This window comes from Spinacia oleracea, chromosome 2 (assembly GCF_020520425.1).
Source record: "Spinacia oleracea cultivar Varoflay chromosome 2, BTI_SOV_V1, whole genome shotgun sequence".
Lineage (NCBI taxonomy): Eukaryota > Viridiplantae > Streptophyta > Magnoliopsida > Caryophyllales > Amaranthaceae > Spinacia > Spinacia oleracea.
The window spans coordinates 7,058,730-7,130,818 of NC_079488.1; the positions used below are offsets into that span (position 1 = coordinate 7,058,730).

Here is a 72,089-nt window from a genome sequence, read left to right on the forward strand (position 1 = left end):
GTCCCTTTTCCATGGTTTAAATGCTTTCCTCGCCCTTTTATGAACTGTTAAACTAACTAAAATCTGATTGTTCGATCACGCTTAATAAATATGATATTTTTGGGAAATTGGATTATCATGCTAGGTCCCTTAAAGCAATCTAAATCAGATAATCGCGTTCGATCTAGTACTATATGTTGCATATTGATAAAATCAACTCAGATTAGTTTAATAGTTAACGCATGTCCCTTCAATTATTTATGCTGAGCTAGTAAGGATATCCTGCCTCTGGAGTTATCGAAGAGCGAGTACTCCTCTCGGTAGTTACAGTCCCCCGAACCCTCAATCTCTACCCTGCGGGTGTACGTTGAGCGATCCCCACCACCAGGGATCACAAGGGAACCTACGGCCGTCGTGGTCAAACATAATTGCACTCCCTTTATGTCACGATAACCGGGTTTTGTCAGTTTTTCTCATTGTCGTTAAAAACTGAATGTCGACTCCTATATTACTAGTCAATTGGGTGTAAACTCACAGGAAATCCAATTACACTTGATTTGACAAAAAGAAGCGTCACACCCACGAGGGACGAGGTCACGCATTAGCCTCGTGCTTTTTCGACCCCCTCACAGTGGCGACTCCACTGGGGATAGTGAAGGAAATACTCGTGCTTGTAGGTAATCAAAATAGCCGAAGGGTGAAACGATCCTACCCCGCGTTTATTTCCCAATCAAGTTGGGACGACCTGAAAATCAGCATATTAATGTGAACGGACAGAACCGCATAACGAATCTTGGCTCCCTTGGTGTTTCATCTTGGGAGTTGGGACTAAGGATACCCATTGCCAACTGGGGGGTGCATACGCTTCGAATGTTGTCCACTCGGCACATTCTCGCTAGTAGTACACCCGTCCCAAACCCAATCCCTCGCCCATTAGGTCCCTCTCGCATGCATGCCCCCTTAGCTTGCACTTGCGGGTTGGCCTCTTGAGCGAAATTCGTCTGCTGAAGACACTACCTCGACCGGGGCATGTGTTGGATCTACGATAGAAGCGGTACCAAGCCAGGCGCAAATAACTACCCATAGAAGCCTATCATAAACTACATGACATATTATTATTGCCTCATAATGAAATGTTAGTTATGTGTAGCGAAATATATGATTGTGTGTGACAAACTATCCTAGAAAAACCAACGACCTTAAAAATCGCCCAAACATTCATAAACCAATTTGCCAAAGAGTTATACCGAAACACGTGTTCCGCAAACCCGAACGATCGCCACAAAAATAAGCGACACTCGGGATGGCCTGTAACGAATCCCACAAACGCTGCACAACGCGTAAAGGACGTTATTAGGCAAGCACGCAAAATCGAAGTCGCATAAACAAAAGTAGACGCAAACAGAAAACGAGAACCAGCCAGGGACGCATTTTCAACGCCCCTGGCTGGGCGCCAGAATTTTTCACGCCCTACGCTGGGCGCTGAAGTTGCTGCTTGGCCTTCTGGTCAGGCGCGGCAGCCTCGGTGCCCGCGCAAAAGGAAAATACGTAGCACAAAAAAAAACGTTCGTAAAAAGAATTGCTACGAGGGCGTAAGAAAAGCACTCGATTTCAAAAGCGACTCGTAAAAAATTAATAACTCTTTGCGTCGTTGTTAGGCCTCCTACGACGACAATGCTCGGCACTAAAAACCGAACATGCTAATAATTATGAATGTCACACGGGCAAGTGTTTCGAAAATCCAAAGAATGACCAAAAGAAAGAACTAAAAAGTGTACCAACAAAAGAAAGAGTGAAAAACCAATAGAGAGAGTCGAAGTCTAGACTAAGTAATACTGGAAACTTTGGGACCTAAACTTTAGCTTATCTTATGCATAGGACTGGTCCTGCCACTTGGTGCCGATCAGGAAATCAACGGTTAGTGCGCCTCGAAGATACATCACCAACACCAGGTTTAGTGACTCCAAGCTCCGTCCGTCATCCCTCATTTCAAGGATCTCCGCTTCCCCAACCTCGATTCGCACCCTCAAACATGTCCATCGAAGAATTGCAAGAGCAGATGGCTCAAATGACCCAACTCATGGGCCAACTGAAAATGGAAAACGAAGCCTTAGCGGCTGCGCAAGCCAAAAACGACCTCGATAACGAGAAGAGGATTGAAAAAATGGTCTTACAGCAAACCATGGGGAGCAAGTACATCTCCCTCGATCCTGAACCTTTTCCTGGCAAACTACCAGAAAAGTTTAGTTCATCGGACTTACCAAAGTTTAAAGCCACGGATAATCCCCGTGATCATCTATTGAGCTTTGTGAATGCCATGAACTTGAAAGGCGTGGACAAGTCCATGTATTTACCTGCCTTTCCTTTGTCCTTGGAACCTGTGCCGCTCAAATGGTACTATCACCAGGACCCTAAGCTCTTCCCCACTTGGGAAGACTTTGTCAATGTCTTCATCAAGCAATACTCGTCGAACATGGATTTTCAAGTCACCATGCGCGAGCTGGAAGTTCTCTTCCAAAAGAAAAATGAGGGTTTCACAACCTACTTTGCTAGATGGAGGGATCAAGCGGCCCAGCTAATCAATAGGCCTCCCAAAACAGAATTGGTCCAAAAATTCATTGACAACCTGGACCCGGCCTACAGACAGCACCTTAGGTACCTGGGACTTGACACTTCCAAAAGAGTTTATGATGTGGGAATAAAGATCGAGGATGATCTCGCAAAAACAATACAAAGTAAACCCGCATACAAAAGAAATGCCTACAACAGGGGCAACACATCCCAAGCCCAAGAAGTCCATGCCGTAGAGGAGACTCCCGCCCGAAGAAGCCCTGGAAGATGGGTCCGAGACCGAAAGTTTGCCCCACTCGGGTCGACTTTGGTACAAGCCTTTGAAAGACTAACCAATCAAGGAAAGTTGAGACCTATAGGCCCCACCCGTGACCCTCCTGTCAAGAACAAATATTGGGTCGAAGGTACTTACTGCAAATTCCATCAAGGAAATGGGCATGACACCGAAAACTGCTGGAATCTAAAACATACGATCCAGGACATGATAGAGGTGAAGGAAATAATGCCCTTGGTCCAAGTATGCATTCTATGTTAAGTCTAATAAATGCGGTTCAGTATTAATTAACAAGTTAATAATTCAGTGAGATCAAGTGAGCTGAATGCCTAGCTAGAGGCCGCTTCAGTTCAAGTGGAATTAATGATATTAATCCACAGCTTACTCTTGACTGAACCCGTAGGTTCACAAAAATAGTACGTAAACGGATCAAGTATTTAATGGCATTAAATACCCTATCTATGGATATTCAGAATCGACGGATCTTGGTTTCAGTGGGAGCTGAGATCGTCACAAGCAAGAAATGAATACTCCGGAAACGATGATATTGCCGGAAACGGAAATATGGATCGTATCGGAAATATAAATATTATCCAAGTCGTAGATGTTGCCGGAAATGGAAACATGGTACGTATCGGAAAATATTATCGGAAATGGAAATATTGCCGAAATCGGAAATATTGCCGCAAAAGGAAATATTGTCAGAATCGGAAATATTACCGGAATCGGAAAATAATTCCGGAAACGGAAATATTAAATAATTGTTCGAAACGGAAATTAATTCCGGAATCAAAAATATTAAATACTGTTCGTATCGGAAATGAATTCCGAAATCGGGAATTTAATCGGAAGCGTATCGTACGAATTAGCATCGGACGAGGCCCGCTAGACGAAGGCCCAGCACGAAGCCAGGCCATCTCCCAGCGAGCCGCACGCACCAACGCACGCCTCGACCAGGCCCAGCGCAAGGTCAGGCCCAGCCAAAGGGCGCGCGCGCGAGAGAGCACAGCAGTGTGGGCTGTGCGCCTGTCGTGGGCCGCAAGGCTTGCGCGGGAGCACGGCTTGTGCAATGCTTGTGCGGGAAATCCTAATCCTATTAGGATTTGTGCAAAGATTAAAATCCTAATCCTATTAGATTTGTTTTGTTATTTAGAGTCCTAATAAAGTTCTAACTAGCAAATCCACATCCTAGTAGGATTACAATTCCTTTTCCATACTCCTATAAATAGGTGCCTAGGGTCACAATTTATGGGTACGATTGAAGTATTCAAAGGGTAAGTTTTTGAAATAAAAATCAGCCATACACTTGCAAACACTAGTCGAAATTCCTAAGCACCTTAAGGGCGATTCTAGTTGGTCTAACTTGAGGCGGATCCGGACGTACTGTGGACTATCTACGGAGGGACGACATTTGGAGTCCTAAAGACTTGTTCTTGTTCGGTTCGGGCGCAGCTAGGGAAGGCACGCTACAACATGTATGCATCCATTCTATGCTAAATGATTATGTGTAAATAATATGCTTTCCTGGCTTTATGGTTTTTCCGCATGATTTATGAATTGTCATATGTATCATAACCTAACAGTGGTATCACGAGCCTCTTATTATTTTCATAATCTAAATTGCATAAACATGGTTAAATATTACAAATTTGCAAGAATTAAAAGGGGTGATTAATTTTCGTAATTGTTAATTAATTGCAAATTGCGTTTATTTAATTATACGTACGCAGTTTTTCGGCAGTTTCTTCGTTACTCATCCAAATCGAGTGATTTCTATGTCAATTCCGCATGTAAAAGGCATTCTAAAATTTTGACAAAAGTAATATTTTTCGGCCGAACCCAGAATTCTCAAATTCGAAGCCTAACTATGACTTTTCGGAGGTTTTAGTTTTTCGAACGCAAAATTTCGTAAATTTAAGATGTTAAACTAAATATTTGCGATTCTTGTTGTTAAATCTTGAAATTTTGATTGACCTACTGTATATGTTTCACAAGTTTGAATGCCTAGCCTTGTTAATTATGCAATCTAATTTGTAATTATGATTAATTTGTTGAAAATTGGAATAATTTAGAATTAATTTGATTTTCATAATTAGTTATAATTTAATTAGATACCTATGATTAAAAAAAACCACCATAAAAATTGTAAATTTATGTTAAATTTTAAATTTTTATGACCTAGACTTGAATCCATGTTAATTGGAAATCAATAAATTAATAAATTTTTGATTTTTCGCCCTAAAATTATGAAATTAATATGATTTATTAATTTGTCATTAATTTTGAAAATAAAATTTTTTAATTTTTATGCGATTCGCTCATATAACTTGCACGCACAAAGCAATGGACGCTACGTGTTACCCTTAAGGGGTGTTGTATAGTGCGGGCATGCGACGACGAGCAAGGGAGCTCGTCGCCCATGCGGTACGAATGCAGCCAGCAAGGGCATGGTGCACGAGCACAAGGCAGCAGCCCTGCCTTGTGTCGTGGGCTGTGTGCAATGGGCGCATGGGCAAGGGCGAAAGCAAGGCACGAGCAGTCGCGTGTGGGCAGCAAGCGAGCTGCGCCACAGCGCGCACTGCCTTGCGCAAGCGTGCGGAGCCTCGCGCGCAGCGAGCGCAAGCTCGCGTGCGACGAGTACTGCGCCCAGCGATGGTGAGCAGCGTGCGCGTGCGACGAGCGCTGCGCCCAGCGATGGTGAGCAGCGTGCTTGTTGCGACGAGCGCTGGCGCGCGCCTTGCGATGGTGAGCAGCAGCGATGCGACGCAGCGCATGGGCTTCGCGCACATGGCCAGCGATGGCTGTGTGCGTTCGGCCCATGGCTGTGCGTTGCGTGGGGTTGTTGCGTTACGATTAGATCGTTTTAAAATTTTAATTTGAAATTTTCAGTTTTCGTAATTTTAATTAATTTTAAAATGAATAATTTAAATTATTTTCTTGGATTTTAATTTTGAATATTATAATTATAATAAATTTCATTTATTTTAATTATTTTACTAAAATTAAAATCATGAATTAATTTAAATACGACTGAAAAATAAATTAAATAAGCGGATTCAATTATAAATTTATATGAGCTTTAAATTTTAATTAAATTTGTATGTTTCCGGTTAGACTAGAAATACATTTTTATGTTTAAAATTAGTAAAGCATATGAATTTATTGGTTTAAGTGGGAGCCCTTTTAGTCATAAACTCTTGATTAGGTCTACAAATCCTTAAGGTTAAAACAACTTGATTAGAATTAATAAGGACTGAATAATTTGTAGATTATTGGTGCCCTTGATTAATTGCTGCAAATGTTTATGTGATGCATAATGTGTTTTACTAACCAGCTATGTGGGCCATTCATGATAATGAATGGGTGAATGGTATATATTGTATATGTACTGTTTTGCAGGTTATGAAGTGACTAGTATGGCCCAAATAGGATAGAAAATATGGTCTGCGTACCATTAATTTGAATGTAATTGGTCTAAAGTACCAAAATTGTTTTTCAATTCAAATATGGTCTGCGTACCATCAAATAGTTGTAATTAGTTTAATTATAGCTTATCCTATTTGAAGAAAATGGTGCCTCCCACGGAGATTTTCGAGACGGACTTTTGAAGTTGAAGCTTCAAGATGAAGTCGGGCCATACAAGATCACATTTATCTTATGCATGCTTTAAGTTATTTATTGCTTTAAATATGTCTTAATTATGCATGAGATTGTGGCTTGATTATGTTGCATGATTAAGGATTTTAGTTCACTTAAAATCTAACCAACATAGTAAGAGCCTTAAGTTCCAAACTTAAAAATTGAGTTAAAAGGTGCCATGCCAAAATATACACTTGCTTGGATATCCTTTACATCAATCTAGTAATAGTTTTCGCTCAGCGAGGTGTTACTTATTGGTCCTAAAGGGGAAAGGTACACAAATAATTGTGAGTACATGTTAGTTTTGGTGAAACTCAACGATATAAGTAAGGAGTCGTTTTATGTCGTGGCAAAATCGATAGGTTTACCTAATAAGTTCTTAGACGTGCCTATCAACCAAGAATAGTTTTTAGACTATTAGCAAAAGGTTTTTGCTTACCTAAAATGTTTTAGGATTGAGTCGACAAACTGTGCTTAATTCTTCAATGGTTTTAGGATCTTGGAATCATTTTATTCACACCTGCCGGAACAATAAACTCGAATAAAATGCCAACAACTTGTTTAAAATTGCATGATTGCTTTAATTTCAAGTTATTATTCATGATAAATGTTTAAGACTTTGCATGCTTCAATATATGTTTTAATTATTGTTTATAATTAAATATCTTGCACTGCAGTAAATCCTTTTAGAAAGGTAACAGTAAATTTCCTCGATTGGTAGTGAATCCAAGAACGATTCACGGAAATGAGAGAAAATGAGCAATTTAAAATGTACGTTTCTTATAGCGACTTTTATGGTTGTTTTGGAGTATCAAAATCGAATGGCAAACCAGTTGGTGCTTGTGAATTGAAAATACACTATAGTTTTGAGATCATAAAGCATTGAGCTTAAACGCTCAGCTTTACCAATGGTTAACAACCTAAAATCTTTTTCCATTTAATTCTCGAATGAGTCTAGACACTAGACATTCGAATAAATCGATGCTTAGAGAACTTTAGAAGCTTCTGGTAAGATCATCTAGTTGAAACAGAATATTCAACATAAATTAAATGGTAAGAACCTTGTTGGAGTGACATTGGACATGTCTAACAAAGTATAAAAGTCAACACTAAAGAATTCAATTCTTAAGACTATAAGAAAGGGTACAAGAAATAGGAAAACGAGGAACAAATGAAAGGAATTTACGATTCCGTTTCTACCCATAAGTTTATGTTTAAAGAGAAGTGACCTAGCAATCAAACTTCCTTGGTATCATATACCGCTTGAGGTTCTTACTTCGGTAATAACTCAAACAATGGAAGCTAGGATACACTAATGACCTACAAGTGGGAAATGAAGCATGTCAATGCTACAGTAGTTGTAGGGTCATCTAGTTTGTTTTTAAGTCCTTTCAAGGCTGGAACTTAATGGCTATTTTGTTCCATAATCAGCATACCTAAATTTCTGCTTCAAACACAGAAAGACTCACATTCAAGAAAAACAAAAACAATGTTTGTTTGTTTATTTGAATGAAATGGTCATTTACGGGTTGAGTCAATATGCTTGATTGAAAACCAACAACTCTTTGACAATAAAAACTTTACTAGGTTCAAATCAAACCCTTGATTTGAGTTCCACTAATCTTTGGCATTGTTGCTTAGACCATATCAACAAGTTAACATTCAAAAGCTCTATTTTGATGGAATTTTTGAAAGTTGATTGATTTCTAGATCATTCAAGACGAGCTAGTCTTACTTATTGAAAGTAACAAAAGATACGAACTATTGTTAGAACGCCTAGACAATAGAGTTCAAAGCTAAAGAAAGGTTTTATGACTTTATTATTTCACACAGGTTTGAGTGAATATAGGTTTATTTACTCAATGTGATATAAGTTTGAATCTGTTTGACTAGTTCAAAGATTCAGAAGTATAAATCCCACTTGGTAAGAAATCATAAAGATCTAGGATAGATCATGTTAATGATTGCTTGAGACCAATAATGATCATCAATGATTGTGTGTTGTAATTTCACAATCTAGCTCCATGAGATATGGCATATCTAAGTGGAATGATCTAAGTCAATTAGTACTTGATTCGATCAATGATGAATCATAAAGACTTTTCCTATAATTTCTAAAACAAAATGCTCAACTACCACCAAACTAAACCAAATTCGTCAAAGCTATTGAAAAGTAATTTCAGGATATCTTTTCAATTATATATATCTAAAGAGTTGCTAAACTCAGTGGGAGCTTAGTGTTTGTTATTCAACAAACTAAGGCCCAAGTATAGATATATGTTTCATTATGATTTATTCAAATGAGACACAAGGGTATTGTTTCTACCACGAATTTTTGAGAACATAATGTTTGTTTGCTCGAAATAATGTCCTTTTGGAGATTCATTTCCAAAATGACAAGTGGGAGAAAATAGACCTCGAAAGTCTTCGAGGCGAACAACAAACATAAACGGACATTCCGGAGGCTTTTCGAAGTGCTTCAGAAAATCCGAACTTATTCTTTAAGGACTTTAGAAGTGGCTTTAAAGAATAGACATCTCTTAGAAGACTTTACAAGTGCTTCAAGGAGAACAGAATATTCAAAGGACTTTCAAGTGGCTATTGTTATTCTATTGTTTGATGTTCTATACCCAAATAGGCATAGAGTTCAAATCACTGAAACTATGAGATTCTTCTATTAGATAGTGAAGAAACATGGAGTTCAGGTCACTGAAACTATGCAATTCTTCTATTAGATAGTGAAGAAACCTACAACTTGCAGTCAAACTATTATCATGTAGATTAATGAGTTTGTGACCTGTAAGAAAGCTATGACGAAATCCAGATTCCCTAAAATGGTTAGAGGCCATATATAGACTAAAATGTTTTAAATGGTTAGAGGCCATAAAACATACTCAATATTTTGATGACAAAATTGAAATTTTGTTGATTTGCAAGAATAGGTTAACACCTGTTGGTTGCAAATTTGTTTTAAGGATAAAAACCATCAAACATGGAATTGTGTTCACACACAAAGCTAGATTAGTTGCTACAGGTTACAAGAAAATTCATGGCATGGATTGTGTTTAAACCTCATGCATAATCATAATGCTCAAGTCTATAAAGCAAGCAATGATTGCATATTGGTACATATGGCAATTGGATGACAAAACATCTTCCTCAAATCAAATGTTGGAAGAAACTATGTACATGGCATGTCATAGGATTTGTGGATCCAAATAAATGCTTGAAAATAAAAGCTAGCTTATGAAATCTAAGTACAGATTTAAGCAAACAATTGGGAATTGGAACTGTATTTTAGTGAAGCTAATAAGTATTTTAGTTTCATAAAATGTACATGATTCTTATAGATGTATAAGAAGTTTAGTGGGAGTACATAAAACTTAATTGGTCCTATGTGTATCACACACATATCTCTCTATTGTGAAATAACATTCAAATGCTAATGAGTTAGATTTGAAATTATTCATCAATGACGGACCAAGGCGAAACTTAGTGCATACTGGGTATTAAGATCTTTTTACAAAGATCTTATGATATTGTTTTGGATTAAGTAATGGCATTTACTGAATCAAACACCAAAGACTCCATTGGAGATATTCGACCCATATGAATAAATCTAAGTAAAGAATGTTTGAACTATGTATAAGAATTTACTAAGCTAAACATCAAAGGATCTGAATAGATTCTTAACCTATATTATATGTCAAAGAATTTAGCTGGATTTAGTATCTACTGAAACTAGATAAGCTAAAGTTACATGAACAGAATTCAATTGGGAATTATTCTGCAAAAGAATTTGTCATGAATGATATAATATGAGGATCGCCAAAAACGTATCGTATGACTTTAGGCATGACGAACATATACCAATCACTATTGATCTAAGTGAAGATCAACTAGATTGAAATCAAGAAAAACTTATGGTACTTGAAAAGGTACATAGGATTAGTTCTTGATTCAAGGAAATAAAGATATGCTAAATATTGATGCTACACGCATAAACACTGGCAAAGGATCAAGCAAGACCCTTTGGAGTTAACCATTGATAAGGACGAGCTATAGAGCATCGTGTTTTGAAATGGCAACATGGATTGGAGACCATGAGTTGTTGCGTGGAAAATTAAAATATTAATTTCTATGTTCTAAGATACAGCTGGAAAGTATTCCGCATATCTGTGAACTGCTTGGATAAGTAAATCCAAACAAAGCATCACTAGCAACCTAAACAGTTGAAGTAAAAGTACTTATTGCCTGAGAAGCAATAAAACAGAGTTGTTTATATTAATGAGTTCTTCATTGAACTTGGGTAGATCACATGTCTGTTGGCTTAATAGTTCTTCATTGCAAAATGCGTAGAACCACTATTTAAGTAAGAAAGACTAGATCACATAATAAACAAACTCAAAAGATCTTATCATCCTATCTCGAAAAACATTCGATGAAGGGGATATTAAGATTAGCAAAGCATGATAACTAAACCTATGCAACAAGTGAGAAGCAACACTCACATTGTAGCACTGGAAATCAAGCATAGTTTTGAAATTCCATGAACTGTTTTAAAGATGGGTTTTGAGGCCCATGGTTGTAAAACATTAGGGTTGAACATTTATCATATATGAAATGTATTTTCATATTCCATTTAATCTTGGTTTAGTATTAAATGATGAGTCCCTTCAAATTGGCGATATATTCAAGATAGACTGTCAGGACCAGTCCTGTGACTAAGAAATATCTATCAAGTGAACTTGAATGTCAAAAGTTGAAAATGGTCCCTGGTCGGAGTTTTCTATAAAATAGGACGCATAGAAAACGTTAGACGACTAGAATGCAAGATGACTAGTAGTTCTGTTTCTTGAACTATGTGGACATGGCAATGTCATAATCATTTGCATAGATACTTACTTTGGGAAGACTAGTATCGGACAGACATATGAAACTTTACTGTAAGAGATGAAAATCTGTCATAAGTAAATTTCATTAAAATTATTAGACACTAAATCCTCAATACCTGAGTGATTTGAGATTACTTGTTTGAGAACTGGTTGCTTTGACGTTGACCAACCGTCGCACCGTAAAAGGAGGCTATAAAGGCAACGCTCAGGTAATCACCTATCAAACGAAGTCTAATCTCAAGATCGCAAGATTGGGATTGTCCTCCCATAAATCAGGATGAGATGCTTAAAAGTTGTACAAGGCCACTCGGAGAGCTAGAAACTGTGAAATGCATGGCCGTGCTCGGATGAATCATAGGCTATGATTATCTGTTAATTTGATCAGTTGAACTCTGAAACCGAGAAACACCTCTGGACATAATAAGGATGACAACTCTTACCTTATGTTCAAGAGCAAGCATCGAGCGCCAAAGGAATTAGGAAATGCACACTTGTCCTTAAGGACAAGTGGGAGACTGAAGGAAATAATGCCCTTGGTCCAATTGTGCATTCTATGTTAAGTCTAATAAATGCGGTTCAGTATTAATTAACAAGTTAATAATTCAGTAAGATCAAGTGAGCTGAATGCCTAGCTAGAGGCCGCTTCAGTTCAAGTGGAATTAATGATATTAATCCACAGCTTACTCTTGCCTGAACCCGTAGGGTCACACAAATAGTACGTAAACGGATCAAGTATTTAATGGCATTAAATACTCCATCTATGGATATTCGGAATCGACGGATCTTGGTTTCAGTGGGAGCTGAGATCGTCACAAGCAAGAAATGAATACTCCGGAAACGATGATATTGCCGGAAACGGAAATATGGATCGTATCGGAAATATAAATATTATCCAAGTCGTAGATGTTGCCGGAAACGGAAACATGGTACGTATCGGAAAATATTATCGGAAATGGAAATATTGCCGAAATCGGAAATATTGCCGGAAACGGAAATATTGTCAGAATCGGAAATATTATCGGAATCGGAAAATAATTCCGAAAACGGAAATATTAAATAATTGTTCGAAACGGAAACTAAATCCGGAATCGGAAATATTAAATATTGTTCGTATCGGAAATGAATTCCGGAATCGGGAATTTAATCGGAAGCGTATCGTACGAATTCGCATCGGACGAGGCCCGCTAGACGAATGCCCAGCACGAAGCCAGACCATCGCCCAGCGAGCCGCACGCACCAACGCACGCCTCGACCAGGCCCAGCGCAAGGCCAGGCCCAGCCAAAGGGCGCGCGCGCGCGAGAGCACATCAGCGTGGGCTGTGCGCCTGTCGTGGGCCGCAAGGCTTGCGCGGGTGCACGGCTTGTGCAATGCTTGTGCGGGAAATCCTAATCCTATTAGGATTTGTGCAAAGATTAAAATCCTAATCCTATTAGATTTGTTTTGTTATTTAGAGTCCTAATAAAGTTCTAACTAGCAAATCCACATCCTAGTAGGATTACAATTCCTTTTCCATACTCCTATAAATAGGTGCCTAGGGTCACAATTTATGGGTACGATTGAAGTATTCAAAGGGTAAGTTTTTGAAATAAAAATCAGCCATACACTTGCAAACACTAGCCGAAATTCCTAAGCACCTTAAGGGCGATTCTAGTTGGTCTAACTTAAGGCGGATCCGGACGTACTGTGGACTATCTACGGAGGGACGACATATGGAGTCCTAAAGACTTGTTCTTGTTCGGTTCGGGCGCAGCTAGGGAAGGCACGCTACGACATGTATGCATCCATTCTATGCTAAATGATTATGTGTAAATAATATGCTTTCCTGGCTTTATGGTTTTTCCGCATGATTTATGAATTGTCATATGTATCATAACCTAACAAGAGGATGAAGTGATACCTCTCCCTAACGTTGGCAAACCCAACAACAACAAGAGCCCACTCGGCTCTTGTCACATCTCTCTCGACCAACCAGAAAATGAGAACTTCGACCCTACGGTGTACATTACACCCCAAGGTGCACCACCCGCTGTGGTCCCTATGGATCGAATCGAGAGAGAAGTGTGTGGTGTGTGGAATGATGATGCTGAAGATATTTACCTATCTCAAGTGTCGGGCCAGGATCTCTTTACTGAAACTTGGCCCGTGTATGCTCTCATTGACACCACCCCTCAGGAGCCCGAGGTCGACAACCTCACCCGATCCGGAAGGATATACCAACCGGATATTCACCCACCTCCTATGGGCGATATCCCAGTTAGGCAAACTCCTGAGAATGGACGGCACACCACCGTCGCGGAAGTCATTGAAAATCCTCTCTTGAAACAACTAAAAAGAACCAAAGCCGAAATTACCATCTGGGATCTCATGTGTACTTCAAAGGAACATCGCGAAAAGCTTATTCGCTCACTCGACCTAATATCAGTACCTACAGATATCACACCTGACTCACTGGTTAGCCATGTCACGAGAGATGCCGGGGAAAAGGCCATAGTTTTCACTGACAAAGACTTGCCCAAAGAGGGGGGTGCTCACAACAAAGCCCTTTATCTAGTGGTTGGATGCAAAGGACAAAACATCCCCCTAGCGCTCGTAGATAACGGTTCGGCGGTCAATGTTTGCCCATTACGAACCGCCCATTGCTTGGGGCTAGGAAATGATGACTTCCAAACCTCCACGCAAGGGGTACGAGCTTATGATAACTCCCGAAGGCCTGTGTTGGGGAAAATCAACCTCACCATACAAACCGGGCCTGTGGCACGTACCACGGAGTTTCAAATAATTGACATCAAGCCCACTTTCAACCTCCTCTTGGGGCGACCTTGGCTCCATGACTTAGGAGGTGTGGCTTCTACCTTGCACCAAATGGTTAAACTTAACCATAACGGGGTAATACTAGAAATCCGCGCCCCTCCTCTCGACGTCAGTTGTACTATGGTTGGAACGGCCGAAACTGCAGACGACCTTTACGGGTTTCAAATGGAAGAAACAATCCAGTTCATCGAAGATTATGATCCAGCATTCCTAGACCCGCATGCATCCCGAGTCATCCCTAGAATGTTGTTAGCTCAAGGTTATTTCCCTGGAACCCCATTGGGCATAAGGAAGAAGGAATGCACATTCCATCCTTTACCCAAAAAATCTACTCCCTTTGGCTTAGGCTATGAACCAACGGAGGAAGATATTGCTGACCGCCTGTCTAGGCTACGCCTTAACAAGGCCAAACAAACCACCCTCCTTCCCCCATATCAAAGAACCCTTAACAGGATGTTCGTTCGGGAAGGAGAAGGACACCCATGCTGTGATTTCCCTGAACCCTTCGTTCGGGATGGCTTGCTAAAACCAGGATTTGAAATCTTCCATGACTGCCACACCTTGGATGAGGCACCCCACCTAACCAAGGCTAAAACAACTGAAATATTGGACGACCAGGCTCTATGGACATTGTTTAACGAATCGAGGCCCATGGAGGACGAGAATGTGACGAGTACCCTAGCTTTACATGATGAAGGTTTCGATCCAACCCGGTTAATCGCTCCTGCATCAACACTAGAAGAGATCGAGAACGGATGGGTGAAGAAATATCAGTGGGTCAATGCAAAAGAAATAGAATTCAAGATGAGTACCAGTGAAGGACCAAAGTTTTACGAGACTACACCCAAGGCTTGAGCCACATAGAGCACCGTAGTAAAAAGCGCCTAGTAGTTCTTTAGATTGGTAGAAAAGTAATAAAACTTTAGATGGTCCTAAGACCCCTTAGAATATAGGTCAAGTTTGTTTCAGTGTGTTTTCCTTACTTAATAAAGGCGTAATATTTCTCCTAAAATTTTATTCTAACACTAAGTGAACACCAAATGTACTTGCAAAATACAAAAATAAAGAGGCGGCCCACTCTAGGTCCAACAAACGAGGCCCACTCGGTCTTGAAATAGTGCCATGGGAACCAGTTCCCAAAACCCACAAAATAAACCGCACCATCCCATTCATATCCCCAAAAACCTAAAAAGTCAACCAGTGTTATCACAAAGAGTCAATCCATGCAACCCAAAAAAATCATCAAAGGAAATCAAAATCCAAAACAATGCAAATGTTACCAAAAAAACAGATTCATAAAACATAATTCCATCATACCCTTCACTAACAACGCGCACCTCAATCCACCCAAAAAGCCTACACAAAGATCTTCATATCTTCCACACCTTAACCCCATTTTCAAATCCGTTTCGAGTCACAGGATAGAAAAAATTAATCCGGACAAAAATGCATCTCACGCTAACAGTCAAAAAGGCCTCCGAATTAGCCTCAAAATTGATTTTAAATACGAGCAAAATCAAAGCACTAAAAAAGAAAAAAAAAGAAAAAAATGCAAGAACACGTGAAGCAAAGCGACAAAAACGACCGCCCAAGTCATTTTCAGCGCCCAGGGCTGGGCGCCAAAATCTTTGACGCCCCAGCCTGGGCGTTGAAACTCTCTGCCTGCCTAAATTTTTTTTAAGTGCTCGTCATTTTATCCGCACATAACGGAAAAATAACAAACACTTGGGGGGGTACAGCACGTATCCAAATAGGCTCACCAAAAAATATAGCCATACAAAAAGTAGTCGAATTTCTTTTTTTTTACGCGACTTACGGCAAACAAAAAACGGCAGACGAAAATAATGATAATACTTCACTCATTTGACCAGTTAAGTAATATGCTACCACCTCAGGGCATATCTATTAAAATCTGGCATCCTATAACTTATTCTAGCTAGAACTACGCGCGACCTGATTCTGACAAGATACGTAGGCAATCCTTGCCAAGGATTCAGTCCAATCAATCAAAAAAAAACAAACATACATAAATTGTGCAAAAAGAGTTAGACATATAAAAACATAAAAAAAAAAATAAAAAAAAAAAAAAAAAAAGGAGAAACAGGAAATGAAAATGAAAAAATAAAATACGCCTTTATTAAAAAATAATAAGAAGGAAAACAAAGTGCTAAGAAATGAAAAAACAAACACAACTGAAACAAATAAAGGGCACCTACACCCTAGCAAGAACTACACTACTCTAGTTCTTCCGGATCATCAAATAAAGTCTTGTAGAGGGCAATGTTCGCAGGATCCACCCCCACAGTCTTCTGCGTTGCCCCAATATCAATCTCCATAAGAACCGGCTCCTGGACACTAACTTCCAAAGATGCCAAGGCTTCACAAACATTCTCAATTATAGCCCGCTCAGCCTCAAGGGCACAGACAATGGTGGGAGAAGGATTATTATCATCAACTAGACTAGCCACTGTTTCTACAGGCGGCTGAGCCTTCCTAACCCATACATTGTTCCGGCGACGATCTCCGCGAGAGCTTGCATTTCTTTTAACAACAGCAGGCCCCTTCATGTTAGGCATCTTTTTAGGCCTGAAACTGGAACGGGGAGGAACTTCCTTTCGCTTTCGATCAGGACGAGCTTTCACAGTCTTAATACCATAGGTACGAGGTTTGGCAGAATCAGGACCCTCATACTTAACACGAATACGAGGTATCAAAAGCTCAGCCGGCTCCCCATTTCGAGCCTCGGTCCTCACAGCTTTATCATCGGAGCTCATCCACAACTTGTAGTTTTCAGAAAGACCCACAAAGCCATTTGTAGCTACGGCCCAACGCGGGAGACCATCATAATACTTAGCCCACGCTAGAACCCGTGCCTGTGAAAAGGCCGCTACCTTAGGTGGTACCGTATCAGAAAAGGGGATAGTCTGCCTTAAACCATATTGACGCATGACTCGGTAAGGGAAAATATAAATGGGTCGAGATAGCCCCAACAAGGAAACATAAACCGATACATCAGAACCCCCCGTCATAGTAGTCAAACCCCACCATGGTACCACCCACTTAATAGAACAAATGCCATAAGTAAAAAAGGAGGCCCATTCGGCCTCGTCCTGGCCTTGGTGCAAGTATTTTCGGTTAACCAAGGCTATAGGGCGATAATGTTTAGGATCGGCAGGAGCTTCCAAGAGTCTAAGCCGTTCCACGAGCCAAATCTGCAAAAAACGGGTACGATCAAAAAATAATAATAAAAGAAAACGGTTCCTGGGGCGCAGTTTCAACGCCCAGGACCAGGCGCCGAAAATTCTAGTGCCCAGCCCTGGGCGCTGAAACTCAGCCCCAAGGCAGGACGAATAAAAAATGTGTATGCAAAAAAAAATGTGTGTACGTGCGTAAGAAAAATCGATTACCTGTAGTAATAGGGGGCTTCCCTTAAAATGTTCAGATTTGGCATCCTTCTTCAGCTCATCCGCACTCAGCAAAGTCTCAGCAACAACTAACGGCATAATAGAATAGCAACTTTCCATCTGGCTAATCAAGGGGATCAACCTTATGTCACCGAACTCACCATTGTTATTCGACAGCAAATAATGATTCAACAAGCAAAACACAAGGGCTCGAATATTCAATTTTTGTTCGGTCATATTCTTACTAGGCCTAAAGTGGTGTTTTACAAGTTTTGCCAAATTAACCTCATCACCTACAACAACTTCAGCAAGCATGTTAGCATCTAGTCCTAGGAAAGCCCCTATGGTTGTTTTACTCTCTTCGAAAGTGCCAGGAGTGGCAGGGGTAGCATTAGTAGGATAACCAAGGATCGCAGCAAATTCATCTGGGAAAGGACATATTTCGTTGCCCCGAAAGACAAAAACATGATGATCGGAATCCCAAAAGCTTAGGGCTGCGTGCAGAAAATTATAGTCAATGTTAATTTGTTGTAAGCCTAAAAGTGCCTCTAAGTGGTATTCTTTCAATAAAGCCTTTTCTGTAGGATTAAGGGCACGTAGCCAACGCCTAACAGCCCGTTGGAGTGAGAAAGTGGGAATTGACATGACAAAAGCAGGGAGTAATTAAAACACAGCAAAGAGAGAAGGAAATTGAGAGTGATGGAAAATAAGGGACGTATCTAGCCCCTATATATAGCTGAATGCATCAAGTGACATCCTGATCCCATTCGGAAACGCGTTAAGAAATCCGAAAGTCAAAATTCGCCAGGAAAAGACTTTCAGCGCCCGAAGCTGGGCGCCGAAATATTTAACGCCCAGCCTTGGGCGCCTAAAATGCAGCCCAAGGCCCAGATTTCACAAAACGCGGAGCAGGAAAAGACTTAAAACCGTGTTGCTAGACACGAGGCCCTATGTACAAATAAGATCAAGCCCAAAAGCACCTTTAAGCTCCCAAATAGCAAAAATGAATGGTAAAACTTGGTCGAAACTTATACTTGTCTCAAGAAACATATATGTAAACTTTTCAAAATAAAAAATATCAAGGTCATTCTTCGAAACACCAAAAAATGTTGTTAAGTCGTTGGTTTCTCAAAAAAAAAATGTTTGTCTGTCAAAGGATTAAATTGGGCCAAGCTAAACCGAATAATATTAAACTTTGTCGCCCGAAGACTGAAGTCGCACCCCATGGCTTCGCCGAAGTAGCACACCACTATGAAAGGTCGCTCGCACATACGAGCTCGACCCCAAACATGATTAAAGGACGTTATGAAGTATGCGAAAAATGACCACCAAAGCCCGAGTGCTTGGGGGGCTCGCGAAAAGTATACTCCAACAGAGAGCGCGCGATCAAAATCACATTCTCGGGCTGCGCTATACACAAGTCCCGTGTTTGGATAATCTCAAAAAAAAGAAACGAAAAAAAAACGGTATTTTAAAAAATATCGCTAACATAAATATACTCAGTGTGGGCCCGCTTATAGGACACACCTAATCAGGAAATGTTGCGACCCACCAACCGGTTGTAATCACAAAAGCCCTTCTACATAGGCAAAATGAAAAGAAAGAAAGAAATTCAAAATGGGCTCGCCCACCTTCAACGGGCGGGGTCTGCGTCACTAGCCGCGCAGGTCCTCAGTTTTCGAAAAATAAAGTCTTCAAATTCAAAATAGGCTCGCCATCTTTAGTCGGCGGGGTCTACGTCACAAACCGCGTAGGTCCTTATCTTCAAATTTCAAAAACAGATTCGTCCACTTCTATCGGACGGGGTGTCCACCCTTAGCGGACAGGCTCGCCATCTTTAGCCGGCGGGGTCTGCGTCACTAACCGCGCAGGTCCTTAGTCGCTGCAGCGATAACCTTTATCGGTTTTCCCTTTTTCCAAAAATTAAAGGATCGGTTTTCCCTTTTTCCAAAAATTAAAGGATCGATTTTCCCTTTTTCCAAAAATTAAAGGATTGGTTTTCCGTTTTTCCAAAAAAGAACGATGTGATTGGTTTTCCGTTTATCCAAAAAAGAACGATGTGCTGGATTTTCCTTCGTTTTACGTCCCATAAAAACAAGGGGGTTTTCTCGTTTAACTAGCCTTGAAAATGAGAATCTTTAAAAACATTTTTACCTCGTGGTTGGGCTTGGCCAGGCCCAATTACACTTTATAGCTTTGATTTCGAAAACATCTGTAGCTACTCCCAATGACAAAGTGAGGGAGTTTCTACACTTCTTAGATCCTTCCAATGACAAAGTGAGGAAGTTTTTATACTATCCGTTGACAAATCCCAATGACACGTGAGGGATATGTCGACACTTCAAGTGATGACCCTTAAGTCAAATGTTATCACTCGGGGGCTCGTGAGACCCTCGCAAAAATAGGTCACCATGGCTTGTGTGGCGCACTCCGTCTAGTAATTTGACCATCGTCTTATTCCAAGACTCAGTCAAAGTGGGGGCTAACTGTAGACACCTAATTTTGTCCCCATTCCCGAAAGGGAAGGTTCGATGATGAGAACGTAAATCTCCACTTGACAACGCATCTCCTATAAAATAACGAATTTCAATTCCCCTTTTCATTTCACCCGAAACCTGCTATTTATGGAAACCTACTAGAAATAGTAACTGCCGTAACGGGTAGTTGTTAAAAGTGGCAAGTCATAAAAGATAGAAACCTGTCAGAATTAGGTGTTGCACTCCAACATAAATCCTAGACGAGATAGAAATTGCGAGAGAATCCTATTCCTAATATGATTCAAAAGTAAGAGTCACGTATTAATTAAAATCCTAACGAGCTTAGAGTTCGTAACGGGCCCAGACGCATCCCGTCACAAGGTTAATACGCACTAAAGGACTCAATTAAATCTCAAATACTCCGGATTCTAGGAATCCGAATCTGACTAAGAAAAACAGCCCAGACCCTATTTTCAACGCCTGGCTCTGGGCGCCGAAATCTTCGGCGCCCAGGCCTGGGCGCTGAAAATACCTGGTACGTGTTTTTTCCTAATTCCTCGTGGATTAGAATTCTGCAATTCTATCTTTCCACGAACTCTTTTCTATAAATAGGGCCTTAAGTTCGACGTGAAAAGAACACAACAACACACAATTATATTCTGAGTATTGACTCTAAACCCCTAAGCCTAAGCCTCACGCTGCAAAACTGATCACGCGTTCTGTCGCAATCGATCCATAAATCGAACAGAACGTATCCCGTCCCATAATTTAAGATTCGTTAAATAAAAGGAGAAATAGCAAAGTCAAAGTGGTTAGTTTTCTGAGACCTTGACGCACCTCTCAAGGGTGCGTCATAATGTGTCCCTTTTCCATGGTTTAAATGCTTTCCTCGCCCTTTTATGAACTGTTAAACTAACTAAAATCTGATTGTTCGATCACGCTTAATAAATATGATATTTTTGGGAAATTGGATTATCATGCTAGGTCCCTTAAAGCAATCTAAATCAGATAATCGCGTTCGATCTAGTACTATATGTTGCATATTGATAAAATCAACTCAGATTAGTTTAATAGTTAACGCATGTCCCTTCAATTATTTATGCTGAGCTAGTAAGGATATCCTGCCTCTGGAGTTATCGAAGAGCGAGTACTCCTCTCGGTAGTTACAGTCCCCCGAACCCTCAATCTCTACCCTGCGGGTGTACATTGAGCGATCCCCACCACCAGGGATCACAAGGGAACCTACGGCCGTCGTGGTCAAACATAATTGCACTCCCTTTATGTCACGATAACCGGGTTTTGTCAGTTTTTCTCATTGTCGTTAAAAACTGAATGGCGACTCCTATATTACTATTCAATTGGGTGTAAACTCACAGGAAATCCAATTACACATGATTTGACAAAAAGAAGCGTCACACCCACGAGGGACGAGGTCACGCATTAGCCTCGTGCTTTTTCGACCCCCTCACAGTGACTTGTAAGAAAGCTATGACGAAACCTAGATTCCCTAAAATGGTTAAAGGCCATATATAGACTCAAATATTTTAGATGGTTAAAGGCCATAAAACATAACCAATGTTTTGATGACAAAATTGAAATTTTGTTGATTTGCAAGAATGGGTTAACACCTATTGGTTGCAAGTTTGTTTTAAGGATAAAAACCATCAAACATGAAAATGTGTTCACACACAAAGCTAGATTAGTTGCTAAAGGTTACAAACAAATTCACGGTGTGGATTGTGTTGAAACCTCATGCAAAATCGTAATGCTTAAGTCTATAATTCAAGCAATAATTGCATATTGGTACATATGGCAATTGGATGACAAAACGTATTCCTCAATCAAATGTTGGAAGAAAACTATGTACATGGTATGTCATAGGATTTGTGGATCCAAATAAAGCTTGAAATGAATGCTAGTTTATGAAATCTAAATACAGATTTAAGCAAGCAATTGGGAATTGGAATTGTATTTTAGTGAAGCTAATAAGTATTTTAGTTTCATAAAATGTACATGATTCTTATAGATATATAAGAAGTTTAGTGGGAGTACATAAAACTTAATTGGTCCTATGTGTATCACACACATATCTCTCTATTGTGAAATAACATTCAAATGCTAATAACTTAGGTTTGAAATTATTCATCAATGATGGACCAAGGCGAAACTTAGTACATACTGGGTATTAAGATCCATTTACAAAGATCTTATGATATTGTTTTGGATTAAGTAATGGCATTTACTAAATCAAACACGAAAGACTCCATTGGAGATATTCGACCCATGTGAATAAATCTAAGTAAAGAATGTTTGAACTATGTATAAGCATTTACTAAGTTAAACATCAAAGGATCTAAGTAAGGTTCTTAAACCTATATTATATGTCAAAGAATTTAGCTGGATTCAGTATCTACTGAAATTGAATGAGCTAAAGTTACATGAATAGAATTCAATTGAGAATAATTCTGCAAAAGAATTTATCATGTATGATATAATATGAGGATCGCCAAAAATGTATCGTATGGCTTTAGCCATAACGAACATATACCAATCTCTATTGATCTAAGTGAAGATCAACTAGATTGAATCAAGGAAAACTTATGGTACTTGAAAAGGTACATAAGATTAGTTCTTGATTCAAGGAAATATAGATATGCTAAATATTGATGCTACACGCATAAACACTGGCAAAGGATCAAGCAAGATTCCTTTGGAGTTAACCATTAACAAGGACGAGCTAAAGAGCATCGTGTTTTGAAATGGCAACATGGATTGGAGACCATGAGTTGTTGCGTGGGAAATTAAAATATTAATTTCTATGTTCTAAGATACAGCTGGAAAGTATTCCACATATCTGTGAACTGCTTGGATAAGTAATTCCAAACAAAGCATCACTAGCAACCTATAAAGTTGAAGTAAGAGTACTTATTGCCTAAGAAGCAATAAAACAGGGTTGTTTATGTTAAAGAGTTCTTCACTGAACTTGGGTAGATCACATGTCTGCTGGCTTGATGGTTCTTCATTGAAAAATGCGTAGAACCACTGTGAAAAATGCGTAAAAGACTAGATCACAAAATAAACATACTCAAAAGATCTTATCATCTATCTCGAAGAACATTCGATGAAAAGGATATTAAGATTGGCAAAGCATGATAACTAAACCTATGCAACAAGTGAGAAGCAACACTCACGTTGTAGCACTGGAAATCAAGCATAGCTTTGAATTCCATGAACTGTTTTAAAGATGGGTTTGAGGCCCATGGTTGTAAAACATTAGGGTTGAACATTTATCATATATGAAATGTATTTTCATATTCCATTTAATCTTGGTTTAGTATTAAATGATGAGTCCCTTCAATTTGACGATATATTCAAGATAGACTGTCAGGACCAGTCCTGTGACTAAGAAATGTCTATCAAGTGAACTTGAATGTCAAAGGTTGAAAATGGTCCCTGGTCGGAGTTTTCTATAAAATTGGACGCATAGAAAACGTTAGACGACTGGAATGCAAGATGACTAGTAGTTCTGTTTCTTGAACTATGTGGACATGGCAATGTCGTAATCATTTGCATAGATACTTACTTTGGGAAGACTAGTATCGGACAGACCTATGAAACTTTACTGTAAGAGATGAAAATCTGTCATAAGTAAATTTCATTAAAATTATTAAACACTAAATCCTCAATACCTGAGTGATTTGAGATTACTTGTTTAAGAATTGGTTGCTTTGACGTTGACCAACCGTCGCACCGTAAAAGGAGGCTATAAAGGCAACGCACAGGTAATCACCTGTCAAACGAAGTCTAATCTCAAGATCACAAGATTGGGATTGTCCTCCCATAAATCGGGATGAGATGCTTAAAAGTTGTACAAGGCCACTCGGAGAGCTAGAAACTGTAAAATGCATGGCCGTGCTCGGATGAATCATAGGCTATGATTATCTGTTTATTTGATCCGTTGAACTCTGAAACCGAGAAACACCTCTGGACATAATAAGGATGACAACTCTTACCTTATGTTCAAGAGCAAGCATCGAGCGACAAAGGAATTAGGTAATGCACACTTGTCCCTAAGGACAAGTGAGAGACTGAAGGAAATAATGCCCTTGGTCCAAGTATGCATATAATATTAAGTCTAATAAATGCGATTCAGTATTAATTAACAAGTTAATAATTCAGTGAGATCAAGTGAGCTGAATGCCTAGCTAGAGGTCGCTTCATTTCAAGTGGAATTAATGATATTAATCCACAACTTACTCTTGACTGAACCCGTAGGGTCACACAAATAGTACGTAAACGGATCAAGTATTTAATGGCATTAAATACTCCATCTATGGATATTCGGAATCGACGGATCTTGGTTTCAGTGGGAGCTGAGATCGTCACAGGCAAGAATGGATACTCCGGAAACGATGATATTGCCGGAAACGGAAATATGGATCGTATCGGAAATATAAATATTATCCAAGTCGTAGATGTTGCCGGAAACGGAAACATGGTACGTATCGGAAAATATTATCGGAAATGGAAATATTGCCAGAATCGGAAATATTGCCGGAAACGGAAATATTGTCAGAATCGGAAATATTATCGGAATCGGAAAATAATTCCGGAAACGGAAATATTAAATATTTGTTCGAAACGGAAATTAATTCCGGAATCGGAAATATTAAATATTGTTCGTATCGGAAATGAATTCCGGAACCGGGAATTTAATCGGAAGCGCATCGTACGAATTAGCATCGGACGAGGCTTGCTAGACGAAGGCCCAGCACGAAGCCAGGCCTGCGCCCAGCAAGCCGAGCGCCCAACATGGAGCTGCCACAGCCTCGCCAGGCCCAGCGCAAGGCCAGGCCCAGCAAGGCCTTTGGCGCGCGCACGCTGAGCGTGCTGTTGGGATGCGAGCAGCGACTGCTCGTGTGGGCCGCAAGGCCTGCGCGGGTGGTGCGATGCTCGTGGCTATACGATGCTCATGTTCGTAACGAATCCTAATCCTATCGGAATTCGTGTATTGATTAAATCCTAAATCCTAATAGATTAAATTTATTATTTAGAGTTCAAATAGGATTCTAATTAATAAATCCAAATCCTAGTAGGATTATAATTCCTTTTCCATACCTCTATAAATAGGTGCCTAGGGTCATAATTTATAGATACAATTGAAGTATTCTAAAGGTAAGATTTTGAAGAAAATCAGCCATACACTTGCACCTAAATAGCCAAAATTCCTAAGCAACCTTAAGGGCGATTCTAGCTGGTCAAGCTTAAGGCGGATCCGGACGTGCTGTGGACTATCTACGGAGGGACGACACTTAGAGTCCTAAAGACTTGTTCTTGTTTGGTTCGGGCGCAGTTAGGGAGGGCACGCAACAAAGTGTATGCATCTAAACTATGCTAAATGATTATGTGTAAATAATATGTTTTCCTGGCTTTATGGTTTTTCCGCATGATTTATGTTTTGTCATATGAATCATAACCTAACAGATTGATCGTTGTTCCCTTTTAGCATTTTACTACTTTATGAGGGCCGAGGACCTTGTCTAGTAAGTTGAAACTTTATACCTATATCAAGGGGTTAACCATTGTTGAAGGAAATGTTGAATTAATTGGAATGGGTTCTTGATTGATAACTTTGTGATCGCTTACCTAATTCCAGGATAAAAACAGTTGTGAATACTTGTTGATTTTATGATTTATGTGATTAATGAGTCATAACAAAGTATTAATTGGTAAATCATGTAAAGTGAAACTGAATAGCAATAGCTTTAGACTGTGCACGTCTGAAGGGACGGACAAAAGGAGTTGGGGTTCATGGTGGTAGCCCATGGCCTTTTCTGGGACCGGATTGATCACTGTGTTCTATTTTATTCAAAAGTTCCTCGATATCGCAGGTCACTAAGGTTACGGAGTCGCGCCCGTACCTCGTCTTCCTTAGTGAAGCTTCTAGTTAGACAACTCGGTCCATTGACTATTTCAATTAAATAATATTAATGATATAAAAGTCTAGTCCGGTCTAGTCTAGTCTAGTCAAATGTGATTTTCAAGTGAATATGTTTTGGTTGTCCTTACTTATGTTATTAGTATCATGTTAGGATTGTTCGTTTAATAGAATCATGTTAGAATTATTATTAATTTAGTATGTAGTACTCAGCTTTGCTGATTACGTGCTTTGTTTGTGTGTGTTGATCATGGCTATGCCTTATTGATCATGTGATGACCCATTTTGGTGAGCAGTCTCTAAGGATCAATAAACGTTACCCATCTACAGGTTTGAAGATGATGCATCATTGGGATCGGGATTAGAGAGCTTGTATTTATTTTGATTTGCTAAGTGCCTTGGGTTTATTAAATTGGACTTTAAACTTGTCATACTATCTACATTACTTTATTTTCGTTGATTGGTTTTGGGAATTAACTTTGTAATTGATTACTTATAAACCTAAAGTCATTTTTAAGTTTTCCGCTGCAAAATTCTGAATAAGCCGTTACGTTTTCACACGGGCGATAATGTCTTGATAATTCTCTACGTTTTATATTAAAAGGTTATTTTAGAAAAGACAGAATTGTCGGGGTGTTACAATTAAAAATCGGAGGAAGTATCTTATCATTTTATATTTAAATTAATTTAATATATATTAATAATGATTGTATGACTTGACAATCCAGCTCTTCGAAATCCCTTTAAAAAAAGTGCATCATTATTCAACGCCCGCGCACGCTAAAATCGCACGAGTTTTTATAGTGAAAGTACACTTTTGCCCTTATAAAACATTACCCCATCCCTTCAATTATTTTACCCAACTTTCACCCCTCTCCCTCACTTCCCCCTAGCCAGAGACCAATTATCTCGTCGGAGTTTATTAATTTCGGCCTTTTCCCCCCCGCTGGCAAGCACTTTCACTCATTTAGCTACAACATAATCTTGCCGGAAAACTTGTGTGTTCTTTCTTTTTATCGCCAGAACTTGACGTCGGAGCTGGAGTTGTGCTTGCGGAGCTTGACGGGGCAGCGGGTGTAGTGGTGGTAGCAGCTGCATTTCTCGAATGGAATCGCGGGAGGTGGTGGTAAAAATTAATGTTTTTATTTTACTATTGCAAACTCGCGCACAAGATTTGCTTGGCTCACACCTCTTTCTTATACTTCCTTCGGTTTTTAATACTCGCAACATTTGGGATTTTCACACTATTCACATATTCTACTTTGACTATTATTGGTTATTTATAAGTAAGATAAAATATAATCACGTAAGATCTTGTTAGATTCATGTTAATGTATACTTCCAAAAATATCATTTTTTTTTTGTAATTTTTACTTAAAAAAAGTTAAAGATATTAATAATTAAAGTGTGCATTGGCATGAGTGAAAATGACAAACGTTGCAATTATTCGTTATTTGAAAGCTATTTAATGTAGCAATCGGGGCATCGCCCGAGCCACACACTAGTGAATAGACCTGTCAAACGGGTCGGTCGGGTCGGATTGTAAAAAATTATTTTCGGGTTCGGATTAGATCGGGTCGGTCACTTTCGGGTTCGGGTTTACAAATGCTTGTTCAAGACCCAGAACTTTCGGGTTTGGGTCGACCCAACGGGTTGAGAGATTTTAAAACGCGCATTATATTTTCATTAATTTAGGTGATAAATATACAAAATATAGGCACAAATTAACAAATTTTCCTACATAAGTTTATATTTAGTCAAATTCAACCATAAAATGGCGTATAGTTCAAATTAAAATCATATTACACACAATAATAGTAAAAACAGCGTGTTTATTATGCTTAAATTTTCTCATAATCGCATTTATTACTATAAATACAACGATTTTCAATCGGTCGGGTCCAAAACGGGTTCGGTCGGGTTTTGACCCATTACTTTTCGGGTTGCTCGGGTTCGGATAAAATCGGGTTACGGGTCACAAAATCTTGTTCAGGACCCAGTATTTTCGGGTCGGGTTCGGATCGATTTTCGGGTCGGGTCGATTTTTGACAGGTCTACCAGTGAATAATTAAAGTGTGCATTGGCATGATTGAAAATGACAAACGTTGCAATTATTCGTTATTTGAATTCCGTTAATTTTATTTTATTTTTCTGTAACTATTTAATTCACTGCCCATCGCCGCCTCGCCAGCCACTACCCCCACCTCCCTGTAGACCAAACACCAGGAGGAGAGAGAAAAAGATGGGAAACCCAAAGCAAAAGTGGACTAACGAAGAAGAAGAAGCGCTACGAGCAGGCGTCGCTAAACACGGCGCCGGTAAATGGAAATTGATCCAGAAAGATCCCGAATTCAACCAATACCTCCATTCTCGCTCCAACATCGATCTCAAGGTCTTTATTTTTAATTTTCTTCGATTTTTTTTGAATTTTGTTTGAAGTTTCCGTGACGTATTTTCGCGATTGTTCAATTGATTTGTTACTATGTTGTTGATTTTCTGTGGAAACAAGAAATTTGGGAGTATTTTGAGTGTGATAATCGGTGGTTGCAATTCTTAATTGGAGATATGATTTATTTTGCCGCATTATCAAATTTGTTATTGTTGGGATGCATGTTAGTAATTTCTGAAACTTTTTTGGTATGGTTTGCGCTGATTTTTTTTGTAGTTTTTGGTATTAAGACTCGGTTATACATAGTGAAATTTGAAGGCGTTATCGTTACGTATTTTCGCGCTTGTTCAATTGATTTGTTGCTATGTTATTGATTTTCTGTGGAAACAAGAAATTTGGGGTATTTTGAGTGTGATAATCGGTGTTTGCAATTCTTAATTGGATATATGATTTTATTTTGCCGCATTATCAAATTTGTTACTGTTGGGATGCAAGTTAGTAATTTCTGAAATTTTTTGGTATGGTTTGCGCCAACTTTTGAAGTTTTTTTCTGAAGAAATTTGTTGCATTGTTGTTGTTGCAGGACAAATGGAGGAATATGGCTGCTGCAGTTCAAGGCTCTAGGGAAAAATTAAGGCCTCCGAGGCCAAGGCCCGTTCAAGATGTTCCTGCTGTTCCCTCTGTCCCTTTGCAAACTCCTACTGTTGTTCCTGCACCTGTTATACATGAGTCACCAGCTGATCATGTCAAGGATGAATCTGGCAAGGACTTACCTGATGCAAAAAATGGTCCCAGGTACTAGCAACTAGCAAAACTCCTCAAAATTTGTGGGTATTGATTGTAATATTTTATTCTGTTATACCCATTACTGCTAGGGTTAAGTACTAGGATGTCGAATTCACAGGGAACAATAGATGTATTATAATTACATTGTATACTTAATTAATCAAGTAAAACTAGGTGCCGAATTAAAAAGTATGCTAACTAATTAACATGAGAAGACCCTAGGTCCTGGGAGGATTGAGTCCACTGCTAATAATGTAGTCAGTACTTAAGTTTGAATGAAGAATTAACCGGTTTTGTCTAGTGTCCTGGGATACTGTTAGAAGTATCGTTTTGAGCAATTAGGGTGACCTATCTGGTAGTAATTCAACTTTCTAATCAGAAACACATGAAAAATCCATTGCAAAGTATTATACCTTGAACTATTAGATCAAAGTTTGTAAGGTAGTACAGAATAATAAATCAATTTACAAGAACAACTATCAATCTGTATTGACTGACATAGGTATAGTATAATTATCTGTAGTTATGCGAAAAAAGGCCCAAAAAACTTCCAAACTAATTCTGATTGTCAAATTATATAACTAGGATTTCGTTCAAGTCCTTAGGCCTTAGGGATAGAATAACTAGTTCAAAACAGAGAAGACTTCTGGTTCTTGCTTCCACATAGGGTTTGCTGTCTGTGTGACCGCACGGGTCTTCCATCTTATTATGATATACAAGTATATAGCTGTTGCTGTCCCGGTTTTTTTTCCAGGGCCTAGAACACTTTCAGCTAACCAAAACAATAAGCCCAGAGAATGCCCCTCGCAGTGCTGGCTTTCTTTTCTTTCTAATTGGTCTGCAAGATCCTTGAGAAGCCTTTTATATTTGGGGCTTTGTTATTTTCTCTGTATTAAGTTGTGCGATTTCTGAGTGGCCTTTGTGGGAAAATGTCTAGTTTCACAAAACCCCGGGGGAGGGGGGGATGACTCATGACTCTCCCGATTATTTGTATTCTTCTCCATTTTTTTCCTGATCTTGGGGGTGGGTGTGTATAGGTGCACATAAAATGGGTGGATATAGGGGGCCTGCAGAGGAGAGAGTAGTACCTGGCCGTAGCACCAAAGTAGGTTGTTCAATAGTAGAGGCTTTACTCACAAGGCCTCCTAGAAAGTAAAAACCATTACAAATTAGTGGTATTATTGAATAACCATATTACTGTCTGAATTATCTGTGATCATAATGGTGACCGACAATTGATTTACATAAAATGTTGGTGCACAATGAATAAGGGTGTTTCTTGTAGTCTTATAGCTAACTGGAACTATGTTCAGGATGTGAGAAGTCATCAGTGAAAGATGTCTGAGATAATTTGGATTCATTGAAGATGGATCAAATACTATATTAGTCAATGGTAGTCATTTTGAGATTCAAAGGCATCTAGCGGTGATTGTTTCTTGGATATTGGTAGTCATTTTGAGATTCAAAGGCATTTTGTGAGTTATGTTTCACTGGCAGCGCTTATGAGTTATGAACCCAAAGGACTATTTTGTTGACTTTGTTTCGGGTTGCTCATTTGTCCTGTTGATTATGTATAAGTTTTAAAATGCAGTAAGATGCAACTAGGAAAAGAACTTAGACAGGGGATTGTGTTTGCTATACCCCTTTCATCATATGTTCCTAAGCCTGTTAAGCAAATACCAGATTTCAGGACTATCCTAAGAAGTCTATGTTGTGGGTATGATCTTTGAAAAAATCTGTCCTTTTTTATCGCTTTGTGTGGTGTACCATTTTGATAATGTTGAGAGTCACTGGTGTAACTTTTCATGCGAAGAGGGTTTGATCAGTGAAGTAAGGTATATTTTGCGGTGGGAAGAGTAGGACTTAGATCTGATTTTCTTTCTACCATCCTTCTCAATGATCTAACCTTTTTGCTTCTGAAACAGGTATACCGAACTAATCTTTGATGCTCTCAAAGATCAAAATGCAATGGATATTAGTTCAATTTTAGCTTATATCGAGGTCAGATTCATTAAACCCTTTGATTCCATCCTTTTCTTTCTTCCCATTATTTGTACAATCTATGAAGGACCTTGCATCGTGGTTCACCTTCTTGATGATCTAATTCTGCTGCTTCTCTTCTGTCATTGCGACAAGAGAGTGAGTTCCCTTTGTCTTGATGTATTGTTTGAACTCTCTCTGTGTTCTAGAAAACTATATCTTCTTTGAACCCAAAATGGATAGATTCTAGTACTAGTGTCAAAGTCGGTTTTAGAAACAAGAGTGTGACTAAGTCTTTCACTTCACTATCCATGTAGAAGATTTAGTAAAAAAATGATTCTCAAGTGTCAAGATATCATAGTCTGTTGTATCAAATATTTAAGTTTCTCATATCCATATTTAGGTTTCTTGTAACTAATTCTAAATTAAGAAAACATAGTCTACACATATCTACAGGTATTGTATTCAATTGTACTTACATAGACTCATTTTAAAATTATTGTTTTGTTGTCTGGTTGGATGTCCGTTTATAAAACGTCTTTAGAGGAACCACAAGCCAAATTTCTAAGAAATCAAATATCAGACTGTAATTTTCAAGCTGCACCGGACTGCAGAAGGCTTGATTGGTTAATAGTTAGACCTTATAGTGGAATCAATCTTGGTGATTTTGACTGATTTCTATAGGAAAGACTTGTATAGACATTATCCTATACATTTTTATCCCCTGAATCATCTGGGGCATCAGAGAAATACAAGGTTTCATAATCCCTGTGTATCCACTCAGGCTGTTTTGTCAATTATATAATACTTATCTCTATATAAGAGTTTAACTCTCTCTTATGAATTGTCAAGACGATACCCTAGGCATTGGGATGCATGGAGCTCTGCCTTGAAAATACAAGGAATACGTTGTCTGTAAGATGTGTGAGATTTGTATTTTGAGGAAGTCTTGTGTGAAGATATGAAAATGACTTTTTTGTTGTTCCTGAGGTGATGGTTACATGTGATCAGGTTTGTTGGCCAATTTGTCCATGGAAATCTATGTAGAAATAATTTGTCCATGGCCAATTTCTTCCTCCCTTTTATCCGGTGGTGACTGCCTCTTTACAGATCACGAGTTATTCATCCTGTTCTTTGATAGTGGTCATTTTATAATTGTTCACAGTTAATCAATTGTAGTTTATTTAAATCAGCGTTTAGGGCCAGAGACTAAAACACTCTGCATCCGGCTTCTGTGCCACCCTTTAAGAGTATGCAGTATAGTAGAGTCATATCTAATTATGTATTCTTTTTACTTTTTATTAGCCATGTTTTCTATGTACATCAAATATTACCTTCAAGCGATCACGTCGACCACAATCACTATGAATCAGTAAAATATACGATTAAAGTTATGATCTATATTTTCTACTATACTGTGTAAAAAATTGTACAAAAGTCAATTATGGAAAATACTTAAGGATGGAGGAAGGATTATTTTCTCGTAAACCTCTCTACGTATTTGATGGTAAAAACTTTGCACAAGGTCTACATGTCCTCCTACAACCTGATTGTTAGAACCCAACCTTCCATTACTTGTATTTTCCTTATCTAAGCCTTTCTATGATTTTTCTAATAGTTTTTTAGGCTTTATGTCAATCCAGTAAACACTATAAATTTTTAGCTAATTCAAAATAAACCTCTATGATGGGTTTTATTCCATACCCCTCATCAAAAGTTGTCTTGCTTAATTATTAGTGTTGTTATACGCCTTTACAGATATTGTGGTGTCACTCGTCCTTAAGCTTTCAAGACTCAACAAAGTCTCCCAAAATAGATACATTCTCGTCGTCGACCCCACTTGTGCCCCGCGTACACTTATTGACCCTCGACCCTCACTCTTGTAGCCAACTATGAAGCACGGGTACGTTGCCCGGTTGCCAAATCCTGTATCGGGTACCGTACGGGTACGGGACGGGAACGCCCCAAAGAAGCCCCGGGCCGAATCTAAATAGTGGGTACGCGGGTGGGAAATGGGTACGGTTGGATACGTTTTTGGGGACGGGTGGGTACGTATTCGGACTTGAAATCACGTACCCAGAGTATTATGTTAGCCCAAATTCATAAATTAGGGTTTATTTTTCAAAGTTCCCAAATTGGGGCAAATTCTCTCTCACCTGGACCGTTGACGACTTGGGGTAGCTGGTGTTCGTCGCCGCCGGCCGTTTCTCCTTTCCGGTCGTTTCTCTTTGCTGGCCGTTTCTCCTTGCTGGTCTTCTTCTTTAGTTCTCGGATCCTTCGAGAGTTCGAGCTTCGAGTCTTCGATTCGCCGGTTCTTCGCTTCTTCTTCTACAAATCTTGAGATCCTTCTGTCTTCGAGCTTCGAATCTTTGAGGAAGCAGCCGCCGTGGTCGGTGGATTGAAGGAGGAGAGAGAGAATTAAAAAAGGTGGTCGGTGGATTGAAGGAGGAGAGAGTGAATTAAAGAAAGTGGGTCAAAAAGTCCACTCTTCTTATTTATTATTATTATTTAAACTAATTTTAAATACTTTGTAGCTTCTAGTTTTTTATTCATTGGGGCCCACCACCCATCTTAGTAGAAATTTTATACGGAGTTACAATGTAATTTTTATCATTAGTAATATATATTTAAGGTTATATATATATATATATATATATATATATATATATATATATATATTTGCCGAATCCATGCCGTACCCGTTTTTAGAAATTTTGGTTTTGCCGTTTTCCGTCCCCGTACCCGTATCCGTATCGGTGCTACCTAGGTAGCCAATACGCAAGAGTGTCCATTCTAAATAAAGCACCCACTTGTGCCCCACGAGCCTTAAGATACACTTTCTGCTCAAGGCTTGCGCCCTTGCCACCCCTTAGGCAAAAGCGTGCCGCCGCGATCCGGTGTCAAAACACTCGGACCGTGACCTTTTCCGTAGTAAATTTATAAAATAAGATATGAACTACGAAAGGAATTTAATGGGACTCTTACATGATTCAACTTTTGGATCCTTCATTTCTTAATTCATACTTGTTCACATTATAGGTCTCAAGTCTTTTCTTTCATTTAGTTACGTGGTTGGAATGGGGGTTCACATTCATTTTAGTAAGGAACTCGGTCAGAGTTGGTCCAAGAAATACCTTTTTCCGGTACTTCTCCTTGCCTCATGGTTTCTTCATTTTTTGGAGTGCTGATGTTATTCCTCTTTCTTTCATTTTGGGGGAAATCACAGGAGAGGGAGTTGGAAATTTTTTAATTTGTTGGGTATTATAGAATCTAGAGTCTATTTTGTGGTTGGTTGGACTCTTCTACAACGTGTCTGATAGAGATTATTTCCCCCATCTTGGAAGGTTGTTAAATGTGAAAGTTTTTGTTGCCTAATGTTTGTGTTGTGTGCTGGTGGGAAGCATAGCTATTTGTTTTTAGTTTTACGTATAATTTGGTAAGGAAAGTAACATTATAATTTCCATGGTAGTGCAACGTCGTACCTAAAATTGTGTTCTTTTTCATAAATTTTCATTCTCACCAATACCACCCCCCATGGTTATGAATGGTTATGATAATTTATGTGAAAATTTATGAAGATAAATAGACAATTTAAGTTAAACTAGTATTACCATGGGAATGAACATTGACTTTTCTTACCAAATTACTTAGAATTTCATTCCCATGAACATAATATATTATAGGGTACTAACCTGAGAATGTAGAGCTATAGGTTTTAGGACTAAATCGGTTAAGGTTTAATAAATATGAAGATCTTTAAAATGAATTAATTAGGTATTAAAACTTGGAAAAGCCGTTAGATTGAGCGACGTTTAATTATGCTTTTATGTGTAACCTATTTGGTGCTTTATCATATGTTTACATGTTACTCCCTCCGTCCCTTAATACTCGTCCTGTTTTGACCGACACGCTTGCCAATGCACAACTTTGACCACCAATTTCTTTAACTACATATTATAAAAACTTATAAAAATATTAATATTTTAAAAATATATATTAAGAGAATCAAGGAGAAAGGAATGGAATGACCCTGATTCCCCCTACCTGTTTGGGTATGTCCCAGAAACGGAATGGAATACACCCTGATTCCCTTTGTGGCTGTTTGTTTCGTAGAATTGTGTGCACTACATTACTACGATTTCATTGATTCCCAAACTTATGCATATGCAAGGAAAAAAATTCCCAAATATGCGAATACAAAGCACACCCAAATATGCGAATACAAGCTCCAATGAGTACCAATTTTAGGTACTGATCAACCCACAACCAACAATTTCAGATCAACCAACAAACAACCATTTCAAATCAACCAACAAACAATTAATTTGAATACAAAACAACAATTAATTCTGGGTAAAAAATTCGAATAAATATTTTGGGTAAACAACAATTATGTGTAAAAAATTCGAGTAACATAAATCTGGGTAAACATCAATTAATTCGAATACAAATTTTGGGTTAAAAATTCTAGAACATATAAAATCGGAAAGCAGCAATATCCGGGTCGGAGGTCGGAAGGTCGGAGGTCGCCTTGCCTTGCCGGCCGGAGTTAATGGAGTGGTCGGAGGTGAGTGTCGCCGACGAGGTGAGTTTCCCAAGCTGTTTGTAAAAAATGCGGCTTCTGTAAACTAGGGCTAGAGGAGAGAGAGAAGGGAGTGGAAATGAAGTGGGGAATGAGAATGGGAAACCCTTGGGGGGGGGGGGGTGGGGAATCAGGCTAGAGTAATTTTGGGTTAACCCAAAAACAAAAAGGGGTAAAGGGAATCACGAAAATGGGCTAACAAACAACAATAAAGGGTATCATAGCAGCCCATTCCCATTCCCTTTCCTAAATACCCCCAACCAAACGCCCCCTAAGATGAAGCCAACAATATATTATATATTAACATTTGTTTTCATATACTAGAAATAAAATAGGGTCAAAGTGAATTATGTGAATAGTGCAAAAAGTCAAAACGTGTCGAGTATTAAGGGACGGAGGGAGTAGTAGTTTGTGATGTAGATGAGTTCTATATCCTACCTGCCTAATTACGAAAACATAATTGAGGAATTTGATGCTTTGGTACAAGGACAAGAACTATGGGAAAAATACATAGAGGATTCATATGGTATTGTGCTCGTTAAACATGAATTATATGAAGGAATTAAGATAGAGCCCATGTCCCCTCTTGCGGCTACAAGAAACAAAGAAGAGGACTTGGAAATAAAGGATATGCCACTACCGGATCTATCTTGCGTAACTGGATGCTTTTATGCTATGTGTTCAAGGGAAAATATTGATGTAGTGATGAGTGAAAATAAGGAAACCTTTAGCAAATGCCCTATTTTTAATTTTGGGGAGGAGGTTAAAAGAATTTTTAATTATGAATTATTTTGAGTTGTATAGACTAATAAAATTTATGTTAAGAACCCTGAATCGAATTATGGAGTGAAATGTCGAACGTTCTACTTATTTTGAAATAAAATTTACATGTTGGTTGATACTTTTGGTGGAATTGAATCTGATACCCCGTGTGATTTTATTTAATTTTGATTTTTATTTGATGATTTTATGTTTATAATTCGTAATAGTGAGGTAAGGGGGTAAGTAATTAGTTTCTTTTTCCTTTGTGGTATATGGAGAATCACCCAATGTACCCTACAATCTAGGCATGGAAGTACATGAGGACATAGCAGATTATTTAGAAAGAGTAAGAGACCGTTGTGACGATTGGGGAAAGCTCATAGGAGACTTCAACAACTATGAGTCTATGACTTATCCGCTAGAAGGGTGGACGTACTACTTAAGACTATTCCACGCGACGAGCCTTGCGTCTCCATTATTGACATGTATAGTGATGTTCTCACTGAGGAAGGAGAGTCCCACCCAACTAAATATAGATATGAGGGTAGATGGTTCCTTATTCTCGACTATGTAGTGACGAGATTGATAAAAGCTTGGACGAATTGGGAACCTGAAAACGAAATGGGGGAAGTAATTGATGGTGAGCCACCTATGTTAAATGGTGAAGAAATGGAAAGTGAGAGAGAGGATGTGGAAGAAGATATGCTAGAAGATCCCCTAGAAGAAGAAGCACTATCAGTTGAAGAGGGAGAACCACTAGAAGAGGATGATCCTAAAGAAGATGACCCCGAAGAGGAGTTTGAAGAATGAAAGTTTAAGGAAGCTTGGAGACAAATTGATCAATTAGTAGATCCCTTGGTTACTCATGGAGTACATGTAGTCATAAGAACCCTTTCTGGTTAGGCCAAAGGTGCATTTTTATTTATTCGTTTTTTACCTTGTAGTTAAATTTTCTTTTCATTAATGGATGAACCTTGTTTGGATATTTGATGTCAATTGATTCTATCATTGGAATAATAAAGAAACTTATTATCAATTCTATATATAGTGGATGGTAAGCTCTTCCTGATATGGTTATCTGCATCAACGGATTGGTGTAAAAAATTATTTACTATTCTCTTCTAGTTTTAGTATACATTCAATCAATCTAATCATAGACAATTTCCACCAAATTTAATGTATAACGATTTCCGCTACATAGAATTCATAACGATATCCACTATATAGAACGCTCCGCCACGATCCGGTGTCAAAACACTCAGTACTTCTCCTTGCTTCATGGTTTCTTCATTTTTTCAAGTGCTGATGTTATTCCTCTTTCTTCCAATTTGGGGGAAATCGCAGGAGAGGGGGTTGGAGATTTTTTAATTTGTTGGGTATTATAGAATCTAGAGTCTATTTCCTGGTTGGACTCTTCTGATAACAGCGTGTCTGAGAGAGATTATTGCCCCCATCTTGGAAGGTTGTTAAATGTGAAGGTTTTTGTTGCCTGATGCTTGTGTTGTGTGCTGGTGGGAAGCATAGCTATTTGTTTTTAGTTTTACGTATAATTTGGTAAGGAAAGTAACATTATAATTTCCATGGTAATGCAATGTCATACCCATATTTGTGTTCTTTTTCATAAATTTTCATTCTCACCCAATACCGCCCCCAATGGTGGTAAGGAACGGTAATGAACTAATGATACTTTATATGAAAAATTATGAAGATAAATAGACAATTTCAGTTAAACTAGTATTACCATCGGAATGATATTGGTTTTTTCTTACAAAATTACTTACAATTTCATTCCTATTTATTATAGGCTACTGAGTTGGGAAATTACTTGCGATTTCATTCCCGTTAACATAATTTATATGAAACTGGGAGACATAAAGAAAGATTATGAGACTATTGAGATGTTCATTAAGAAGTTGAAATTCTGTTGTTTATTTATTTAGCTGATGTCTATCATGAGTACCATTTGCTATTATCGAAGTGTTTTAGTTCCTTACCTTGGAAGTCATTGAACATTCATTTACTGATGAACTAGTGTGTAGCCCGGGCGTTGCCCCGGGTTTTGACTTTTTTCGGGTTTATTTTTTCAAAAATATGCGCACGTATAGATGGTGTCGTTATCGAATTACGGTGGTGACATAAGATTAGTGTCCGATCAACAACCTCCCTGATCTGAAACCCCACATCCGAAAATCAAAATAAAGTCGGATCCTTTTCTTCAAAGTAATAACTGTACATTTATAAATTAGCTAATCATTTCCTTTTTTTGCATTCACTTTTATTTAAATGTATTGTTTATTGTAAAAATAATATATATGCTTATATGGAGAGGTATTACATAAGTTGTAGTTGGTGAAGATGGTAGGAAGTGTATCTTTTAGCAAAGAGGCCTCGTGTTCGATCATTATTACATGTTTTTTGGTTGTAATGACATGTCCCGATACTAATTAGTGGTAACTAGACCTGGTTATCGGGTGGGGCGGGTCAGGGTCGGTGCGGGTCAAAAGAGGGTCGGGTATTGAAAGGGTCATTTTTAGCGGGTCGATAATGGGCGGGTCAAAAGCGGGTCGCGGGTCAATAGCGGGTCATTAGTGGGCGGGTCAATAAACGAGCAATGAAAAATGAAAAACAAAAGAGCCATGTGAAAGTACAAGTAAATACGAAGCTATAAACGTAATTTTTTGTATCATTACTATTTTAATTTTCAAAATAATTGTAGTATAAGTTTGACCCTATAATGACCCTGTCCAATAAAGGCCCTGTCCAATAAGAGCCCTGCCCAATAAAAGCCCTATTAACTTGACCCTAACCCTATATCCATTGGACTACCCTGTCCATTAACCAGGTCTAGTGGTAACGTGACGTAATAAGGATAGGTCTACGTAACACGTATATTAGTATACATACGTTCTTAAAAACGCCTTTTAATATATTAGTATAGATACCCCAACTATGTCAAGAATGGAAATAGAACAATGAGTTGCTATGTGATTCACATTATTTTTAGGATTACCTTATTCACATGGAGCGTGATTATTATGTATCTCATACACCCGATTTCATGATTTATATTGATATACCTCTAGTAGATTCATTCTGACCCAAGTGAGGGTTCTGAGATGACTATATCTGATCATGTGCCTCAGGATGAATCAAGTGATGATTCGGTAGTGAGGTTCCAACCCAATCCTATTGTTGAGATACTAGTGATGATTCAGAGATGTACTATTCTGTGGATGAGTCAATGGATTCGAGTCATGAGGCAATTGAGCCAACTACTCCAGAGAGATATCTCACTATCTCAGAAGATGATCCTGAAAATCCAGAAGTTTATGATTTTCATCTAGGAGCTTACAGAGAGAAGTATGATAAGAGGCATAACATAAGCCCATAGTGGCAAATTTTTGATTCAGGGAGCTTAGAACCTATTTGTTTTTTTTGCAAGTAATAAGTAGCAATGCTACAAGTTTTTGGAGATTGCAACAGTTAATAGTGTGGTTATTATTTTGAGGATTGATAGACCTTTCGATGATTATTTTATAAATTTTAAGATATATAACTAAAATATATCTGTGAATCGGAATACAAGCGTGGAACTAGTGTTCGGATTTTATGGTATGGCAGATAGGCCTGCTTTATTATACGAGTCAGAATGTCGGTAGTATGGCAGTTAGGCCGGCTTTATTATACGAGTCAGAAAGTCGGGCATTTAAGAAGGTGCATATGAAGAAGATGAGTGTAGCAGAGAGCCAGAGATGCGTACATTGAGATGGATGTGTGAAAGCTGGGAACACCTTGAGGGATAGAGTTAGAAATGTTGATATGTCGCGGATAAGCTAAGGGAGAATTGGCTACAATATTTTGAGCATTTGAGATGACGACTAGAGACCGGTAAGGTGGAGGGTTGGGATACTGGAGATCAACAAAAGATACCAAGGGAGGCCAAAGATGACGTGGACAGAGGGAGTTCCAGAGGACATTAAGAACATGGGTTTGCAAAAGCATGTAGCTCTTGATAGAAGCAATTAAGCGAATGGAAGATAGGGATTTTTGTTGGTGAGTGGTGACCGTAGGTGATAGATTATTGTTTCATGGAATTGTTTATTTTTTCCATAGCACTAGCTAGAAGCCTGGAAGTGAATGGAGAAAGAGGATATTTATGGATTATCGTAGGAGATAAATTCTTGATTCAATCATGTAGCCGACTCAATTTGTTTGAGAACAAGGCTGTGGTTTTGTTGCTTTTGTATAGAGCTGTGTAATTTAGAGACATCTAAAACTGCTGCTGCTAGCATTACTGTTCCTCTGTTCTGTTATTAAACTTATCATTCATAGCCGTGGAACTGAATTGCACTGTGAATATACTACTTTATCATGTCCTTCACTAGCTGCAAAAATGGTGATCATATGAAGAGACGTATCTATGTGGATATTGTAATATGGCTACTTGCAGTCTGTTTTCCTGGTGTTTATGGAACAGAAACCCTCAGTTCTTTAGCATTGTATTATAAAATCTTCGCAAGTTAATGTAAGACAAACATTTTTTCTAGATTTTTTTGTGGCTATCGGCTGTGATTAGATTTCTTCCATCATACATGTGGAGAGCAATATGCTACACATCATGTCATTATTATTTATTGTGGCACCATAGTACTCCGTGAAGTTGAAAAATTATCTACCATGTTACTTTCCGTTGGTTAAGAAGTGGAACTATATCAAGAACATGACTGTCTTTAGATTTCATGTTTTTGTCTTATTATCGGAACCTTTTTCATCCACTTACGGACAACCTGCTTGTAATTTGTGCAGAAAATGAGCGATATACCGGTACCACCCAATTTTAGAAAACCGCTGGGGGCAAGGTTGAGAAGACTTGTTCAACAAGAGAAACTCGAGAAGGTAAAGCTTTTAATTTGCATGTTTATTTTTTTGGTGCAAAAGCTTTAAATTTACATGTAATGCCTACCCTTCTTTGAGAAAAGTAAAAAGTCAGTTATTTTGCAATTGTGTGTCACTACGTGCGTTAATTCTGTTTATTATACTGCTCTTAGATAGAAAAAAGGAAGTTGTACAACTTACAAGACATCTGTGCCTCGGTTGTATCTGCGATAACTATCACTCTCTTTTGCATACTTGCATGCAGCTTACTTCAATAATAAAATGAAAAATAATTTATGGACTATATGCTAGTAGATTCAACATTCCCATGATAGGTAAGATGATCCTCCAAGCTCTCACATTCTTAACGATACTTTTTTTTTTCCAGAAAAATAAGAGCTACTTCCTTCCCGTCATACCATCCGTTTTTTCATCCAACTATACAGGCTTAGATGGCTGAGCTCTTAGAAGTCTTTTCTTTTTTAAAAGCGGGCTCTTCTAAATCATTATCACGAACAAATGTAGCCGTTGGTTCTTTCGGGAGAACATCTACTGTTATTGAAGTTCTACATCCTGTGTTTTTACATACCTGTGAACCTATGCTGAGTGTAGTAATCTGATAGGAGTATACCTAAATAGTCGGAGATGAAGGGTGTAAATATGATGATTGTTATATTAATTTACAAGAGTACTGGCTGAAATCTATATGGTTTGACACATTGTTACCTGATTCGCTAGTATGAGATTGGATACGGGTTTGCAATTCACTACCTAATTTTCTAAATTAGACGAAAAAAAAATCACTTTAGTCTTATAATTCGTCTTTTTTGGTTCGCGGTTCGTGGGGGTGATTAGAAAATTAGGTAACACTGGTCTGACAACCGAAATATGATGATTGTTATATTAATTTACAAGAGTACTGGCTGAAATCTATATGGTTTGACACATTGTTACCTGGTTCGCTAGTATGAGATTGGATACGGGTTCGCAATTCACTACCTAATTTTCTAAATTAGACCCAATAAAAAAATCACTTTAGTCTTATAATTCGTCTTTTTCGGTTCGCGGTTCGTGGGGTGATTAGAGAATTGAGTAACACTGGTCTGACATTGCAGGTTGAAAGCAGCCTCTACAGGCTGAAAACCAATACAGTGGAGACAAATGCAAGCAATCAGAAAGACACCTGGCCTAGACCGCATCCACCCGCTCTATATACAAAGGTTGGTGAGTCGTTAGAAGAAGCAGCAAAGACTGCTGCGTACAAGGTTGTTGAAGCAGAAAACAAGTCATCCGTGGCAGCTGAGGCAATAAAAGAGTTGGAGAAATTCTCAAAGATGGCAGAAGAAACAGATTCAATTCTGCAATTGGCAAAAGACATATTTGACAGATGTAAAGATCTACTCCCTCAGTCTCTTTTTGTTCTTTACGTTTGGTATTTGCACGCGTTTTAACGACTAATTATGTGCTTTGAGATACAAATTTACTTTTATTTATAATGTTTTCACTTTTATCAAAATTCTGAAATTGGGAAGATGAGAAAAATTTAATGCCTCAATGGAAAAGTGTGAGAGATTAAATGATCCAATGAATTTAATTGGTTAAAATAATCATCGGGCACAAATTTTGATAGAATATTAAGGCATTTATGTGATAATATAAAAGGATATGTAAAATACATTTTGGGACACCCAAAAAGGAAACGTAAAGAACATTTTGGGACACCCAAAAAGGAAAACATAAAGAACAAAAAGAGACGGAGGGAGTAGTATTTTTGAAGCTCTTCATTTGTTTCTCTTTTCCCGCTTATGCATCGCTTCATCTTTTATATTTCTTGCTTACAGGTACTACTCATGGTGAAATTCTTCTTGTTGCATGATGCTTGTCAAAGAAGATTTACATTTTGAACCAACATCAAACAGCAGTTTCTGAGTATATATGCAGCAATAGCATTTCCCCAGGCATAAAGCTGGAACGTGGTGCTTAGTTTGTGGCTCCCTTCCTCCCAATATGCAGCAGTAGCGGCGTGCTCACCTTAGTTATATTGGAGAATATGAATGCAGTTGAAAACTTGGAAGAGCTAGTTGTAGGAAATTTTCTGAGTGAGCATACACAGATGACGATATAAGTGTAGCGTGTAATTATAAATTATAGTTGGAAGATTGATAACCATGTCTTAGTTGTCCAATTTGATGCAGATTTTTTTCTTGTATCTTCAATATTTGACTATGCAGAAACTTGGAGCTACTAGCATTGTGCAATTAATTTAGTTAAGGTGTCATCATGTTCAAAGATGAGCTGAAACCCGAATAAATTTCATGTCGGGTTAAGTTTGGATTGGCATGTAGGGTGAAGCTGAAAAGTGTTATCAGTAGTTGTCCAAAACATTTTCAGCTTGGTTAATTTCATTGAGCTGAGAAATGACCAGGTTTACTTTTAGTTTACCTGTTATGTGACTAGTTTTTGTGCTCACATTTTCTCGAAATATCAGCAGGACAGCAGCCGTAGGTAATTTTTCCACACATCCTACTTAGTTGTTAAATAATAAGCACGTCCCAACACGTCCGGTGGATTGGACTGCATGTTTTTTTGAAAAAAGCACAAGGCACGACGAGTTTGTCCGGCCCGATATGAGGGTCTGGGGCCGGACTTGGCCCCCATTTTTTAATTTTTGGCCCGATTGTTTCAACCCTTTACAAGCGGTTAGGTGTGGGTCGGGCCCATGTCTGACCCGATCCGACACACAACCATCTTTATGTAAAAGTTGTGTCTAGGTCGAAACTAGTAGGGTTGTGGATCCTTGTGGTCCTATACAAGCATTTGGGGGAATCTGAATATCTAATACTACGTACATATTTTTGTAGCGTGCTGGTCTCAATCTGATTTTTATGATAATTAAACAATTGGCTAGTAGCCATACTGCTGACTCGCTGAGTAGCCAATCCAAATTCAAACCTGATAGTTTTAGGCTACTAATACTTCGTAACTGCATGAGCAGGATTAAGTAGTAGTTTTAGTTGTGAAATCGATTTAGGGTTTATTCAACAACGATTTCTCAAGTAGCCATTAACGTGCCGAGGAGGAAAGTATTTTTGCTTTACCGAAAACCAATAGAACACTTTTATTAGCTAAGGGTCCGTTTGATATTGTTTTTTTGTTTTCAGTTTTCCGTTTTTACTAAAACTAAAAATCAAAATATGAAAACTACCAACAGTTGTTTTCAACTTTCGGTTGTCATTTTTCAAAATCAATTTCATTACTATAGGAATTAGGATCGAATAAGTGTTGGTAAATGATTCAATCTAAATCCTATAACTTTAAAAAGAAAAAAAATGCCGAACACTGACCATTATACGAGCTCCGCCCAGTCAATCTCCGTGATTGGCGAGTGAAACATATCAAGAGGTATTTTCATAAATAAATTGTCAAAATACAACAATTAAATATACAATATCTTTTTATATTAAAATTGTTTTCTTTTATTTTATTTTTTTAAATATCAAATACGAATTATATTATACATCGCAATTTTTAGATTGTACAGTATATTTTTCATTATAATTACTCCGTACAAAATGCTACTCGATAGTTGATATCATATTCCAATGAAGAAATTGTTTTGAAATTTCTCCCATTATACCGAACAAACCCTAACTAATTTTGCCAAATAGTAGTCAGATTTTAAAACCCTGATGAAAGAAAATTCTGGAGGCAAGATACAAGAACAGTAAATATATGAACAAGCATTGAAGTTGGAAGTTTTAAGAAATTGGACACCAAACCAAGCATGGTGATGGACGTAACCAACTGGGACGAAGACGCCTACAGAAACACCATCCTTCAAGAGAGAGAATCCCAATGTCGAACCGTCTTCCGTACCATTTTCGCTCCTTCTTCTTCCAACCCTAACCCCGACACTGTCGTTGCTGCTTCCAGCGATGGTTCCGTCGCCGCGTATTCTCTCTCCTCCATACTCTCCACTCTCGTATGATTCCTTGTCTGCTCAATTTCGATCTTTCTCCTTTATTTTATGTATTTTTGTGGTTGATTTTTGGTTAATTTCTTGCAGGAATTGCGCAATGGCATCTCAAACCCTCAACAGTGAGTTTTGCTTTACTTTGTGGATTAATTAGTCAACATTTTGGATATTAATCGTGTAATTAATTAATTATATGCTGATTGATTTTTGTTGAATTTTGATTTTGATTTTGTTTAGAGTGTTTGCTGCTGAACCTAATTGCTTTCTTCAAGCGCATGAAGGTCCTGCTTATGATGTTAAGTTTTACGGCGTTGATGCTGATGCTTTGTTGATTAGGTTTGTTGTTGATTTCACTCTTTTTGCGCTGTTTTTGTTAATGATTGTTTATTGTATATGGAAATGCTTGTTGGATTAAGATAATTATAAAATTATCATAGGAAAATGCTACATAGTACTTGTTGAAATGCTTGTTTATATGATGTTGATGCTTTGTTGTTGATTTTGCTCGTTTCTTTCACGCCGTTTTTGTTAATGATTGTTTATTGTAAATGGAAATGCTTGTTGGATTAAGATAATTATCAAACTGTAGTAGGAAAATGCTACATTTGTTTTATAGTTCTGGGATCCTGTGATTTCTGTATATGCTAATTTAAGATGGATTATGCGAAAAGAACAATGTAGGAGAACTGCAAATTCTTGTTGAATTAAGATATTTATCAAATTGATTTTGCCCTGCTTTTGTTAATGCTACGTAGTACTTGTTGAAATGCTTGTTTATATGATGTTTAGTTTTATGGCGTTGATGTTGATGCTTTGTTGTTGAGGTTTGTTGTTGATTTCGCTCTTTTCGCGCTGCTTTTTGTTAATGATTGTTTATTGTAAATGGAAATGCTTGTTGAATTAAGATAATTATCAAACTATAGTAGGAAAATGCTACATTTGTATTATAGTTCTGTGATCCCGTGATTTCTGTATATGATAATTTAAGATGGATTATGCGAAAAGAACAATGTAGGAGAACTGCACGGTATATGACCCATTTATGTGTACAATAGTTATTTGGTGAATGTTGCTTAATTTTGTTATGCTTAAATATTTGGTTTTTGCTACTAGTAACAACCTCCTTTGCCATCAAATTCACTTAAACTATTATCTTGAGTTTTAGAATAAATTAGATGAGGTTATGATCACTTTCAGATGGTTGCTAGGATTAGAATACTGGTGAAAAGACAATAAATTCCTTCAATTCATAAGCCCAAGTGTCACGATCCACAAGAAGTAACCCGAAAACCTGGTTTCAGATTCTTTCGCGCTATAACTTGTAACTCTATTTCACCACTTGAATTTTTTAGAACCTTCGAAGTCTAATTGTTAAGGATAGTGATCATTGAGTTAACATTGGTTCATTAAATTAACAAGATTATATGCGGCCGTAGCTGGATTTTCTGATTTCAAAAGTTTTATTGATGTACTTTAAACGGAACAGATGAGCTGGTCGCTTCAAATTACCTTCCCAAGTCAGTACCCAAAATCTTAAATCGATTAATAAGATTCCTGCATACAAGAGATTGGGGTGTATGCAGCTTTTCCTATGCAGTTGCAAAGTGTTACTTAGAGCCTACCCCTAAAAGAAGGCTATATCTGTTAGACCCTTGATCCCAAAGCAGTTTTCTTCAAATAAGGAGGGACTTGACATTCAGAATTGTGTTTTTTTAGCATAGATCAGCTATGATTTGTTCCTGTGAATTTTTTGCTTTTGTTCCTGTGTTTTTGCATTTGCATGCATTAATGTATACAGAATGGTAACATGAGGATATGGGTTCAGAAAAGTTGAATAAATTTTGGAATTTACAATCCAGCTGTGGAGATGATGGTCGGATACGAGGGTGGAAATGGAAGGAACTTGAAGAGTCAGAGACACCTATACATGAACAAGGTGATCTTGCTTCCTAAGGCTTAGTTAAAATATTGGTTTTTGTAACCAAGCTTGTCAATCAGTCCCCTTTCAATTGTTTGACTCATGTATAAACTCTTTCTACATGCATGAACTGTTGCTTCAATTTGATGAGCAATGAACTCTTGTAAAAGCTTCTCTGGGGGAGGGGAAGTCCATGGCGAATGCCGAATGGTCAAAATGTCTTGGGTTTGCTATGCACCTGCAGGCTATGTTACTTCGACACGTCAATTTGGGGCCCATACCCGTGTCGACCCGACCTGATGCCGATCCGGGTATGGAATCCGTACCCGATCCGTGGCTGGTCAGTCGGACACGGCGGGCTAAAGGGAGGGATTTGTCAACCCTAGATCTGTTGATTAGGAGTCGAACTCACCTTCATTTTTGTTTGAACCATAGGGCTTTTGTTAAGAATGTAAATCCGAAATTAAAGATATGATTTTTCCCCATAGTCATTGCACCTGTGATAATTTCCGGCGACGGTGAGGGGGCGGTGAAGAGGTTACAGCTTGCTGCTTTATTTTTTTTCTCTTTTTTTAAAATCAGGCTGCCTGAAGTCTTTGAATTGGAAAGGGGAGGTGAGGGGGTAAAATATCTTTAAAAAATGTGTTAGTGGAAAGTGGAAACCCACGTGAGAATTACAGCTGTATTTTTACTTCACCTCTCCTTTTATTCTGATCTAAGTCTTTGACTTTTCCAATGCAAAATTTTCCAACTTTTTTGTTTAAAAACATAAAAGAGAACCACTTCTTTCTTTTCCCCTTTTAATGACAGTATAAACTGGAGTATTGATTCTTTTATTTATTTATTTTTTCCGTGTCCCCATACCCGTGTCTAAAATTAGGACAAGGTCCCCGTGTCTTGAAATTCTAACTTTGCCGGGTCCGATCCTCGGATCCATACCCGTGTCCGACACCCGTACCCGAGTCCGAGTAACATAGCCTGCAGGCTACCTTGAACATAATCTTCATGTAAAGAGCTTCACTTGATAAACATGAACTCTTGAACACTTTGTTATTTCTCTGAAGCCAGCAAATTCAGGTAATTTGCTCTTAGTTAGACAGACTTGCTACAAGATAGGTTGTTCTGATTCTGATAGCAAACTTGTGCTGACTGCTGAGGCATGTGCTACTCAATGTACGCCAATAAGTGTTATGAGCCTGAAAGATTCCCACAACAATAAGCTCAGTTGCTATTCTGTCTCTTCACAAGAGAAAAATGTCAGGTTAATCATGGAGATTATCAAAAGGCTCTAATCTTGTTAGGATTGAAGGAAGAGGACATGCCACTTATGCCGGAGTTCTATGGATGGTTGTAATTGTTCTATGAGTTGTGATGGTGTGGTGGGCATTGGAGATTTCTTTCTTTCTAAGGGCCTTTACTCTGGTGATAACTGATAAGTGAGTTGGTAGAGTTCTTGAGTGGGTAAAGCCATAAAGGGTAGATATAATTCAAATCTTACGTTTTTTCTTGTAATGTTCATGTTTTTCCGTGAAAGATTCTGCAGAATGGAATGGATGTTTCAATCTATATTCTAGGAGACACATACGTCTGTCTCGTCCACTGGATTTTAGAATTGTGCTTGGAGGGTGGTAACTTGGTGAGTGAACTGGGTGAAGATGATGTTTTGTTATCTTCAATGAGTGGTGGTAGCAGTTAGAGGGTGAAGTAGGCAAACTGGGTGTACTATTTTGGCGTTGGAAACTAGGGTTTCAGTCTCTGAATATTCGCATATTGAGGTGCTTAGTGCGGCAAGGGAGATTCTGGATGACGTGTGCCAGATCGCATGAGGAGGCGCCAAGCAATCACGGACCTCGTGGCAAGGGCACGCAATGGTCCGTTAAGACTGAAGAATCTCATTTGGCAGTGTGTGAATTCAACGATTTTAATTATAACTGCTTGCCTGGCATGAGTCCTAAGGTGGAGAATTAAAGCTCGAAGCAGTGAGAAATGTGGCTCTTTCCCACTATGAATGATCTACTATTACTTCGTCTTCAACAGAATGACCTGTATGTAGTAGATGGTGCTGCTAGACGGAGGACAGATATTTTTTGGAATTTAAAAGATAGGAAATAGCATATACAGCTGGGTATAGACTTAATTCATCTTCTGGAATCTACAATGACTTTGATATGCCAGCTAGGTGTTCACATTAAGCAAATTCAACCTAGACATTTTTAGCTTAAACAATAAGTACTATGGGCTATGGCCTAATATGGGTCCTGTCTGGCATTAGTTTTGCTGAGCGCCCAACTATTTGTTTTAGATTTTGGTGATAACCATGTACGAAGTATATTAGTGGCTTAACAGTCTTGCTGCGAGTTTGGTGTTCACATGGTTTCCTTCACTGTGAGTTGGCATATAATCCATGGAGGAGACTCTTTGGAGTGCATGAGCAGGATTGGGTCAGTCCTTCGAATATTAGAGATTGGATACAAATTCATTGTGTGGGGTTTGGAAGGAAGAAGGGGAAAAGGTTATTGTGCAAAAATGCTTGGATGACTATCTTGTGGTAGTTGTGGAAAATAGAATTGAATGGTAGCATCTTTAATCTAGTTGCGTCTCCCGCGATAGTTTATGGGATAAAGTAATTTAGTTAGCTTTATTATGGGGAAAGGCAGCTGGGGATTTTAGATTTTACACAACCGGGGAGATACAAAGGAATTGGGCCGATTTGTAATAAATAAGAATTAGTAACTAAAGAACTTCTGTTGTTTTGATGTATGTGCAGGCACCCATGTAAAGCCATCAATAGAGTTGATGAATCCGCAGCACAGGTGCAATTTTACTGCTTGCATTTAATTGAATTTTACACATGTAAACTTGTGTCTATTGTTATAAGAGTATATGGCCTTACTGCTTGCAAATGTTTTGAGTGCAAGAGGACTGGAGTATATGGCTTTGTGTGGAATTGTTTTGGGGAGTCAAAATGTCATTTTACTATCCACCTTGCGAGAGCATAGATATCAATTCTTGCTCTCGCAGTATGAGTACAGGAGGACTTTTTTTTGAGAGTGCAAATAGTTCTTTTTCCTTTATATTTGTTGATTATTTAAGAGATCTATTCTTTTATCCCAAATCTCATATGTTTGTAATAAGCTTTAGAGTTATTGAACTAGATTTTGAATTCAAGATACTATTTTTCTTCTGAACTCCTGGCGTCTTAAGGCTTAGATCACTACAGTATATGTCTGGTAATTTGGGTTTTGTGAAGACTTGAGATATGATATGCCTTATGATAAGTTTCAGTCACACTAAAAATTTGGAATAAGTCACTTTTGCAACACTTATCACTATTCACTTGTACCATCGTTTTGATACTTGGTGTGCAGTTCCATGTAAATATAAATAGGCTTAAAAAAATTGTAATGCACGCCCTTTGATTCTATCCATTTTCATGGATGACTTTATTCTTAAGTATGTTTTCTTTTATTCTTTACTAGGGGTCCGTGGTATGCTACATCGCCAATTTCTGAGAACAATGCAATTGCTGTTGATCACCAGGTTTTGAAATGATTGTCTTCTTAATTTTTCAGTTATTTTATTAATGGGTTTAGTGTTTTTTGGTTACCATTCTCCACTTGGTGCAATGTGTAGGGCAACAACTGCACTACATAACATTTCAACATTTCTGCTCTGTGGTTTTTGCACCTCAATGGGATGTTCGTTTTAGTCTTGCTTCTTATGATAAAAATAACAAAATTGACTCCTGTGGTGTTTAGATTTGTATATGGGTGTTGGACTTGGCCACTTGGGTATGTATCTAAGAGTTTTACACGGAATATTTTTACTTGAGATATGCGGACATGGTTAATTAGTGTGAATTCAGAATATGGATTCCAGGGCAAGACGATTTACAAATTGTGTATTTTTTTGTTGACTCGTTGATCATGTGATTTAAAAATTAAGTGTACAAAAAGAAATATATTGAACAAACTATATTGAAACGATAAGAAGAGTACTGAAATATGAATGTTGACATATATATTCTTTGATTTCCCCCCCTCCCAATACCTCACCTATCTCTCTATTTTGCCCTACGCTCAAGCAGCGTCTCATCTGTCACTTCCTCCGTTTCCTTTGTTTGTAGAAAAGCCATAACTCTTCTCTCTTTCCACCAACCAACCATGGGAAACAAAATGACCATTCTTTGAATCACTTCTCTCTTAGGATTGAAAGCCCTTATGATTTCTTCGTCCTTCTCGGCTGATAGACGAATTTACTTGTTTTTCTATTAAACATTTTCAAATGTACAGATTGTACACCTTAGGTAAAAAAAATGGAGCCTTCGACACTAGAGAGACGTATGACCGATGAGGATGTTTTGGTATTGTAGAGAGGAGGTAAATCTGATATTTGCTGATGATGAATGCCATGTTCATTATCTTTTCCCCTAGGCTGTTTGACCCATATTGTTTGCCCATACCAAGGTTAAAATGGTTACATTGGGGCTACCAGTCTACCAGGTTATGGATTCTTCTGCATTTGAGTGCAGATGAGGCTAAGGAGCAGAGGAAGCGACAACTTTGAGTAAATATGGATTGTTGGGTGGTTGCTTCTGTTGTAGTTTGGTTGTCTGATCTTTCATCAGATTTATCTTATTGTTTTTCTTTCTGGTTTATATTGCATGATTGAGCCTTGGATACTTTTAAAGCTTCAACTTATACACAATGGTTTCTAATACCACTAAATCGGAAAATTATGGAGTATAATATTTGACTAGATGACTACGTAATACTCCTTTCATCCCACTTGGTCGCCCACTTCTTTCTGGGTTGTCCCAAAAGTATGCCCACTTTAGTTGAGTAATGCACATTCAATTCACTTATCCAATTCCTATTATATTGACATACTAGTTGCTAAGCTCCTTTCATTTAACAACACTCCTTATTAGTTATTACTCCCTCTGTTCCCAGGGGAATGCTCATTTCTTAAGTGTACATATAGATTAAGGAATTGTGTTGTGGTGGAGAGTGGACCACTATCGAGTGAAGATGAATAAAACGTTGAAGAAGTGGGTTGTGTTATTCTATTTTATTGGCGTGAGAGAAAGCAGAGACTATAGAAAAATGAAAAATAGTGGAGCTTATATTCTTTTATTGAGTGGACCCAAATGGGCGATCCTTTTGGGTAACTAATATGGAAAAGAGTATTCTGTTAAGGACAAAGGGGCTGAAGGAGTATTTGTATGAGGGGAAGATGGAGATTTTCCTACTTGTGTGTCACAATTTCACAATATAGGCTTGGGCTACTTGATAGATACGGAGTATACAATTTTTTAGTTTAACATGTTTGAGTCATCATTCTCCATAGAAGGTATACTCACTTCCAGTTAATCAATGACTATCAACTTTAATGCTTTTCAACTCTTAAACAAGGCTTATATCATGTATAACACGTTTCGCCTTTTTGTAGTGATGTTAATGTTCTCTTTTTCTTCTATATCAGAGAGGATCTATATTTGCTGCTGCTGGTGATTCTTGTGCATACTGCTGGGATGTGGTACATATCTGGCTTCTTTAGCACATATGAAACATGTATATTTGTTCTGCCGGTTATTATTTGCATATATGGATTTTATTCTTTCACTATCCATTTTTCTGTAATCTGTATTGAGCTAAGGCCTGTCTTTAAAATTCTAGACATGTTTGTGTTCGGAATTTCATTCTTTGTGGAGTATATATGATGAGCCCAGATCCCCAGATACTCCTTTACCCAGTTTTTTCTGTATTTGACCACTCTCTTATGTATATTTCTCAGGAGACAAGTAAGATTAAGATGGTGTTTAAGGGACATTTGGACTATTTGCATTGCATTATTGCTCGCAAGGGCAGCAATCAGGTAAAATGTTGCATTACTTGTATGCCATATCTAAATGTCTTGACTGTTTGGAATGTCCCCTTTCAAGCTTTTTTCTAAATAAAAAGGAATAAAATAGATGCAAAGCTGACTAGTGCCACTTAGCAATGGAAATTGATTGTGTTTGAAATCTGCATAGTATGCAGATAAACTGATGAAGTAGAATACCGACTTTGATAAAAATATGTACCTCATTACTCTTGTTTGGGTTTCAGATCATAACTGGTTCAGAGGATGGTACCGCAAGGATATGGGGTATGATGTCAATTTCCACTCATGTTGGAAGATAATTACACGAACTTTTTTGCCCTTTTCTTTGGTGAATTACTATTATTGTCTCGTGGCTCTGAAAAAGACGCTTATACCAACTGATATATCCTGATATCTCTTAGACTGCCAAAGTGGAAAGTGCGTTCAGGTGATATCTCCAAAGCGAGAGAGTCTGAAGGAAGTATCCACTGTTAGCTGCATTGGTCTAGATGCAAGTGAGAGTTGGCTGGTAAAGTTTTGAGTGTCAGGCCTTCTGGTCATTGTATCTTTCATTTTATTCACCTCATGAGATTTGTACACATACTTGTAGTGAGTGTTATATACTGCCCGCTGTAAAAATTCTAATGACTGGTTCTTGTCATTTCGTCCTCGCTTGTAGAAGCATGTTTTCGCATATCCTTCTTTTTGTGGAGAATTTGTTGCCAATTGATTAGGGAGGTCAAAATGAATGAATCTTCCCTTGACAAATTATGACCAGCAGTCCAGCTGTATTATGGTGTATATATTCGACGTGTTTCACTTTGTTCGGCGGAAAATTCTGTATTACAGAACTAATCAGTTTTTCTAGCTAGAAAGATGTCGAATGATAGTGACTAATTGTATTATTGATTTAATTGACGAACCTGAATATGACTTATGTTGGTCTGACATTAAGAGTCTTAAGTTCTTTAGCACCTTGGCTTTTCTTGGTATCTCAATGGTGGTCAATCAGAGTGTATCATTAATACCTCTGCTTCCATTCCCAATGTTTGTTCTTGTTCTGTTGATTGTCTTTATATGAGTAGATTATTTTACTATCTACATCAAAGCATATGTATGGTGTGATTAATTGTGTATTTAGCCATATAAACTGTCTGTGTTTTTAGATAAGAACTTGCAGCCTAAGTACCTAAAATGTCTGCGCTATATCAGACGACTGCTATGACACTCCTGGCTGAAAGGCTTCCTACATATGCCTCAGTCAGACACTTACTTGCATAAAGCTTAATGGTATTATTCTTTTGCAGGCTTGTGGTAGCGGTCAAAGTTTATATGTGTGGAATCTTCTGGCGTCAGAACAGATTTCAAGGATCAGTACTCCTACAACTTGCCAAGATCTAGTATTTGATGACAATCATGTAAGATCATTTTCTGGTTAATGGCTGGGTACTTCGCTTGCCATGATTAAATTTCACTATTCCGAGTAGAACCTAACCGCCTAACCATCCTTCAGTTATTTGGAACACTTGCTGAATTTTCATTTGTGGCTGTGCTTGCATGACTTGAATTGGTGGTATTTAGTTTCACTGAAGCTTGTTGCTGAATTATTAAAACGAAGCTTTGTTTTTTTTCACGTCAGTGTATCCTTTGTTGATCGTGAAAAGCTGTCCTTATTGTTTTAACTTCTTGTCGGCTTTGTCGCCTTGAACAATCCATTGTGCAAAAGCAGTTTGCCTGATTTAACTTTGACTAGCCAGTCACATTCGTTAGCGGAAACTGTGGTTCAAATTGCCTTTTTAGTGATACTTTATGTGACTATCTCGAAGATCATAAAAATATTCTGATTTTTACTATATTTCTTGTTCGAGTGAGATTTTTTTCTGAATTGTTTTGTGGAAAATTTGGTTGTCTGAAATTTTTAGCGTCCTACTGAGTAGTATTGTTTCAGAAGGATTTTATGGAGGGTTAGGAGGTGGCTTACCCCTTGTCACACTTGATTCGTTGGGTGCTAGGGAAACTATTTTAGCATCGCAAGTTTCGACCTCTAATTTTAAATATTCTTCAGCTTGATTTGATTAATTTCAATTCTTACATGGCAAGCTTTTGATTTCTTTTTTTCTTTTTCGGGTAAGCTTTTGATTCAGAAACCCTGGTAGGGCTTTCTTGCTAATCTTATAAAATATCTCTGTGTTACTAATACTCATACTAGAAATAGGACATGATTCATTTAGACATCTACTACAGTTCCTTTTCAAATCTTATTATTTTTCCCTTAATGAAACTAAAATTTGCTCTTTATTTTAACTGGTTGAACTCATTTAGATTTATCTATTTCCATCAAGGAGTTCTGAGTTGACCAGAATTTTGCTTTATCACTAAATGTATTAGCAACTGGTGCTGACAGTCTGACACTCTGACAGTCATTCACTTCACATTTAGCTGTTTGCAGATGTATCGTGTTCTTCTTTTGCATTATTTAACTCATTTTTTTATTGGTCAGATTTTAGCAGTTGGAGCTTCATCAATGCTTAGTCGAATGGACATGAATGGAAAGATTCTATCTCAAATAAGATGTGCTCCCGAGTCGGCGTTTTCTGTCTCCTTACATCAGTCGGGTGTATGTTCCCTTAACCTTTTAGTTTTTGTCATTATTAAAATCCTTGCAACCGTTGCCAGTAATTTCAAACGGCTTATCGTCACCTGCTTGTTTATAGTACTCGTATTGTTAAGCATTTGTGGAAAATTTAATGTGAGTCGGAACACTCAGCTTCAGGTGTACTCATGTTTTGTCCTCCATTCATCCCATGCGGAGATACAAATTTTTCTGACTGTATTACTACTTGTCACTTAAACAGCGTTCCTATCATGGTTACAAAGCTTGCATTGTTTTATAAAAAAGAAATTTGTCTTTGACTATTATTGATCTTGTTATTCTGCATACCGGCGAAATGTGTGGAAAACCTAACATGGTCACTCGTTAATCCTTGGGTAGCAATTTTCATGGAGGTCTCACTGATGATGGATCATTTTCAATGTTATTTAGTGTTTTCCGCCTTGTTAATATTCTCATCACTTCAAATTTTACTGGAATTTGGGTGACTGGAACTTGTAAAAGGATTCCTCTTCTCTTTCATGTATTTTGCTATTGGTTTCCATTCCTGTATGCAAAGACCCTTCTTATTTATGCTGTTTCATAACTCTTCCAACTGATGTTTGTTGTCCAGGTGATAGCAGTTGCTGGGTACGCAGGTCTGGTTGATGTGCTGTCGCAGTTTGGAAGTCACTTGTGCACATTCCGATGCGCACCCGTATCATCATCCACCCTATGGTGATGTTTAATATGATTTTAGTTGCTTCAAATTCCATTTTAAGTGAAGGAACAGGAACAGGAACAGGAACGGAAGGTATGTAAAACTGTGAAATGGGAAGGAAAAAAAACCAAATAGAGCTCAATCTAATAGTTAATAATGTTATACTTCTATTGATAATTACTGTATAAATTTATAATGCAGTGTTGTTATTTTAAAGGGGGAAAAATTTTATTTTATTTTCCCAGAAGCAAAAATATTGGGTGAGTGTTCAATTTGAGGTTTGGGTCAGTTGTTAAAGTGGGCTTCAAGTACTCAACTGTGGAATTGGTTTGATCAATTTCAATTCACTTCAGTTGAGTATGGCTAACTTTGATTGACTCTTGGTTGTTAATTTTATCGGGTCCAAATACAAGTCTATACTACCTCCGTTTAGGGGCGGATCCAGGAATTTATACATGGGGGTCCAAAAAAATTATGATTTTCTTTCCTTTAGTGACTTAAAGTTGAAAGGTAAATAATCGAAATATTATAAACGCCTTACTAAAATATGTAACGAATTTAAGAACTTTAATGTTAGTTTTTCATAATAGTAGAACTCAATACCTAGTCCAAATTATAACAAAAACTTGGCATGATTTCATTTTAAAATGAAAACGAGTTTTTCATAATTTGAAGGAGATACTTTATTAAAATAATTGTCATTGAACAAATAGCACACAAAGACACTTGTGAGGTATTATAAATCTATATACGAAGTAATTAATTAAATTAAACTCTAAAATGTTCAAAGTAACATGCAACTATAAGTCTATAAAAGTGAAGTATTACGTACATTATTAGAAGTATTGGGTGAGTGTTCAATTTGAGGTTTGGGTCAGTTGTTAAAGTCGACTTTAAATACTCAACTGTGGAATTGGTTTGGTCAATTTCAGTTCAGACCATTAGAGTATGACTAACTTTGATCGACTTGTCTGAGGTTTTGGTTCAGCTCTTGGTTGTTAATTTTATCGGGTCCAAATATAAGTTTATAACTATGACATGTAAATAGTAATACTATTGTTTCGAGTATGGAACTGGGAGAACGACCTGGATGAGTCTTGCCCTGTCAAGTAGAGCAAACATAAGCTAACTTCGGAGTTTAACCGAGAAAACTCCCTCTGATGCCTAAGTCAGCAAGTATGTAAGAAATATTAAGAGAGAGAAAGTAGAGAGAAGGTGGAGAATATTAATGTGTCTCATCGTAAATGACGCGGGTGGTATTTATAGGCGTCCTATTCTGTACTTTGACCTACTCAGATCTGTGTATGACGGCGATGTACTTACTTTTATCGCTTTACCTACAAGCCCCTCTTTGGACTTATGCTTATTACTCATTCCGTCTCTTTTTGTTATTTACGTTTTCCTTTTTGGGTGTCCCAAAATGTTTTTTACATTTCCTTTTATATATCATATACTCCCTCTGTCTCTTTTTGTTTTTTACGTTTTCCTTTTTAAGTATTTCAAAATGTTCTTTACATTTCCTTTTATATTATCACATAAATAACTTAGTATTCTATCAAAATTTGTGTCCAATTATTATCTTAGCCAATCAAATTCATTGGGTCATTTAATCTCTCACACTTTTCCATTGGGACATTAAATTTTTCTCATTTCTCAATATCAGATTTTGACAAAAGTGAAAACATTATAAATAAACGTAATTTATCTCGTTTAAATAAAAAAAATTGAGGAATTTCAATGCAAATTCATCATTCGTTAAAACGCGTGAAAAATACCAAACGTAAAGAACAAAAAGAGACGGAGGGAGTAAATGTTTTAATATTCTATCAAAATTTGTGTCAAATGATTATTTTAGCCAATTAAATTCATTGTGTCATTTAATCTCTCACACTTTTCCATTGGAACATTAAATTTTTCTCATTTTTCCAATATCAGATTTTTGATAAAAGTGAAAACATAATAAATAAATGTAATTTGCCTTGTTTAAATAAAAAATAGAGGAATCTCAATGCACATTAATTAGTCGTTAAAACGTGTTAAAAATACCAAACCTAAAGAACAAAAAGATACAGAGGGAGTAGATCATACTAGAAAAACAGAACAGAAAAAAACAATAGCACAATTAACATTCAGACCAGACTAGATAAAGCAAAAAAAACACTTAAAGAAAGCAAGAACAGGCTTGAGTAAAGCTTTGCGTAAGAATGGTTCAAATTGTTTAGAAATTTGAATTTTAACGTTGCTTGTTCTTATGATCTGCTTTCAACTTGGATAGATTAATGAGATAGTAACTTGTAGAAGAAGGAAAGGAGATAAGGTGGGTCCAATGATTATTGATATTTGTACTTAGAACTAACTAATCAGATATTAAGCTAATTAATTCAAGGTTGACCAACATACTCCGTATTTTAATTAACGGAAGATTAGGTGGATAAAGTAGCTTTATATTTGTACAAATTTTTAGGAAAGACGGTCTAACGGTTAGACCACTTTCATGCACTGTAACCAATTAGTTTTGCACTTTAACTAATTAGTTAACCACTGAAACTAATTATTTAAGTCTGAAATTTAATTAGTTAAGCAAGGAAACCAATTAGTTATGCAACCGAACCAATTAGTTAAACAATAAAACTGATTAGTTAAGCAATGAGATTAATTAGTTAAGATTTTATGAGTTTTAGTTAATAATAAGTTTGTTCAAAAATAATAACTATTCGACTCATAAATTTAACTATTTGTCTTTATACCTTAATTATTTTGTTATTCAATTAGTTATAACTAGATTTTAGCCCGTGCGATTATTAAGTAAAAATATAACTTCTATAACAACTGTTATATTTATATATTTGATTTGAAATAAGATTTATAATTTATTTTTGAATTAAATAATTTTTAGGTCACATGTAGATATTTTTATTAATTAATTACGAATGCTACATATATACAACTCCATCCAAAATCATCCACTCTAACCATTAAAAAAATAAATTTAAAATGAAAATAAATCCAACATCAAATACTTATCTAATCTAATATATAAAATATAGCAGTTGATATATATAGCGGTTTTATTTTAACTTAACAATTTAATAGAATTTGTGCATCGCACGGAAAAAAAATCTAGTGCGATATATTCATGTCATGAATTGTTGCATTTCTTTTGATGATATTGCGCATTATATAGCTTACTAGTAAATGGTACGTGCGCTGCACGTAATTATTTTTAAAATTTAAAAATTGCTATGGAAACCTATTATTAACATTTCAAACAACAAAAGTACTAACAAAATAGTAACAACGCAGCTATATAGTATATACACAAAAATATTCATGGACAAACAAGTGGATTTTTATTCATATTATTTGCATTGAGGATGTTGCATTGTCTTGGGCTTCTTGCCTTCAGAAGAACTTCTTCAATAGGAAGTATTAAGCTATTAACTTTTTGTGCTCTAACAAGCATATTTGTTATACTCCTGTGGTAATGAAAGATTTAGTTAAACAACTTAGCCTTTTTTAAATCAAGATAATGCAATATAATACAAGTATTATTTAGTTGTAGTTAGTCATAGAGTTACCTCATAACATTGCGTGAGTTTTGTAGTAACAACCAGAAATAACTCCTAAACTTTCTTTTCAAAGATTGCTGCAGAACTGAAGCTACTTAGATGAGATCAATTAACACTATAAATATTACAAAGATAAAATCCAATCGAAAGTTTTTGTAAATAAGATCTACGTAAAGCAATGCCCTCCAAAGAATCATTTACTCCGTTTATGTTTATGACAATTTTTTCCTTTCAAATGTCATTCATGTTTAATTTTATCTAAGAAAGAAAACTGATACTACGTAGAAAAATTGTAAATATTACGGAGTGTAATAATATTGTAAAACTACACGTCTGCAGCTAAAAGAGGTTTATAAACTCTCTTATGCATCACATTTTCCTCAAGATAAAGCAACCAAGCCAAAGAAAAAACAAAATTCATAGTCCTACAACTACCACGCGTACTATATACACGAAGTACTTTCCTTTGGTTATCAAATAAAATATTATAAAATTAAAGGAGCAGAACTTTATAGTTTATACCACTCTCATTTGAGAGAGCACAACACTTGTACTTTTAGAATTACTACTCAATTTCTCGATGCAAACCAACATAATAACTATTGTTAGTTTGTTACTGCAAACTTAATTTCCTCCATTTTCCGATGCAGGTCAACGTAACTATGAGTGTCACTAAAATCGAAGAGCTTTGCTCGTTTGTCTATACTCCATCCAAAAATACATTGGAACCTAATAAACGAATAAAATATCGAAATCAATGTGATTAGGAAATTAGCCAAAGTTAGCTACAGAAAGGAGAATAATAATTCAACTCAAATCCTTTTACTCTAATATAACACATGCAAATGCTCCAACAAAGTGGATTATTTTTCACACCTCTAATGTCACACGAGGCTTGATTCCCAGCTTCGTGTCTAATTGTTCTTTTAATTAAGCAATTACATTAAATAATAAAATTAGGCTTTCATTTTTTTTCTATTGTAATGTTAAATATGCAAATGGTTAGGGAAAATATACCATGAACAGTACATTATTATCAAGAAAAACTCAAATTGGATCTAATAAAGCAAAAATATAATCATGCATTTAATTTAAAACAAAAAATTAAACAATCAGTGATAAAGACAAGGGGAAAAATGAACTACTCAACAAAAAACCCAAATTGGAAAAAATCAGGCATAAAATATAATCATACATTTTCTTTTTAAATGAGATAAAAATACAAGAAATTAAACCCCAATTCTAATATAATATGGAGTAATGAGTGAAAAGCTGCACTCAAATCAGACACCAAAGGAAACGTCAAGAGAGAGAACAACATCTTCAAATCATTGATTTTTAGAGGATTTAATCGATATTATCACTTACACCATGTAATCAAATAATTTTAAACCACAAAACCCCAATTTTGAAACCAATTTCAAACAAATACGCACATGCATGTAAAACTTTAAATTAAATTTAGTATTTAACTTAAATCTAACAATAAAAATTAAACCAACAAACGAATCCAAAACTCTATTTGATGAACCAAATAAGATAAAGCTTAACATATACTCCCTCCGTTCCTAAATGTTGTATCCATTGGGGAAAGTGGGGGTTTTTAAGAAAATTAGAATCTTGGTTTGTATTGGTATAAGTGTAATGATTGGTTGTAAGAGAAATGATTGTGTGTAAGAATGTGTAAGAGAAATGATTTTTTAAAGAATAAAGTAACGAGAGAGAAAATAATAAATAATTAAGGGAAATGGGAGATATTTGATTAAAATAGTAAAAAATCAGAATCGAACAAAAAATCAACATAAAATCGAAAACTCAACCCATAAATCAACATAAAATCGGAAAAAAATCAACAAAAATACCCAATCAAAATCGAACAAAAAAATAAATTCAACCCAAAAATCAACATAAAATCGATCAAAAACATAAACATAAATTCAACCCAAAAATCAACATAACTACAGAAATCAACATAAATTCAACCCAAAAATCAACAAAAACCCAATCAAAATCGAACAAAAAAATCAACATAAAATCGAAAACTCAACCCAAAAATTTGAACAAAAATATCAACAAAAAATCGAAAACTCAAGAACAAAAATCAAGAACAATTTTTTCAATTCGAACAAAAATCAACAAAAAAAATCAAGAAAATTCGAAAACTCAACTCGAAAACAACAAAAATATCAACCCAGAAATTCAACCCAAAAATCAACAAAAACCCAATCAAAATCGAACAAAAAAACAACAATTCGAACCCAGAAATTCAACCCAAAAATCAACAAAAACCCAATCAAAATCGAACAAAAAAACAACATTTCGAACCCAGAAATTCAAGAATTCGAACCCAAAAAACAAGAATTCGAACCCAGAAATTCAAGAAATTCAAACCCAAAAAACCCAAAACCCGAACCATAAAAATCAACAAAATAAATTAAAATTCGACAATTTTACCATGAATCCAAGATTTTGAAGATTTAGAGGTCAAATTCGACCATGAAAACTCTAGATCTAGAATTTTTATGGTCGAATTTCACCATCTAAAGCCTTAATGTAGATTTTTTTTCCAGAGGATGGTGGTGGAGGCGGCGTAGGTGTGGTTGTGGTGGTGGTGGTTGCGGCGGAGAAAAATGAAGAAGAGGAGGAATGAAGAAAATCACGTAGTTTTTGGAGGAGAGAGAAAACAAATCTGAGAGGAAGAAGGAGAGAGAGGAGTTTTTGGAGGAGAGAGAAAATTCAATCTTAGAAAAAGAAGAGTGAGAGACGTGTGAGAGAAGAGAGGAGTGAGAGGAGAGAGATGCGGGGTGGGGAAGTGGAAAGTAATTAAATAATTTGGGTTGGGAAAATAAATTAATTAAATATTATGGGTGGGGAAATTTAGGTGGGAATATGGGTAGAATCTTTAGGTATTTTGGTAATTAGATAGAAATGTAAGGGTATTTTAGGATAAAATATATGTCCAAAAATAGAAACGGATACAACAAAAAGAAACGCTTAAAATGGAAACGGATACAACAAATAGGAACGGAGGGAGTAACATATTCAAAATTGAGTAATAAAGTATAATTATATTGTTGAATTTTTCTTGCGATCAACAATGGTTGTGGTTGTGGTTTTGGATGAAGGTGATTAGGTGAGGGAGATAGAGAAAATGCCGCAGGTTTATAGGGGAGTACAGCCTGTACAGGAGAGTTGTCTAGATGGTACGGAGTATAGGGGAGTAATATTTAATCAGGAGAAGGGGCAAAGATGAAAGATAAATTACGACAAAACAAGAGGAGTGTTTCGGCTTTTTTAAATAGTAAGATAAGATAAGATGTCATTTATATGCCTGAATATGGTAATTATGGTAATAAAGGACTTCACTTACACCTTAATGTTTTATAAACCGATGGCATAAAAGTATATAGTACAACTTTAAATGCAACTTAGATCTCAACGCATAGTTAGGAATGTTTAGTAAATAAACTAGTATAGTACCCGTGCGATGCACGGTTTATAATCTAAATATAAATTTATAGAAAATCTGGTAGTTAGACAATTATCATTAAAATAATACTTATACATAGATATTTTCTTAATTAAAAAAATGACGAATAAATTGTTATTGCCCCTTTTAGTGTCTTATTTACTTTAAAAAAATTAAACCAAATAATGGTACATGGGACTAAATTACTTTCATCCCCAATCACCACCCCCTGTCAAACATAAATTTATCTCATTCACCCTTCCTTCCGGTAGTCATACTCACTTAATACTCGCTTTATTTACCTCATTATTTGATCATTTAACTCCTACCCACCCCTCCCATTCCTCGTCTCGATAGGTCGAGTACAAAACAAAATTCATCCACACTCCATCACCCACTGTGTAAACCCACCCCTAGATTCAACTTTTTTTTTTGATAAAATTTTTTTGAATTGTAAAATTATGTTCTGGCGTCTTCGATAATCCAGTTGTCTGATTCGATTAATTTAGTAAATAAAAAAACATTATATTATGTACGTTAGTAGTAAAAAATAATATAAATATGTTCATAATCAATTAGATGAAAGATAAGCGATGTGCGCAGGTCCTATCTAAAATTCATTCTCGCCATGTTATCTGCGGAAAATACATTTTTAACCCCATCACCTACTAAATTAAATTCTCCTTCATTCCCGCCCACATGAAGAGGATGCGCGGGGGATCTCCCAAAAGATTGACTCCACTGACAACATAACATCCCTACATTCGATAAATAAGTCACTTTACCTTTACCTAACTTTTGAATATATTGAAATAACTTTATTATTAAAATTAATTGTATCAGCTATACTAATATTGATAAAATATTTTATAGTGATAATTCATATTTAAGATTGGGCGAGTGTTCTAAGTGCAAATTTAAACTCGCCCCATAAGGTGGATACATGTTATCCTTATACCCGCTCACCAACATCGAATCTATATTAATATTGGGTGAGTGTTCTAGGTGCAGGAACAAAATTATTTTTGAATTTAAAAATAAAGTATAGGCTAGTCATTCATAAAAAAATATAGGGTCAGGGGCCTCATTTTGTTAGTAACATGAAGCCTAAAATATGTTTGAGATAACCTTGTTAAATATGTTAAATCAAGAGTTAAAAGTTTTATATATATATATATATATATATATATATATATATATATATATATATATATATATATATATGACACAAATTTTAAACAGTGACAATATTATAATAATTGAATTTATAGTACAAGTTCAACTATTCAGTTGATTACAATGTAAAAATATATTACCCAATTTGATCAAATAAAGGCAAAGAAAAAATAATATAAAAATTAAACGAAAAAATTATTGAAATTGTTTCCCATTTAAAAGATTCAGGAATTACATAATTAAATGATAAAAGATGTTAAATAACTTTCATTAATGTTTCAAACAAATCATTGTCATATGGTTGTGAATATTGTGATATTGAAGTATATTCGGTATAATTCTTTTAGTCAATTATCTTGATGTATTGAGTATATTCAAAGCATGTTAATTTAGTACTTAGTAGTATGTTTAAATTAAGAAATTTACCGCCATCAATATAAATTTCTCTATTACAGTATTACCTTATACTAAAAAAGACACCATGAATGACACATGTCACTTCCTAGTGCAATTTTTCCCTGCCAAAAACCTTTTTCCCTAAAATATACGGAGTATATACTTTATTTTATTTTATTTTATTTTTCTATCGTTTTCTATAAATGGTTTATGTGTGGAGAAAATATTGGATAACATAATAGGACAATAATAGATATCACATAATAATAATTTGTTTAAAATTATTTTGGAAATATTTTAGTCAAATTGGTACATCAATAATGGAAAATATATTTAATCATTATTAAATTTATTAAGCATATGAAATATGTAAATGTAGTAGGACGAAAATTTCATATTAGATGATTCAATCAATATGTACTTTCGATATTTATTAATTATACATTAGCTTTAATTAGGGGGAGAAATATTTTATACGGAGTAAACAATATGGCCGGTCAAATAATAATTTTAGAATATACGGAGTATGTGTGTGCACGGGATATAATCTAGTTTTGTATTATAATCGATTATTACTATACGTAATTATAAAGTTTTATGTATATTTGTATGAAATATGATACTCCGTAATTACTTTATTGCAGGACGATTGTCAGATTTACAGCTATAGTATCTTGACGAATGTATAATTTATTGAGCGTTCAAAATCTTATCTTTAACGCTTACCACTTTTTAAAAAAACTTAATTATTATAGTTAAAATGTTTAAATTACACTCCGTATGCACTAGACCTGTTCAACGGCCTGGGGGCCCATTAGCAGCCCGGATCCAGCCCATTTTTAAAAGGGCTGAGCCCTTTACTTTTATAAAAGGGTCGGGCCCGACCCGTTTAATTTTATTCATTGAAATACATACAAACTTAAATTACGCTCAGTCCATTACAGCCCGTTTAATATCCGGCCCGTCCCGGCCCGACAATATTGTGAGCCCGGCCCGGCCCAGCCCGTTTAATTTTGGCCCGACCCGACCCTAACCCGACCCGTTGAGCAGGTCTAGTATGCACTAAGATTCTATATATTACAACTATTAAAACTTAATAGTATCGGGAAGTGTGTCAAATGTTAGATTTTGAACAATATATCTTAATGTTAAATGGTGTGTATAAAATTCTCAAATTTATTGTTAACTGGTGATGAATCAGTTATATTTGTTAACTGGCAATTTATTTTATATACTATGTATGTTAAACCTAGAATAAAAGTCAAATGTCGGTTAAAAGTTTAGGCCAAACGTATAAATGGTAAACTCGGGGTTAGTGCATAAGCTAAATAGATTATACGGTAGTTATACGTAGTATATGGCTGTTATAAATGTATAAATTTCAAATACTCATCCTGATATATGTGATGTATGTTTGAATTAGATTATGTGTAGAATTTGATTATGTATACATATATAGGAAATCCTCTATATAAGTAGTATTGTAGTAAGAATCTTTTAATTCTTTATGTATTTTTCCATATTAGTTTTTGTAACCATAAAATGCAGTTAGTTCTTTTGAAGGGGGAAAAAAACCTTACCGTATTTTATGATAACGAAAAATACAGTAAGTTACCATAAAATACAGTAAGTTGAACATATATTACGTGATATTATTGTATTGCAAAATATTTGTTGCTTAATTTCATTTTTTTAATTAACTTTATTTTTAATATTAAAAGAGAGACCAATCAATGAGTGACAAATGTCATCACCACATTGATTTCCTCTCTTTTAGTATCTCTATTATATAAAGGAACAGCTGATGTCTTTTTAGTAATTATGCTTTTCGTGTCCCCAAGGTAAAAGACTAAAACACCCTTATATCTTTCACTCTCAAACCTTCGTCCTTCACCCTCTCCTCCCTTCACTACTTTCCGCTACATCTGGGTTTCCCTTTCAAATCCCAATCCCTCTTCCAAACCCTAAAATTAACAATTTCACTCACTCAAATTCCCACCAATACCATCTCATTTCTCCGCCACAACCGCAACCTCAAACCAACCGCCGTCCTCGAGGTTTCGCTGTTACTGCCGGAAGCGGCGGTGGAGAAGGGAGGAGCAACTCTACCACCTCAGTAACTTCAAAGTTCTGGATAAAAGAAAAACCTCCACACAAAACCTAACTCGCTGCTTTTCAGTTCTATTCTCTTCTCAAAGATTCGGTAAATTCGGATTAAAACTTATGTTCTTATTCATTTGATCTTTGTGTTATTGAGGTTTTTTAATCATAAATTGGTGGAGATGGAGATGCAGAAGGAGGCGGCATCGGTCGGCATTTTTCACGTTGAATCTCTTCAAAAATCAAAACCCTCATCATCATCTAACCAGTTGAGTTTCCCAATTTTTTATTTTTTATTAATTAGGGTTTCAATTTTGCTTTACTTATGTCAATTTCGTGTTATGTGGTTGGAATGTTTTTTTTTGGGTGAAGTTTTTACAGAGGCAATGGTTTCTTCATCAGGTATGAAACTTTATATCCTTTTACCATTTTTTTTAATTGCTAATTTGATTGAAAAATACAATCTTTTGTCAATCAAATGAAAAAAAATACATTCTTATTTCTATTTCTTCATGTATTCGGTCAATTTGATTCATTTTCTCATATGGGCATCTCTTACAAAAGAACCCAATTACTTTGAGTTTATGATTTTTTAGCTGATCACTATGAAATTTGGATATACAATTTGTAAAATTAATGGGTTTTCTGTGTATTGCAGACTTAAATTCCCAATTGTGCTGGAGTTTGATGATACTTAAGAATACAGGTATGGATTTTGAATTTGAATAATAAAATATTTTGGGATATTTTTTTTTCTGTTTTGATAATTATTTGGATTTTTAATAGAGATGAATATCCTTGATATGCATGTTTTATATAGTATTTTACCCCCGTCCCTTAGTACTTTTATGTGTCAAACGTGCTCTTAGGAGCCGTTTCTAGTACTAATGTGTGTTATTGAGTGTGCCTTGAGTTTCAGGTTTGATTATGAGAAATTGGTCGTTTTAGACCCGTTTCATTGTTGATCTAGGCCACTATATGAGTCCGAGAAGTTCGGGACCTCCATCGTCGACTTTCGGGAGCCTTGGATGCTTATGGTTGAGCCCCGGGAGTTAGACTCAGTGATATGGGCGAGCTACATTGAAGATTGCAAATCGCCCTGGAAGCTGAGGGCGAAATGCAACCATCGGGCGGAATTATAAGCAATCTGGAATCATCAACGCGCGCCCGATCGGGCGCAGCTCGCCCGATCCGGATCGGGCGGTCAATCTGGAGGCTGTATGGAGAGTTCACAAACCGCCCGATCGGGCGGATTTTGGCCCGATCGGGCCGACTATCGAGTGGATCGCCCGATCGGGCGAAGCGACGCCCGATCGGGCGACGCCAACCCCCAGCACTTATGCGCGTGTTTTCTTTCCGTTTTTTGGGCTTTATTTTGGGCAAACTATTTAAGCAAGCCTTAATTGTTTTTAGAGTTCACCTTTTATTTTAGTTTTTAACCTTAGTTTATTTTCTTAGCTTATTATTCTCTCAAATTGGTTCCAACACTTAGTTTTATTTTCAATCAAAAATTCCAGCTTTCATTATTCATTGTTCTTCAATTAGGTATTGCTTCTTGTTCTAATTCAGTTTATTTCTTTAATCATGTTTTCTATTATGTTAATTGCTTTGTTATTTATTATCATGAGTGAGTAGTTTAATTTCTAGGGTTTAGGGGATCCATGAATGCATGATTGGGATTATACGTGGACATGATATTTGGTTGATTGATTATAATTTCTATAGCTTATTATTATTGCTCGTCAATTCTGTTCGGCCGGACTATTTTGATTTGAGTTTGATTAACCTTAGATTATGCGACGAGAGGTATAAATCTGATGTTTTTGGTCTGTGGCTATTAGATAGGAATTATTTCTAGTACGTAGCGAGAGCCCGCTAGTTGTTCTATCCTTAGGAATTCATAAGATTCAAGAGATGCATGATTTCCTAGTTATGATTGTTAATTGATTGTTATTGTCTGTTGTCCAATCCCGGTCTGTGTTTATGGTGAACCGCTGCCCTAGATTCCCTTAATATTGTAATATTCTAGTTTGATTATTTGCCTTAGTTTAATATACAAACCAATCCAACTCTTTGTTACCAGTAGTCTAGATTAGTTAGTTAATAGTAGAAAGAACACTGTTTCCCTGTGGATACGATCCCTACTTCCCTTACTATATTTTTAGTTGGTGAACGTTAGGTTTATCTTTGATAGGAGTGCGATTTAGCCTGTCAAATTTTGGCGCCGTTGCCGGGGACACGGTTTTATTTTCTGTTATTAATTGTTATTTCTAGATTATTGTTTGTTACTTTACTTCTCAAGGAACCTCCGTTCCTTGAGATCGGATCTCACGACTGTTTTCTAGTTTTTGCTTGTTTATGCCCAGGACTGTCCATACCAGCGATCTGACTTCGTTCGATCCTGAACCTGAACGGACCTTTCGTAAACGGCGTAGATTCGTTGAACAGTTGAGAGACTATTCTGACTCTGAATCCGACTATCTGATTAGCAATCTATTCAATACAGATTCAGAGATGGGTGACCAAGCACCACCACCGCCACCCCCACTTGTGCCAAGGCTTACAGACTATTCTAAACCAAGTCTGTCTATGCTTCCCAAGGCAATCATGCCTTCTATTGCGGTCGAGAATTTCAAGATCGAACCCCAGCTGATAAACATGATCGAGAGACACCAATTCGGTGGGGAAAAGGGTGAAGATCCTAATCTCCATATTCAGTCTTTCATTCAGTATTGTGCCACTATTAAGCAGAAGAATTTAACACCGGAGCAGACTATGGAGATACTCTTTCCATGTTCATTAAGTGGGAAGGCAAAGCTATGGATTAACAGTCTCAACCGCGCAGCTATGAAAATCACCGATTGGAATTCCTTGGCCCTTGCATTCTATGTTAAATATTTCCCACCCGAGAAGACAGCTCGTTTGAGGGGTCAGATATTAGGTATCTCTCAACAAGTAGATGAGAGTTTGTTCGAAGTTTGGGAGAGATTCAAGGACTTGCAAAGAGAGTGCCCACACCATGGTTTGGATGACTGGTTCAGCAGTTCTATAATGGTCTGGGTAATGAGTCTAGGTGTCTTTTGGATTCAGCTGCCAGTGGGAGATTTATGCAACTGGAGGTGCCTAGAGCTTTGGAGGTGATTGAGGAGATGGCCATCCATAGTGCCCAATATGGTAATCCTAGAGGTTTTGCCGACCGGGGTGTTAAGCATGAGATGAATTCTATTGAACAGCTTACTACTCAGCTAACTGCCCTACATCACAAGCTAGACAATATACAGATCGCATCTTCCCAATCCACCCAACATGCTAGTGTCGCTGCAATGAGTGCCCAATCTGCTAATGTCTGTAATAGTTGTGGGATGCAAGGCCATTATGCACAGGAATGCCGGAGCTCCATCGAACAATGCAATGCATTCCAGTCCTACAAGCAGAACAATCCGTATTCCAACTCATACAATGAGGGGTATAAAAACAACCCCCTATTATCATATAGGAGTATTAATGTTCAGAACCCCCACCAGATTCAACACCCTCCACCACCACAACAACCCTACCAACCGCGGAGTAACTACAACTCGCAGCCTAGTGGACCACCTGGCTTACCACCACAACCTCAACCCACACAACCTGATCCCATGCTTGTAGAGATGAGGAATATGATGTTGGAATTGCAGAGATCTCTGAGCGAAAAGGATGCCAAAATCGATGCCCTCACTGCTCATAACAAGATCATGGATAAACAGTTGGCACAAATGGCTACCGCTCTTGCAGAGAGACCCAAAGGTCAACTCCCTTCACAGCCTGTGACCAGAGAGTCTGTAAATGCTGTCACTTTGCGGAGTGGATATGAGTATGATGGGCCACCTATGACTATAGAGGAAGGGGTTGAAGTATCTGTTAGTGGTGCTGTGCCAAGAGAAAGTGAGAAGGTGGTCAAGGATAAGGAAGCTGACACAAGGGTTGAAACAAAAGTTGAGATACAAGTTCCACCTATCAAACTCCCCTTCCCTCATCGTCAGCTAAAGAACAAGCTAGACAAGCAGTTTGGTAAGTTCTTAGAAGTGGTGAAGAATCTGCAGGTAACGGTCCCTTTCACTGAATTGATTACTCAAGTACCTGCATATGCTAAATACATGAAAGACATCTTGACTAGGAAGAGAGAATAGTGAGGTGGAGACTGTTGCATTTACTGAAGAGTGCAGTGCCTTACTACAAAATAAGTCTCCACCCAAGTTGAAGGACCCCGGGAGTTTCTCTATCCCGTGTAATATTGGCAACCTTTTTATTGACAAAGCCTTATGTGATTTAGGTGCCTGTGTTAGTGTCATGCCCCTGTCTGTATGTACTAAGTTGAACATGGGTGATTTAAAAGTTACCAACATAACTCTGCAAATGGCCGATAGATCTGTAAAATACCCCCTAGGTGTCTTAGAAGATGTGCATGTTAGAGTAGGTAAATTCTTTATTCCTGTTGATTTTGTTGTTTTAGACATGGAAGAGGATAGGCAAATTCCTATTATTTTAGGTCGGCCTTTCCTACACACTGCGGGGGCAATCATAGATGTCAAGAATGGCAAGCTGACCTTAAATGTGGGGGATGATAAGGTTACTTTCAATTTAACCCATGTTGCTAAGAGCCCTATGGTAGAGGAGTCATGTTTTGGAGTCAATGTTTCTAATGATTATTTTAATAGCGAATTGACTCATACTAACTCTAATAACTCCTCGGAAAAAGCACATGTTTCAAATTGTTTTGCAGGTGGAGGTGATCGGAGTATGAACTCTTCGGCATGGGTTCGAAAGAAGGGACGGATTGATGATGCCACGACCCAAAGGGCCGAAAGTTCTGTAAACGGTGGACACCGTATTCATGATCGGGGTCGTGGTCTGTCACTTCCCACACCACATAGCTCATCCAAGGCAATCGATGTGACACCAGATGG

General features: G+C 37.2%; 2 protein-coding genes and 1 pseudogene across 2 annotated transcripts; 2 read left to right on the forward strand and 1 right to left on the reverse strand.

The window, feature by feature from the left end:
• The first annotated feature begins 28,157 nt into the window (after positions 1-28,157).
• LOC110791409 (telomere repeat-binding factor 4) lies at positions 28,158-43,607 on the forward strand. Its single transcript, XM_021996150.2, has 6 exons — positions 28,158-28,381; positions 28,962-29,173; positions 31,090-31,165; positions 41,295-41,384; positions 42,479-42,752; positions 43,205-43,607. The coding sequence occupies exons 1-6, from the start codon at positions 28,232-28,234 to the stop codon at positions 43,237-43,239; spliced, it is 837 nt and encodes a 278-aa protein (XP_021851842.1). The 5' UTR covers positions 28,158-28,231; the 3' UTR covers positions 43,240-43,607.
• A 1,357-nt stretch (positions 43,608-44,964) lies between these two features.
• LOC110791408 (THO complex subunit 6) lies at positions 44,965-56,649 on the forward strand. The gene is made up of 13 exons (XM_021996149.2): positions 44,965-45,345; positions 45,430-45,461; positions 45,577-45,675; positions 47,199-47,275; positions 50,025-50,070; positions 50,737-50,797; positions 52,742-52,795; positions 53,054-53,134; positions 53,368-53,407; positions 53,545-53,651; positions 54,430-54,540; positions 55,623-55,739; positions 56,347-56,649. Exons 1-13 carry the CDS (start codon positions 45,148-45,150, stop codon positions 56,452-56,454), a joined length of 1,131 nt encoding a protein of 376 aa, XP_021851841.1. The 5' UTR covers positions 44,965-45,147; the 3' UTR covers positions 56,455-56,649.
• A 13,420-nt stretch (positions 56,650-70,069) lies between these two features.
• LOC130468247 (uncharacterized) lies at positions 70,070-70,169 on the reverse strand (annotated as a pseudogene).
• Positions 70,170-72,089: the final 1,920 nt, after the last annotated feature.

Coding starts and splice junctions, on each gene's coding strand:
- LOC110791408 (XM_021996149.2), top strand. CDS start 45,148: ATGGTGATGGACGTAACCAACTGGGACGAAGACGCCTACAGAAACACC. Junction 50,071..50,736: donor TTGATGAATCCGCAGCACAG/GTGCAATTTTAC, acceptor ATTCTTTACTAG/GGGTCCGTGGTATGCTACAT. Junction 53,652..54,429: donor ATGCAAGTGAGAGTTGGCTG/GTAAAGTTTTGA, acceptor ATTCTTTTGCAG/GCTTGTGGTAGCGGTCAAAG.
- LOC110791409 (XM_021996150.2), top strand. CDS start 28,232: ATGGGAAACCCAAAGCAAAAGTGGACTAACGAAGAAGAAGAAGCGCTA. Junction 29,174..31,089: donor GATGCAAAAAATGGTCCCAG/GTACTAGCAACT, acceptor CTTCTGAAACAG/GTATACCGAACTAATCTTTG. Junction 31,166..41,294: donor CAATTTTAGCTTATATCGAG/GTCAGATTCATT, acceptor TAATTTGTGCAG/AAAATGAGCGATATACCGGT.